Here is a 72,089-nt window from a genome sequence, read left to right on the forward strand (position 1 = left end):
CAGCAGCAACTAAGATCACAAGCCACTTACATGCTGTTGTGGAGAGAGGAACATACCCTGTCTATTGCTTGTAGTAATCTACTTGGAGTCTACACCCTAAATTGGAAAACAGAATTACTTCTAGAGCTTATTCTGAATGACAAAAGTCCCTGTATGAAAGTACTCGACACAATTCAAAGCAACATGTCCATTAGCTCTTTTTCTGAGCACACACAGATCCAGGATCAAACATTAGCACCGACACCTAAGATTGCAGCACATGCAGAAGGCAGAATTCCAAGCTGACTGCCAAGATTCCCATTCTCTAGCTATTCAACTAGAGTACTTCCATTCCCTGCCTATTCAACTAACCCAAGGTCACTGTGACCTACTGGTCTTAATTAAAGATTATCCAAATTACACCACTGTGATCAAAGTCATTTAAAAGCAACATTCCCCAGCTGGCACTTCAAGAGTATGCCAGATTCAAGCATGAGGATTCGATACTGGCTTGTAGAGAGAACAACACTATGAAGAAGGTGGTAGACAGCCTCTATAAGTTGAGTTTTACCCACAACGGACAGCCAACAATAAAACTGGTATGCCTGCCCTACATTCTGACCCAGAATGTTCAATGTTTTCTCCTAGCATCCACAAAACAGTAATAAACTAACATATAAGCTTGCAAATTTATGAAATTCCACTCTTTGACAATTTTACTTAAACTTTTAATTTGATTTTTTACATTATCAATTTCAAAGAAATAAAAACATACTTGTTTTGAATATTCTTGTGCAGATAACATCCACATTACTTGACCATAATAAGAATAAAAAAGTTAAAAATGTATAGCACAATTAAGATGTAAAAACATCCAATAATTTCAGTCAAACCCGTTTTCCCAGGCCACGTTCCTCCCCACATACATAAAAATGAATCAAATGGGTAATCATCTACTAGATAGCATTCCATTCAGAAGACAGAGACAGGAAAAGCCTGATATCTGTCAATTTCTAACAACTGAATGGCACTGCACTCCTCAAGAAGCTTCAGTCATAATCTCATTTAGTTCCTAAATGGAAACTATGGCTAAAATATGTCAGTCCTTACAGTGTGAAAAACAGCCACATGACAGTCCAGTGATACGAGTTGAGGAAGCATAGCTGAAAAAGTAGTATAAGGTTGTTCTTGTTGTTTATGTCCTGAAGGTATATTCTTCATCCACTAAGCCATGGGAATGCTCATCAAGACTGGGCCGCCCGAGGAATGTCAATGTTGCTAGAAATAGCTAGAAACCACATGATACAGAGATGTCTTTTATTAGGACTTAATGACTTTTTTTTTCTAAATGGAAAACTGAGAAGGCCTTAACATAAGAGGCTATCCTATCCTGGATGAAATTGGTCTTGGACCCTTTTGGGTATCCTTGGCAGTTTCTGCTTGTTTGTAGGTGTTGGGGCCATAGTTTGTGACAGTTTCACTTGAGGGTCTTGCTAAGGTTGGAGAAGCCAATGCCAACACAGGTCATCAGTACTTTATCCCCACCCTTGAGTTCTTCATCACAGGACTTGGTTTCAATTTTAAACATAATCTGGAAAAAGCTCTTCAAATGCCGCAAAAACTCTATCCTAAAACAAAAACAGAGAAGGAGGGCAATGAAAAAGTAATTCAGTATGTGAAAAACCTATCCTTTCCCCACTGAGAACCCAAAGCCCTTAATTTCCTAGATCCAGAAAAATAACTAAAATTAAGAACTTCTCATCAAAGCTTATTAAACAGTATCTATTTATAGCCTGTCAAAATTTAGATAACTTGTAGAGATGCACACAATATAATATAAATAAAATAATTTGTATAAGGGCTAATGTTAGTATACAAGATATGTTGTCATTTATTTCTCTATAGCTAAGACAGACATGCTATACATATATATATAAACACATATTTTATATACACACACCCATAGAGATCCATTACACATATATGGCATTAATGTATGAGTGGCTCACACAAATATGTACTCTCATGATTCAAGGAGTCACAAAGTAAATCCAAGAATTACTGCTGCTGATACCAAAATATTTAAAATCTCCATTTCTCAATTTCAGCATTCTTTCATTTGCTTAACTGTTTTTTAACTAAGTATTTCTTCTCTTGTGAAGTTTTCAATCTAGTGGGTCAGACAAGATGTTAATTTTTTAAGTACTATGGAAATGTGGGGCAGGAGAGATAGTACAGCCAGTCAGGCACTTACCTTGCTCATCACTGGCACCCCAGAGGCACTGCCCTCCCAGCCCACTGAGATTAAGTCCTAAGAAAAGTTGAGCGCAGCCCAAAAAACAAACAAAAAAGTACAATGGAGTTTGAACAAATAAGGCATATGAAGAGAAAATATGGATATAATATTAGAGTGTATATGAAAGGAAGCCGTGTTAGATAAGGTGGTCAGGGAGGAGCTCATAGTAATTACGGCAATAAGTTCCAAAGTGCTGTTTCTTGACATCATTCTTAGGACAGAATGAAGTTCATTACCCTAAAAGTACCTTGGAAACAGCAATAGGTATAAAGATTCTACTACTCTGATCTAGCAAAGTCAGCATCAGCTCAACTAGCATGACTCAGCTGGAGTGTTTATTAAACACATAAATTCCTCAAGATCTTCAACTGGTGAATGAAGGCAGAAGTGTCTATACAGAGAGTCCAGAACCTGAGGCCATGTGTAAAGCTATCCATTTCCCACTATTTCCCAGGACCTTTTTTCCAGTACACAAAAAGCAGGAATTTACTGCTATTGAGAATCTTTGTGCCAATTTGTGAAACAATAGTGTAGTTAGAGAACAGACAGCCTGCCTATCTGTGTGAAGTACTCCAGAAGACTGTTTTGTTAACTAATCAAGCTCCCTAGCCCAGCCAGATGATTCTCAACCCTAAATGCACAGAGATCTGAGAGGTATTCAAAATACTGGTGTTAGACATGCAAATGGATGGAACAGAATTCGCAATCAAGAATAAGCCCACACACTAATTAAGGTTTATAAATATCAATTTTGGAAATTTATTTTTTAAGTACCAAGATAATTCAACAGGGAAATAATATTTTCAACAAACGGTACTTTTCAATTTCACATGCCTAGATATCCACATGCCAAAAAATTAAGTTGAACTCTTTCCTGACATATACAAAATTAACTCAAATGGATCAGAGATCTACATACAAAAGTCAAAATGAAACTCACAGAAGAAAACAGAAAATAATCTTCATGATATGACAGATATAACACCAAAAGCAAAATGATTTTAAAAACCAAAAAAACAAAGGGGGGGGGACTGAGAGTGAGTACAATGCATACAGTGCTTTCCTTGCACATGGTAGATCCAGGTTCAATCCCTGAACCACATATGGTCCCCAACCCCTACCAGGAGTAATCCCTGAGCACAGGGCCAGAAGTAAGCACAGGGCCAAACACTGCTTGGTCAGCCTAAAACCCCCAAAACAAAAAAAACACAGATAAGTTGGGCTACTCCATTACAATTACTCTTTTCCTAATGACAAAAATCAATTAGAGGAAAGAATTTTTTTCTGTGTACCAAGAAAATGGAAAAAAAAAACCCAGCTTACAGGAAAATATTTGCAAACCAGACCAAACATAGGTCTGGTACCTACTATCTTATGTGTTTAAAGATCTCTTACAACTCAAATTTTAAAACCCCACTTAGGGTCTGACATAATAGCACAGTGCCTGCCTTGCAAGAGTATAGCCATGCATTCAAATCCCTGCTAAGCATGACACAGGATCCTGGCAGCTCTCCTGTCTGCCACCCCTGGCAGATTTGTCTGCCACAAATCATTTCCACTGCCCCACTGCTAGATCTATTCAAGCACCACAGGGAAAAATAAGTAAAGGGAGTGCCAAAACTGGTGAGTACTACCCTGGTGATCACATGTGTAAAAACCACAGTGACCCCTGGCAAATACCACACTCCTTGTGTGCCTCAAAAAAGAATGCAACTCAAAACAAAAGCACATGTGCTAGCTCTGTCCGCAGTGTGGCTGAGGATGCAAAAACTGTGGTTATTGTAACAACAACAAAGGGAAGAGGAGAAGGAACAAAAATAAATAACAGTGTAAAAGTAAACTTGAAAATGGAAAAAGAAAAAAATGAAAAGAGTAAGATTTAAAAGGAAAAAACTTTTAAAATAATTTCTAAGAATAAAGCTACAAAAATCAAAATATGGAAAGTATCTGAAAAAAGTCCTTCTCCAAAAGAGATATATAGAGCCAATATGCATGTGAGAAATGTTCATCATCATTAGTCACTCAGGGAAACAAAGTAAAAACCACAGAAATACCACTCCACACTCAAGACAGATAAAAGTAAAAGTATGGGTGAGAATGTGAGAAACTGGAATTCTCCTCCACTATTCATGGGAATATAAAATGGCTTGGCCACTGGGGAAAAGTCTAGCTGTTACTCAAAATATGTAACAAGGAATTACCCTCTGGCCCAGCAAGTCCATTCTCAGGTCTTCATACAAGAGATATGAAAACAGAACCACACGTAAACTTGCACATGAATGTTTGCAATAGCTTTATTTATTTGTAATAGTCAAAAGTGAAGAAAACAATCCAAATGCCCAAAAGGAACAAACAAAATATGGTATGATTTAGCATTACTCTACAATGTCATTTAGCTATTAAAAGGAAATTATTAACACATTATACGGATAAACCTGAACAATATCATACTAAGTAAAAGAAGGCAGTCACAAAGGCCTTCATAGTGCCTGAGTCTATTTATACCAAATGGTCAGACATGCAAAGCTGCTATATTAGAGGTATGAAGTAAATACTGGCTGCCTGGGGCTTGGTTGAGGAGATTGGGAGGAACAGAAAACAGCTATGAATGGGCAAAGGGTTTCTTTGCTAAGTGGTAATAATATTCAAACACAAAACTGTTATGGTTATGGTTATAAAACACTGTTAATAACTAAAAACCACTGAATTGTAGGCTTTAAATGGATGAAGTATGGTATGTGAATTATATCATAATAAAGCTGCTTAAATTTTACATATATGCACAATGGACACTCATGGATGGATACCACACCACACAAGTCAAGTTTTAGAAATAGTACTGATTCCAGCTCACATCCTCATATAATATATCCCAAACTTAATATAAAGTCAACAGTAAAGAATTTTTAACCTCTCCTGTCCTTCTGTCCTAATTAGTCTAATCAACACTGGGGAAAAGACAAAAAGGGAAAAAAAAGCCTGAAAAATTCTTTAGCCTGTCTGGCTGAAATGAAGGCAGGTCTGGGGCAAAGAGACAAAATAAGTACTGACGTAAGACGGCAGGAATTCTGGCTGGAGTAATGTCTACTCACAGAAAAACAACAACAACAACAAAAACCTACTTCTCTGCTGTCCTTTTTGTCTTTTGGTGCTATTCAGAATTCAGGAATTAGGGATAATTTTGAAAAATGCTATGAACATTCTTAGCAATTAAGGGAAGACAGTTCCTTTCCGGCTGGCTTTCCTATTTCAGTAATCCATTGAAATTCTTAGCTTTTTTATTCTGGCTCAGCCTCAAATCCTTCCTACCCTGCCCAAGAGGGTAAGAAAGCAAACACATAAAATCCACAAGTAAACAGTCCTTATCTGTGAGCAAAGCTGCCAGTCGGTAGCAATGAAGGAAAAGTCAGCCCTCTCTCCCACTCACAAGGCCCAAATGCTTCTCTTGCCCTCTCTTCCAAACACCACACTCAGCCACCCTTCTAAGACACAACCACACAGACACAGAGAGAGTCAGGCAAAAGGGACCAATGGCATGTGGAGAGCAACTCGGCAAAGTCAAGTGAGAACTCTGCAAAGTCAAACTGGTGGCTTTCAGCTCAACTGCTTTGCTTTAAGCAATTAAGCTGCAGCAACTCCTGTGAAGAACTTTTCAGGACAAAGTGATTTATTTTTAGAACAAAACCAAACTTTAAAAAAATTATCTCCGTAAAAGCCAATAGCCATCTAATAAATAACTAAGCTTCAAAGATTCTGGGACATGAGATCCTTTGTTTCATCTTGAAGGTAGTGAAGAATGCGCCCATTCTTCACGGTGATTCACTATTTAAAAAATACCAAGTTTTTTAAAAAATAATAAAAAAAAGAACATGCCCATTCTTCAAAATGCAGTTGTTCCCACCCACAGTTTGTTAAAGCTGTAGGCTCAGGTCACTCATTGGATCTCAAAGGCCTGGGTACTTGGCAGATTTTCTGAGTCAATCCTTAAATGTACCTTCTCTAACAGCAGAGGTCTCTCTGCTGAAACCTGAGGAGCGGATGGAGGCAGAGGAGCAATCAGGGGCCAGAGAGACAGTACAGTGGGTAAGGCGCTTCCCATGCATGCCAACTCAGGTTCAATCTCCGGCATCTCATATGATTTCCCAAGTCCTGCCAGGAGTGATTACTGAACAGAGAGTCAGGAGTAAGCCCTGGGCACTGTCAGTGTGTCCCAAAAGGGAAGGCACAATCATGGGTGAACTCTCTCTGGCATCCCACAGACACAGGGTCCTGCTTTCTCCATCAAGGACGCTGGGATTACTTACTTTTCAGGTCTAAAAAATTGTTCTGGAAGTCAAGGGGAAGAATCTCGGGACTAGGTGAGAATCTTAAATGTGACCCCCTGGCATGACTACGCAGCAGTCTTTAAATACATTGGTGTCAGTTTTTCTGTCCATTGAGGCTTTCCCAAAGCTCAGCTGACCTCTGCTCCAAGAACGAATACTCTTAGTTCTTGGTCAGATTTGACATGAGACCCATGTAACCCCAGCCTCACTCTGTCTTCCTTAAGGTATAACCAAGTAAAATCACTTTATCCTTAGAACAGAAGTCAGTATTTTCATCTGAAAAGTATGGCTATCATTTGCTCTCTCTTATGTTAAATATATCCTTGAGATATATACAGGTTATAAGGCTTTGCAATATTTAAAACACCTTACAAAGATCAGCTATAGGGCACTATCATTTTAGCTCAGAGAACAGTCGAGCAATGAATCCCAAACAGCAAGCAAAGCTTTGCCCCTCTGCCTCCCAGTTTCCCCAGGCATATTCTCATTGATCCTCACTTGGCCATGAGCCGCAACCCTCAGTCAGTCAGTGTTTGATAAGGGCAGAAACAGTGGCATGGTTTATTTCAGACTCCCAATGGGAGACCATCATACAAGAGAATTTGAAAGAAATTCTCTTGTATGAAAAATCTCTGAAAGAAATTTTTTAATTTCTTGAAAGAAAATTTTCTTGAAAGAAAAATCTCTGAAAAGATGTAGCTGTGACATCCTGCCCCAGAAAAGGATACCTGAAGTCCATCAGTATGGAGGAATCCCAGTTCTCATAGTAAAAATGGGTCGGGAAGCATGGGCCCTGTGCCAGATAGCCTAGAACTGAAACTCAATTGTGAGTGTGACTGAGAACACAGGACTTATTCTCTCTTGCGCCTTAAATCCCCCTCACGCCGGTAAGACGGAGAGTGTAATACTATCTGCCTGCATTATGTTTGTAGGGTTATGAAAACTAAATGAGTCTGTATTTTTAAAAGTAAAACTAAGCTTAAACACCTGGAACACTTATAAACACTTCAAGTATTTGTTAAATGCCCTACAAAATTCTTGGGAACAGTAAATAAGAAATGTGTGGTTTCTTTAGCAATATGAGAGTAGGAAGTTAATAAAAAATTTTAAAACTAAAGGATAAGAAATTATAGAGTTGAACAGTCAAATTTACAGTTGACTTCAGGCCTGGAATCACCTGAAAATAAACTTTAAGACCATCTAGTGTTCAAAAAGATCTTAACAGGAGACTGGACTTTTCAGTTCAGGACAGAATGAGGGGAGGGGATGGCCAGCATCAACTGAGTTCTGTTCTCAGTGTGTTAAGCCTCGACCCACAGAACCATTCGCCTTCTCTATCACTGAGACTAAAGCTCAGTTCAGATTCTCCATATGCTGGCATCTTACCCATTACTTCATTCTACTGAAAAAGGTATCTACTATTCCCAAGGGATTTTACACTTACATAATTTCTTTCTCAAATAACAAAGCACGACACCAGCAGCACACATTTCCTGAAGAGGAAAGCAAGGAAGAATATGGAGACCTTTATTTTCTCCCTAAGAAAATAAAGGTCTCCATAGAGACCTTTATTTTTTTTTTATTTATTTTTTAAAATTTTTTTATTGAGTCACCATGTGGAAAGTTACAAAGTTTTCAGGTTTAAGTTAGAGACCTTTATTTTTAAGGTCTATTTATTTTATTTTAAACCCTAAGAAAGGGTTTAAAAAGCAAATCATAGAAAAAAAAGAGGGAAAAAATCCATCTTAATTCTAATACTTTCTAAATAAAAATTTAAAAGCTATTTATAAAATTTAAAATGAACAAACTGACTTTCCTCCCCCTTAATCAAGAATAAACTTTTGCTCTTCTGTTTCCTAATTGGAAATTTCAGAGAACAGGTTTCTTTGACTTAAACTGCATAACAACAGGTCTCCAAAAATCTCTTGAATCCATCTAGCATAAACTATTCCCTCCATCATTCTAGCTATTGATTCTGTCCCATCTCTGGCCTTAATACATACAAATCCAAAGCTGCCCATCAGGTTCCTGAAGAATGTATAATTCTTCTCCACTCTTATCCTTTTATCATTTGAGTCAACGGAGCCTTGCACAGTGATGAAGGGCAAGAAGAGACCCGAACAGACGTGACTTTTTTGCAAATAAACTTCCCCACTATTTCTAATGCTAGTGAGAAAGAAGGGAGGCTAGTCTTGCCCACTCCTGCAAGTCCCTTTGCAAGAAGCCTGGGAGGCAATAATCCAGAGGAAGAATGTCCACAAGTTCCAACCCCAAGTCTCAAAACATGTAGTAACTTAGAAGTCTGTCCTATTCTCAGTAAAGCTCCATTTAGCCACAGACACATTGCCTCCCCAGGAGATGCAGTAATTTCAGGCTAGGTTTGCAGTAGTGACACCCCTGCAATTAATGTTTGATGAAGGAGTGTGTCAAGGAGGTAAGACCCAGAAGCCAAACTGAAAAAATATCTCTAAATATCCCCTATCCCCAAAAGAGGGGTCAAAGAAATATTAAGGTATAGATTTCAGGTTTTTAAACCAATGTGTTACCAAAGCTCATAGCACACACTGCACTTTCTGACACCATCTTGTGGTATCGATGTACTTGACCTTTGTGGAGCTGGAAAATAGCAGCCATGAAACTAAAATGCTGAAGAAAGCCACGTACATCAGCTATTTCCTCAATGAAAGAGAATCTCTGCACTTAAGAACGCTCTACTTCTAGCCCTTGCCTCCTCTCCAAATGTCTTGACCACAAAGTCTATTTTAGCAATGTGGACTCCTGAGATGAGTATGCCATTTAGGATTACTCCACTTCAGGTTTTCTGTCCTATGAAACATTTTACATTAGCTGTCAGGAGAGAAGGAGTGTCCACACCAGTTTTTTGCTTGTAGGTTTTCCCCTACTGTCAACAGAATGTTTTCTCTTCCATTTACTCGTTTAAAACAAACAAAAACAACTCCAAAACTCCTGCCACCAATTAGGATGGAAAGAAACAAGACAAAACCTCCCAAGGAAATCTTAAACACGAGGTCCCCACCCACTCCAAGTCGTGGTCCAATGGACACTGTCCCATGGCAGAGCTCCCGCCTTTCTCAATGTGATGGCACCACCATTCTTCAGTTATCACAGTACTGTACCTTTCAGATATACAGCATCGGTACCATGATAACCGAAAAAGGACAGTTCAGTCTCTTAGCTACCTGCACATCTCCCACATACAATTCCCCTATGTAACCCACCATTCCCACCACACTATGCTCTTCAAGTACAGAAACTCAGGCGCACACAATACTTCTTTCACTGAGCTCTTTATAATCCAGCTCTTCTGAGCAGTTGCTCTTTTTAATATTCCAAAATATCAATATTCTGAGGTATCAACCTCATATTTGACGAACAGCCAATGGTCTCAAACTCATCTCTTTAATTCATTTACCAGAATTGGAGCAATAGTACAGTGGGTAGGGCATTTGCCTTGCATGTAGTCAACCCAGTTTTGATCCCCAACATCACATTTGGTCCCCCAATCACCGCCAAGAGTAATTCCTGAGTACAGAGCCAGGAATAACCCCTGAGCATCACCAGATGTGGCACAAAAAACTTACTTACATATACATATATATGCATATGTAATATACATATATATGTATGTATATATATGTATATATATGTGTATATATATATATAAATAAATTTACCTACTAGTCTAGTCACACTATGAACTTGATCTTTCTCATAATCTTTCTGGTCAGTTTTCAGAACAAGATCTTGCACAAAAAAAGTAATTCTTTTCATCACAGACAGGGAAAAGTGGGATTAATGAAAACCGGGGGTGGGGGGAGAGAGGGGGGAGAGAGAGAGAGAGAGAGAGAAGGAATGAGAGAGAGAAGGAAAGAGAGAGGGAGAGAGAGAGAGAGAGAGAGAGAGAGAGAGAGAGAGAGAGTGTGTGTGTGTGTGTGGTGTGTGTGTTTGGGTTGGGGATGGTAGGGGGGGCAGCTATAATAGAACCAGGAGTTAAGCCCCCAAAAGAGAAAAAAAAACCTAAAGCACCGATCAAAAACTTTTTAAAAGGATATATATCAGAGTGCTTTAATGACATGAAATGAGAGATAGGAATTATAAAAGTAAAAAAGGAGAACATATTCCTTATTAATACCAGGCTGAGACCAAACTGTGGCTCATTTAAGGATCAGTACAAATAGAAATTTAGTGATAGGTTATGCATAGTACAACTACTTTGTCACCTGTGCAAAGGGAAGATTAACTGGACAGAAAATGAAGACTGAAGGATATAACTCACGTGTAGGGAGAGAGTGGTCCGAGCAGAACTTTGGAAACATCCTGCTGTCCAAGGGTCATGAGCAACAGAGCCAAGCTTTGATTGGTCGAGTCCACACATCCACCCTGTAAACACAACACTATGGTCACTGTACCAACCAGGAAACAATAATGCAGAAACCTCAATAAGCTCAAGTAATAACAAAATATAACATGAACTATATGCATGATAAACCATTATTAACAGTATTTACATTATAGGATCTCGTTAAAATTAATGAATAAAAATGTATAACATGGGTCATGTAAGAGTAATCCTTATCTCAAGTATTAAGCTTACAGATAATCAAACCAACAGTAATAGTTAAACTATCAAAATAACTAGCCATTCAAGTTTTCTTACATTTATCTGTGAAAAATGAAAATTTTTCCTTCATTATTTAAGCAGTTGCAGGATATATAAGCAAAAAGCCTTAAGTGGCTTCAGGAAGCATATAATTACCAGTAGTTAAGTAAATGACATACCTTTTCAATCTGACATAGAACACTACAATCTGATATGTAAGGACCTTGTCCTTTAGAGAGTATTTAAATAGTGCAAACATTCAAACACATTCAAAAGTTGTAATTTTTGTATTACCTACTCTCCTTTATCTCCTCCTGTGTTTAAAACTAATAAACTGTTATGATTAGATCCTTCACTCTCATTACTTATGCATTTTTGTCACTTTTTCTTCCAAATCAATAAGCAGAATGAAATGGTTTAAAATAAGAATTTAACTAGAGTAAATAGTAATAACCTAATCCAGACTGCTTGTTTCGCCCTGAGGCTTATAACATGTTATTTATAGATTACAAAACCCCCAGTCCAGCTGTTTCCATTGGCTACCAATGCACTTTTGTGTGATGTTACTTGTAATCTCCCACAAGCCTACTGAAAAGGAATGCAAGGGTCCCCACACTTGGGTAGAGGCCCTGCTGTCTCCACTGGACTGAGGAAATATGTGCTAGTCAACAGGGATTGTACCGACACACATCACAATCATATTCTTTCCTCACAAAAATCTAGGTGACAAACTTCCTAAATTAAGTAACAGGCAGGCTAACCTGATCATCTACTCCCAACTTTTATTTACTATACAAGCAGCGCTCAGGGAACACAATGTTCCCCATAACACTTGGCCCAGAAATGGTGTAATCTAATGGTTCAGTGCTTGGGGTCCAGCAGTAGTAGAGGCCACTCGGGCCACACCCAGTGGTGTTGGGAAACCATGCAGCTCCAGGAATTGAACTTGGGACCTGAAGGATGGCTCCAGTCTTTGGGCTATCTCCCTGGTCTCACTACCCATATCTCTGTGTGTGTGTGTGTGTGTGTGTGTGTGTGTGTGTGTGTGTCTGTTTTCTTTTTGGGCTACAAAGTGTGTGTGTGTGTGTGTGTGTGTGTGTGTGTGTGTGTGTGTGTGTGCGTGTGTCTGTTTTCTTTTTGGGCTACAAAGTGCAGAATTCAGGGCTTATTTCTTGCTCTGCGCTCAGGGGTCACTCCTAGAGGGGTTAGGTTAGGGGAACCATATGCGGTGGCAGGGATTAAACCCATGTACGCCGTGTGAAAGGCAAGCATCTTACCCCACTGTAGTATCTGTTCAGCCACCTCATTTATATATTTTTAAGAAACTTTTTGGGCTGGAAAGTTAGTACAAAATTTAAAGGATATGCTTTGCATGCTGCTGACTCCAGTTCAATCCCTGAACTACATGGTCCACAAGCATCAGGTGTGGCCCTGGAACAACCCCTCCCCCCTCAATCCCCAGCATCACTGGAATGACAAGTAATCCCTGACATTGCAGGGTCTGAGCATATACCCTCTGAAGAGCTGGTCCAGATGGCTAGGAATCATCAGGAGGGACCCCAGGCTAGGGAGACCTCCAAATTAATAAATTTAAGTTAATAATGGTGCGGGGATCAAACCCAGGGCCTTAGACATGCAAGCATGTTTGTTCTAGTACTGAGCTACAACCCCTACCCATTACCCACCATTTAAAAAAATCACTAAACATCAAACATTGGGTTAACTTAACATTCAAATCACTGAGGACAGAATTAGATTGCACAAGATTTGTGAGAAGATATTTCCACCTTCTGAGAAGATACTTCCATTTTCTATAGATTTTGTTCTACTACTATTGCTAGCTGAATGGCAAGCAGATGAGGTGGTATCGTAATGAAGGCATAATTATGAATCCTGGGTTTTTCATTTTAATTACATGAACATTAAAGGATGCCACTTAAGAAAGAAAACTTAAATAGCCCTGAAATAATTCATTCTCACTTGTTCCACCCTGTGACCAATGAGATCTTTCCAAGAATGTTGAAATGAGTCAAGGAAGTTGTTTCCCTTTATATAGATCAACACTCAATTCCCCAGGCATTACCTTTCCATAAAGATTAATAAATTATAGTAGCAAAAGAGATTGCAAAAGATAAATAAATAAAATAACTGTAGTGCCTTACTGTTTTTATTTTATAAAGCTCAGGTTTTTTTTCTGCTTTATTTATTTGTTTCGGGTATAGTACTTGGGAGATATTCCAGGCACAAGTGCTTGAAGAGACTCTCCCTGTGGTGCTCAAGGGACTACGCAGAGGTGGGGATTGAACCTGAAAATACCACATCCTCAGAACTATCTCCCAAGTGAGGTTTTCTCCTACTACCCCGTGGCTCACAGTGATGGGGTTAATTTTGCATACTGTAGCAGTGACATCAACATGCCCAACAAAGCAAAACTTCATTGAATGTTTTAGAAAAGTAACAGAGATGACTATTAACTAAGAACAAATATATTACTATTAACTAAGAACAAATACACCCATAAACAGAGATCAAAGACTGGAGAAAATAGACAATTTACAAACACTATACCATCCTATGGCAATCACAGAATACAGTTTTTGCTCATGCTCAGTTCAAGAATGTAAGGCACAGCACAAAGGAAAGAGAAAAGACCATCCCTCAGTCATGTCCTGGAGTCTGTATGTCAAGGGAAAAGTGTTGCCCTCCTGGTGCAGAATCTTGGCAAAAGGACGCATGATGGGTGGGACTGGTGTTGGAACACTGAATGCCTGAAACAACTGTATTATGAACAATTTTGTAAACCATGTGTTTACATAAAGAATTAAAAAAAACCTGCATAAATGGGGGTGAGGGACAACCCATAAGACAGGGGCCCCATGAAGGATACAAGTGTGGAAAGGGTTTACGGTCAGAAAAAGCTTGAGAAAACAGTTCTAAGGCAAATTGCTAAATCTAGCATGTTGGCATCATCTTATATCAGTTATCAAAATGAATCAATTAGCAAAATGCAAAATCTAGAATTTCAGCCTTTCTTGAAAGGTCTGAAAATGAGTCCCCATTCCTACATGGCAAAGACAAGGCAGGTTGGGAGACAGTACCTGCTTTGGTCGGACTGCTGGAACTCCTCAATGACTAGTCACCATCATTCAGCTTTGTTTTTCACCTCCCTTCTGGATGCATAACTTCCACTCTTCTCATCATTATACTTACCAGCCCTGACCAGTGGGGCTGATCTCTTCTTACAGACTAGTTTAGAGAACCATTAAACGAGTTAATGCTAAACTATTTCAAATGCTAACAAACAGGCTAAACTTAGGTAGGTTTGCACCCTTGGAAGGGAAACAGTGCTGTCAAAGCTTAAGAATGAGAATGATGGCTGCCCTCACAAAAGTTGCAGAGGCTGAAGACATACCCTGTAGATTTCTTCAAGCAGCAGTTTGGCACAGTTCCTGCCGAGGTCCTCTGGAAGCACTGCTGCCCCCTGGCCCTGGGGGTTGGAAGCCAGTTCAGCACTGAGGAAAGTGCCATTGGTGGTCTCAGCAACCAGTGACAAACCAAAACCTGGAGATCTGGGAATTCAAAAGCACAAATGCTGAGTAGGGGTAGTAGTTTGGGGTTTACACTCACCACAAAGGGAAAAAGCAGGTAATCATTTTTCTGATGGCATTCTGCCCTGTTACACCAAGTCCTCAAATAGAGTTCCTACTGTCTACATTGGAAGTATATACATAATTCAGTGAGAACACACACAGTACAGTTGAGGGAGAGGCAAGTCTCCCTTGCCAACCTCTGTCCTCACTTCACTTCCAAAGATTCTACTAGGACAAGAACATACGGGCACAACAGTAACAAGTGTCAACAGTCGCAGAGATTAGCAATACCTAGTTTTATACCAAAGTCAGTCCATAAACAGTGAAAGTAAACACCTGTCAGGGCTGAAGCAATAGTATAGCAGGTAAAGTTTGCATAAGACCAATCCAGGTTACATCCTAGGCATCTAGTATGGTCTCCAGTGAGCATCAGTAGGAGTTATCCCTAGTACAAACCAAGTAGGAAGCCCTAAGCAGCACTGGGTGTGGAAGCAAAAAATAATACTAACAAAAAAATTTAAAAACTTAATATAAGCTAAAATAAATCTCTACAAATGATCTTGACTTAACATCAGAAAACCAGAAGGCAAGCTATAAGACTACCTTCACCCATTTACTTAACTACATTTCCTAAGAACTCCAAAATCTTTCTATCTATCTAAAAATTTTGAGGTATGTGTATTTGTTATTACCATAAAACTTCATTCTTAATTGGGATTCTTCCCATTTAATATTATTTTACACACAACAAAGAATGATATACATACTGAGCTCTATATCCGTCAATTTCATTAAGCCAGGCCTATTCCAAGGTATGTGCCAAAGCAGCTGATAACAGATGACCTCACTGACAGTGTCATTAGTCAAGTTTGCAAATGACAGTCTCCAAAACTTTGCAATTGGTAAAAGATAAAAATTTATTTTTTAATTCACTTTGTTAAGAAACAAAATGAAATCACACCGAGACGTCTGGCACGGGAACCAAGTACTAAAAAGCCTCTGGGATTCTAGACTGCAGACACATACAAACTCTCAGTTCGAGATTAATAAACATACCTCACATTAACACCTGACCTCTCCAGATCAAGAAGAGTATTCACCCATGATTTTACAATTTCAAAAGAAAGAAGGAAGCTTCTGTTTGTCTTCTGTAATTTGAGGTTTGAAAACTAAACACACACTTAACATCAGTCATTAGTTTTACGTGTAATTTTTTTTAGCTTGATGACCCATGAGACTACATCATGCTCATATCTTGATCTGTGTAGGCATCTTTTTCACAAAAACAAGCACAGAACTCAACTGTGAATTAGGGACAGCTGACCCAATGGCCTTATAAGAAGCCCACAGTAGTTAGGACAGAAAGGTCTTCAGACCTGCTCTGCTTAATTTCTGACCATGTCTTAGCAGAGCTAGAAGCTGGGGAGCCGATGCTGCTTCCAATTTTCCCTTGTCCCACTGTACTGTCTTCCCAGAAAAGAACTGACATATAATTCTAAGACCTCTGACCATGAAGGGCAGAGAAAGAAATATCAGCTGCTACCATTTCTGTAGCAACTATTATGTTCTAGGCACTGCTTTAGTGGTTTAAACATAATCTTTTCACCTGCATGGTAACCTGCAGATGCAAGTCATTACCATTCCCATGATATGAATGAGGAAAAACACTGGTGAAATTTAAACAATAAATCAAAGGTTTTGATCATTGCTTTCTCAACTTCAAAAGAAATGACCATAGCACAGCGGGTAGAGCATTTGCCTTGCATGCGGCCGACCCTGGTTCAATTCCCAGCATCCCATATGGTCCCCTGAGCACTGCCAGGAGTGATTCCTGAGTGAAGAGCCAGGAGTAACCCCTAAGCATCGCCAGGTGTGACCAAAAAAGCAAAAAAAGAAAAAAATAAATAAATGACCAGTTTTGCACACAAATCCTTTCCCAATTTTAATCTCTGACACCACCTTTGCTGTTTTGAACTGAGCCAGCCTGTATTTTTCAAATCACCTTTCTATTTTCCCTTGGGCTTCCTGAAGGCCAGAAATTTCCTAACACAAGTACCACTTACTTTTTTTTGTTTAATGTTGAAATTAAAATAAATAAAACCTGATGGAAAAGCTATTTTTAAAAGGGTGAGTCTGGTACTACTTAGGGGGGAAAATGGTCCTCTAGACCATTAACAGACTATGTCAGGCAGTATTTTAATTTTTAGAAACTATAACCTGAAAACTTAATTATGATTCTATCATTCTTTTAAAATGGTGCTCTAAATCATTAACAGACAATCTCAGTCAAAATTTTTAATTTTTAGGAGATACAAGATAAAAATTTAAAGCTACAACTCCATCATTTATGCTGAAATGGCTTAGCAAAACAAAAATCAAAGAAAAGCCACAAAGAAGTACAGCAAAACCAGCAAAACAATCATTGTTAACTATATTAGGATTCACTGTACTATCAACTTTTCTGTTTTTCTTTCAATTTTTAATTTTAAAACATTTTGCATCCCTAACTTACTGGTTCCTATATATACAACCAAAGGCAAAACCCGATATTTTCATAATACAAATCTTTATTAATATTTTATTTTCCAAAGTGAGGTTTTATACAAAAGCCATAACTAAACAAAATCTATAAGAACAACTTTTGTGGGATCTCTCATTGAGAGAGAAGTCAACTGGCATCAGCTTTTTTCCTTAAGCTATTTCCCCCCCACTCCTTTAAATTGTTATTACTTAGGGGGCGAGAACTAAAAAAATGTGGGAGGTGGGGGAAGTAGGGAGGCTTGGTAAAGCCAGACAGTTTTTACTGAGACTTATTGAGAAGGGAAAGAGAGAAGTATGTGTTTGAGAAAGAACACAGGCTTCTCCAGAATGGAAATAGGCAGGAAAAGAAACAGAGGCAAGCAAGAAAGGAAGAAGACGAATGGGCTTAAAGAATAAGCCTCTTTAACTTTTCTGTGGAGCAGAAAATAGATGAAATTTAAAGTTTGAAGCACTGTTTATTTAAAACTGCTTTAATGCCCCAGGCTAATCCTCAGCTCTCAGCAGTGGTCACAGTGATCCAGTCCATGGGAGACACTCCAAAGATGCCAACTGATGACAACAGCAGTCAAAAGAAGAATCATTCCAAAATCATTCTTTTTTCCCCTCCATCAGTGTACCCATATTTCATCCCCACTCTCCAATCCCAACCCCATCCCCTGCCTGTCAACTTGACAGACACATTACAAAATTCCAATGGCTGCAGCTTAGATCTCTCTCTTGTTTTCAGTGTTGCTGAGTCTGTGCTTTGGAAATATGGCTATACAACTCACCCATACCACCAATATAACTGAAGCCCTGATGCCTGTTCATCCATTACTTCCCATTTTCTCTCCCATCCCCCCACCCTCCACCCCCATTTTTCCCTTCTCTGTAAACACTGGGGTCATTCTTTATCTGGCTACCCAATCTCAGAGCTGGCAGCTTTAACTCCAGCTAGAAGAGGAAGAAGGCAGGAGCAATTGCACAATTATTCTCTAAAAACATACTCACTTCCCAGAGTTGACTCCTTTCATGTGGTCCGTATAAATATAGATATCAGGTATAAACTTGTTGAGGATGCTTCTTGCAGACTCCACAATCCGATTTGCCATCTGAGGTGAAACTCGTACGGAGTACCTGTAGTCTAGAGTTAAGGACACATTCTGCTGGGCTCCAGAGCAGAGAAAAGTCTGTTGTAAAGCTAGGAAATACTTTGGAACTATTATAACATTCTAGGACTGCTAATTCTAACCTATTTTTCACCTGTATGTAACTACTATTAAAGTAGTGTAATTCAATTTAAACTTTTTTAAAAAATTATTAGGTCATTTTTATATTGCCGTTATAAAAGGTTTTTAAAGTTCATGTTGAAAAATTCCCAAATGCGGAGCTGGAATGTATGAAGTAAAAGCTTCCCAAATCTGCTCTACACGTTCTATCCATCATCTCTTCCCATAGAAATGGTGAAAACCAACTTTGAAACAAATGAAGTGTGGCACGAGCCTGATTTCCACTGAAGTATTCTTTAATGACCCTACTGGTATAATCTGATTCATAAGAGTCCTTCTCTTATGAATCAAAATTCAGAACAGGGACCATACAGGGAATGACTTGGGGGATGACTGTTACAGCAAAAAAAGATTAGCCAGAGCATAGTGACTGTTGATTATAAAGATCTAAATAGGCAATTACTGTCTTTTAAGCTTACAAGGCATACTTTCAATTACTTCGTTTCAAAGACCCATTTTGTGGGAGAAATGGGCCTCTCATGGGCTGCTACTAAAATTAACACTTTCAACAGGTACCCTAGAAAACAAAGTAGCTAATAGCAATGGTGAAAAGGCTGGTGATTGAGAAGGAGGAAGCTATTAACTAAAATTAAGTTTTATTACAAATATTCACTCATGAATCAAATAAAAATATAAGTATATACTGATACTTTCAGTATATAATGTATAATCAAGACCAGCCTTCCTCTACCTTTAAAACAAGCACCAAGTGGGATTTCCAGCAAGGAAAACAAGGCATATTGGACTGCCTAGCCCAGACATATGCCAACGAAAGTTTCATTTCATTTAACCTACAGAAACAAAATGCACTTGAGTCTATGCAAAGAAGTTCACCAGTGTTTAGCTAGCTCCCCTTCACAATCCATCCTGAATATTTCATGAAAAGATGAATCATTTTCATACTAGTGAGAATCTCTGAATAGCCTCAGGTCTTACCAGATTTTGCTGTCAGAACTTCCAGCCTGCTCAGTGTCTGTTCCCAATCTAGAACCATCAACCTCTCTGATCCACCCAAATTGCCCAAATTCTTCAGCCAGAACTGCAGTCCATTATTATTCCAGCCCAGAGTTTCCTCTCTCCTGAAATCCTTCAGCCAACACCTATGATCTATATCCACTTGAACTTACCAGGCATCTCCCTTCATATGCACACATTTTGCTGTTACTCTTCAACAAAGCACACTTCATAAGGAAAAGGGCTCTACTTCTGCATCCCTCAGAGCTCCCAGGTACACAATACTTTTGTACTCAAAAAATATTCAATAAATATTTAACCTGACTCAAAGGACAAACCTGAAATGAGGAAAGAGCAAAGAGGGATTTTTCAATACACACATAGAGTTCAGTTACATCATAACCTTTTCTGCCCAGAACGTACTTTTGACCACAGGAAGCTTAGACAAACAGTCCTCAGTTTCATACCCTTTGGACCTAATGAATGATCTCTTTCTGAGTTCCAAGGCTATCCTCTATCCCCTGGAAAGCACTAATACCTGTTCTAATACATAACCTCAGACCTTCCAAGGCTCACAACATTCTTTCAGGTACATTATTTTATGGTAAGCCTGGGCAAAAAGTACCAGATTCCTGGCTCCAGAGCTTCTACTGAGGGCAACTGCAACAAAACCTAAGTTTCAAAATTAAACATCCGATCCCCCAAAGACATCTTCCTCCCACAATCTGCCCAGAGATGTGGAAACCCAGCAGAACAGTGCCAACTCAGTAGAAGCTCTACTAGAATTCAGCCAGTGAAGAGAAGAAGGAAGCTTTAAAATCAGCTACACCAGAGTCACATGAAGTCAACTGACTTAAAGTATAGGTTCTACCAAGAACAAATAAGAACTCAAGAATCAAACCATCTGTGTTTAAGTCCAGGTTTCAGCAAACCACATGAGTCTGGTTTAATGTTATAGCTTTGGTCTTTACATTCTCATTGCTCAGTAAAGGATAATTTTAATACTCTCTCCAGAGTTTAAAGGGTCAAATGAAGTAATTTGGGTAAAGCTCTCAGCGATACCTGAGATGTAGTAGCAGTCCAATAAGAATCAACTGTAGCTTTTTAAAACTGGCAGTACAAGATTCACAGTTCAAAGCAGAACTTCCTATCCTTTTGGAAATCAAGAACTCTTCTTAGAATGTGCAGGAAGCTAAAGGACCCTTTCCCTTTTCTAATAAAAACAGTAAGTTTGACCCTTTATTTAAATACCACAAATTAAAGTTGTTAACAATGCAGCTGTTTTAAGTATAATGTGCCAACACCAATCCCACCCACCACCAATGTCTCCAGTTTCCCACTTTCCCCAAGCCTGTCCCTTTTTTTTAAAAAAATTTTTTAAGTTTTTTTGCTTTTTGGGTCACACCCGGAGATGCACAGGGGTTACTCCTGGCTCTGCACTCAGGAATTATCCCTGGCTGTGCTCAGGGGACCATATGGGATGCTGGGATTTGAACCTGGGTTGGCCGAGTGCAAGGCAAACGCCCTACCCACTGTGCTATCACTCCAGCCCAAGCCTGTCCCTTTAGAAGGCACAAAATAATTTACTTTATATTGCTTAAAGGTAGGGAGGTGGGGGGGGGGTCTCAGCATGGCTTTGAGACATAGGTGACGGTAGAAAGAAGTGGGTACTCTGGTTGCAGGTGCGGTGCTGAAATAAAGTATATACAAAGCCACCATTAATGGTATTATGGATCAAAATACCTCAACAAAGATTCTTAAAAGAAAAAATTCCTGTCAAGAGCAATAAATTCACAGCTAAACTTCTACTCTTCAGCCTCCCTTAGGTTTCAGACCAGGGAAAACTAAGGAATATGTGATGTGTGTGAGGGAGAGACAGAAACACCAATACTCCAAGAATTTTCCCTTATAGCCAAAGAAAGGAAACCGACTCCCATAAACCCCAGCTCTCCTTTGTCTTCTGCCTCTAGCCTAACTTAATTATAAAAAAACATCATCCATGTCCCAGCTACCAGGTCAACAGCAAACTGAAACACAGTGATCCTTTCTCTCTGGCCCAGCATCAGGCAGCTGGAAAGAGACTGACTGGCATTCAACGCCCAACTACTGGCAGAAACCCAGCCCAGCTACCTCCCAGTTCTTGATCACTTGCTGAGGAAATGGAGGCACACTGTGTGGTGGGTCAGTAAAACCACAAACACAATAGGGCAGAGCTCATTCTTCCAATGAGAACCTTCCTCTGGGGACTATGAACTCCAAGTTTAACCATCCTTGCAAGCAGAAAAACGACAAAAACCAACTAACGTTTCTCCCAAAGATTGCTCTTTTCCCCACCAGCTCCAAACCTGGCCAAGAAGAGGTATACAATTTGAACCTTATTTTTTGGATATATTAGTGAAATACACTGTTCTGCAGAACAAAAGCTAGATCATTTAATTTGCAGACAGGGAGCTGAGCACAGCCAAAAAAAATTCCTTTCATGGGCATTTAAAGAGAGGCTCTACAAGTTAGAGATATGTATCAGGAAGAATTCAGTATCCTATCCCCAGTCACAAGAAAAGGAAGGATCTTGAGACATGACCAGAGCCTATTGGCTCAGATTTCATATCAGAAGGTACAGAAGATATGAGAGAGAAGACAGGGAGGAGTAAAATTATAATACAGGTGCCCAAACCATTACAGCTCTCTCAACTCTTATAACTCCACAGGTCTTCCCATTTCACAGCAGTAGCATCAAAGCCCTATACATAGCCCCATGCACACCCAACAGAGTACAGACAAAACTCAGAATAATGGCCATGTGACACCCAGGATGCCTTCACAAGATCTTATCAAAAGTGACCATGTGCTGGAAATAACATTTCCAGACTACAGAGAAAGAATTCTGAGCAGAGCTCACAGCCATGATGCAATAAAGAAGCTAATTTCCAATTAAGGAAGGTGACATTAAGAAAGCTTAACATTAACATCAAGGAAGCTAACCTCCAAAGGAAAGACAAAAAAGAAAACAAACCAAACCAAATAAAAACAAAAATAGTTCTAAAAGTGTGTATGATTTCATACATAAGGCCATCAACCACAGCATTTTTGGCAATTGTGAAAAACGCAAAACTCAATGGCAATCAATAATAATAAGGTTTCATTTCCCTTGCTGCTTTAATAATGACCAGGAATTGCATGTACCTGGTAGCAATGCTCATACTTGGTTGTGACACTGGAGATTACTAACTGCAATGAGACTGGGTTTGTGCTTGGTTATGTGGAGTGAGAAGGGGGTTCAAAGGCATAAACTCCATCATTGGCCCATTCCTAATAGAATATACAGAAAGAGTATCAATAAGGGAAAGTATATTTGAACATTATAAACCAAATGGCTCCATACACAGAATATAGTCATGTATAGAACATTCAACCCTAAAGTAAGAAAATATATAAGTATACAGAGAATTTTCTATAGACCAACATGCTAAATCACAAACAAATCCTAACAAATTTAAGTTTAAGAAATCAACCCAAGTCTCTTTAAAAAACAAAAAAATGTTAAATACACAAAAACATGACAAACCACATGTTCATGCACAAACACTGGGTCACAGAAAACCAAAGGTGAGTTAAAAAATACCTAGAGACGAGTGAAAAGGAAAACACAATATATCAAAACATTGGGATACAGTGAAAATTAGGGGAGCGGATTATTTATAATAATATACATAGTTTTTCTACCAAAACAACAGTAATGAAAAATACTAACTTTACATCCTAAAGAACCAGAAAAAGAGGAAGGTAAATCTGAAGCAATCAAAATGTAAAAAACATGGGCAGAAATAAAGAAAATCAAAAAATAAGGATATCAGGGCCAGTCCAATAGTACAGAGGGTGTATGCTTGCCTTCATACAGCTGATGCAAGTTTGATCCTTGGCACTACATATGGTCTCCCAAGCCTGCCAGAGATAGGAGTAACCCTGAACACCACCAGATGTAGACCCCAAACAATGTACAGTTTTTTCTATCATATTATACCTCAATAAAGAATTTTCAAAAATACATTAAGTGACTATCAAAGCAGAGGCAAAGGGAGTACTAATGATATAGAACATATCATCACTGTTATTGTTTCAGCTATCCTATATCTGGTAGGAAAAATTAGTCACTATTCTTAGCTCCCCCAGGCCACTATGCATATATCTAAATCACTGTACACATTATATCAGAAATTTTTGCATATTCATTTTCTTTACAGGGTGATAAACTCTCCTGAGAAATGGATTACAGTAACATTGGTGGCCCCCAAGAGAACATAATATGCTTGGAAGTTAGTGGCTTAAGCATTTAAATTAAAAAAATTACACACACACTGGATTCCACGAGACGTCAGAAGACCGCGTGGCCGCCCACCAACTAGATGGTCAGATTTCTTTGTCAAATCCCTGAATCAACGATTTGAAGCTCTTCCTGTTCCTGGAGCAAGCAAATATCATTGGACTGCACTAGCACACGACAAGGACAAATGGAGACGTTACTGGCGACTGCTCGAGCAAATCGAAGATCAACGGGATCACAAGTGATACAAGTGATACACACACACACACACACACACACACACACACACAAGTCAGAGTGGGACACATAATAAAGCATAATATATCTCAGCCAATGACTTTTCCAAGATTTCTATCGAAAATAGAAACAACCCTAGGAAAAAGCAAAGTTATTATGAATTACTATTGCCTTACTGAGATGAGAAAAAACTAGAATTTTGAACCCAAAGCAAAGGATACGCCATTCCTCTGATACGCTTGATTTTTCCTGGATCTGTGAGCTGAATGGGCTTCAGGAATTTCCTTACAGGACATGAGAACAACACCTCACCTCCTCCTCCAGGAGGCATTCCTCGTCGCACAATCTACATACATGGGCAGAAAACAGACGTGAGGATGCAGAAAGAGTACATCATCTTGATACAGCATCTGGTAAGGATGTTGGGCCAGGGCAACTTCCTTAGCACTCAGAAAGTTCTTTTGCCTTCAATCTGTCAACCTCTCAAAGATCAATGGACCCTTAAAAAGAATGTAAATTCTTTTTTTTTTTTTAAATTTTATTTTATTCAATCACCGTGAGATATAATTACAAGCTTTCATGTTTGAGTTATAATCACACAATGATCAAACACCCATCCCTCCACCAGTGCACAGTCCCCACCACTAATATCCCTAGTAAACCACCACTTTCCTACCCTCCCCCTATCTGCATGGCAGACAATATTCCCCATATTCTCTCTCTCTACTTTGGGAAAAAAAAAAAAAGAATGTAAATTTAAGCCACTTCACCACTGGGTCTAGTTCTTTCTTAAAATGAAGGGTCTGACCTCATTCATTAGCTAAACCCAGTTCTTAACATTCAGACCCTACTCCCCTCTCCTATAATAACAAATATAATAAAGTAACAAATAACTGACCTGTTGAAGTAATGTATAAAATAAAACTGAAGTAACTTACTCTTTTTAAAAACAATGATGCTCAGCATACAGTTCTTTCAATAAGTTTGTAAGAAAGTATTTGACACAATCATAAACAACTAACAATTCATATATTCATACCTTTAGTTCAAATGATTCACCATCGATCCCAAACTGTTTCAAGAGAGGAAGGGCTGTTGCCTTTAGGACATCAACCTGTAGAATTAATTTGGGGAGAGAGAAAAGTTTAATTAAAACTTGAAGCAGACAAAAAGAAAGATCAAATGACGGAGAATGAGGTTTAGCTACCAGATAGATGACACAGTCTGGTAAAAAGAAAGGATGTGGTCTCTCAGCTTCCGCAATATAAACAGCCTAGCCTCGGAAGAGATTCCAACCAAAACAACAAAACTCACAGGCGTACTGGTGTTCAGGCTGAAAACTCTGTGGCCCCTTTAGGAAGGAGGGTGGTCAGAACGCCCACCCTGATGCCCCAGCAGCTGCACCCACAGCTACCACCCAGCATCAACACTAATCTCAAAAGAGACACCAGGCTGATGAAGTTTCCCAGGTCCCCAGCTGCTGGATCACATAACCACACACACCTGGGGATTCTCCAAAGTCTGTAATACTAACACAGCAGCAGTAGGAGCACAACAAATCAGATGGGAAAGTAGCATGGAAGCCCACATAGCTCAATAAGTGAAAATAATAACACAGAAGGCTCAACTAGCAACAAAGAGCCCAGTGAATCCTCAAATAACTTTAATAACACTGTCGTGAGATGTAACAATTTTCATGTAAAAATTTCAACATATTGTTCTTTTACTGAACAATAGTTTTGATAATTTCACTTACCATTTTGCTTAACACACAACATAAATTAATTTGTACCTCCCAAGGGGCAGGCTTGGGGGTGGGTGGGAAACTGGAGACAATGGGTAAGGAAAGGTCACACTGGTGGTGCGATTAGTGTTGGGACACTGAAAGCCCAAAACAACAGAAAGAACAATTTTGTACACTGTAGTGTTTATAAATAAAGGTGTTTTTACTTTTCTTAAAAAAAAAAAATGGAAAAAGGACATGGCTGGTTAATGGGGTATGGGTCAGGTCTATTCCTGTAAGACAATTCACTTGAATTGTCTGAATTCACCTTTCCTCATTTTTTTGGGTGGGTTTTTGGTTTATTTTGTTTTTGTTTTTAGAACACACCCCACCTTGCTCAGGGGTTACTCCTAGCTTTGCACTCAGAAATTACTTCTGGTGGTGCTCCAAGAACCATATGGGAATCCAGGATCGAAGCTGGGATCAAACCCAGATCAGTCAGGTGCAAGGCAAGCACCCTTATCACTGTACTATCTCTCTGGTCCTCCTCATTTATCACATGGAGACCAAAGCCTGCCTCATGAGTCATCATGATCATCATATTGATCATTAGAAAATGATCTGAAAACCTACTAGGCTCACGCAGGTAACAAACTGGAAACCCCAGTTCAATCTTTCTCACTGGCTTCAACAGTATGAAAGAAACTAGCTTTCTTTTATTCACATTTTACAATACAGTAGTTTAATGTTTACAGTTGTATTACTCTAAGTCAAAGTAAACCAAAGCACCAAGACACCTGCTGAGAGCCCACCACCTTGGCAGGTATCAGTTCTACAAGATGGGAGAGATGGTTCAGTGAACAGGGGACTTACCTTGCGTGACCAATCCAGATTTGATGTCTGTCATCCCATATGTTCCCCCAAGCACTATCAGGATTAATTCCTAAGTGCTGAACCAGTTGTAACCCAAATAAAACTGGGTGTGGCACAACTCTACCCCACCACCCCAATAATAATAATTATCAAGTTATAACATCTCTCTGTCCACTCTTGTCTTTCATATATGCCTACCTTCCCACTTCCATCTCCATAATATTCAAATTAGTTGACAACTCTTCAATTCAACCTACTCTCACTCTGCCTCCAGAGTTACCTTCCTAAAAACTAGACAGATTTTGGTCAAAAATATCTTTTACTTTTGCCAGATTTTTTGTGACCCCCATATTTATTTAGTTATGCAGCCCCACCTGCGGTCATAATTCAGTTTAAAAAGTAAATTTCTAGAGGGGCCGGAGAGATGATACAGTGAGTAAGGTACTTTGCCTTGTGTACAGCTGATGTAGGTTCGATCCCTGTCATTCCACATGGTACTCTGGACAATTCCAGGAGTGATTCCTGAGTGCAGAGCCAGGAAACCCCTGTACAACACCAAATATGGCACCAAATCAAAAAGAGATTAAAAACATGAAGCTAATTTCTAGAATAACTGACCCTCAGCACTTGGCTGGTTCCCTATCAGAGACCAGAGGCTTCCTTAGCTGTGGTCACAGCTCTTTATGAGACCATTCCCTAAGGGCAGTACTCACTGGATTCATCCCTCTGTACAAAGAGAAAATTCATTAACAGATGGGAAACCACATAATAAGGCTTTCTTAAACAATGAAGAAGTTACTTGAACGAGGATTGGGTATATTTACTTAATCCTGGGCTGGGCCAGTTTCTAACTGAGGTCACTTTATTCCTGTAGCTAGCCAAAGCAGATAGTCCTGCAACATACAAAAACAGATACTATGGGGTGGGGGGGACCCTGCAAAACACAAATACTACTTCTGGGTATTCAAACACACATAGAAGTTCAAAGCAGAGCCACACTGCGCTCATCACTTGAACTTTTTCCATCATTCAAGGCATCTTTCCAATCTTCAAGTGTTAAAACATTCTCTCTCATAGTTAGAAGCAAAGGATCCATTTCCTTGAATCTTGTAGATATTACAGGAAACAAAGGTACTTATTGGAGATTAGTTTAAAATTCTACTTAATTTATGCAACATTCCTTTACAGCCAAGATTTTTTTTATCTTGAATGTAGACGGGAATCTAGGGGAAAAGTTCATAGTTCATGCACCTGAATTTCCAAGAACAGAATTTATCTTTTAATGTCTACAAATTAACCAAGTTGGTATCTTGGTGAACACTAGCAGTCTCCACTTTGGGGTTCACTGGACCATCTACTGATCTCCCTGATTAGGAATATATCCTTCACATGCTGCCTCAGAAGCTGCCCCTTCACCGTTGTTGCTACAGTATTTGTAAAGACAAGCAGCACTGATCAAGACTTCACATCATGGTCCTCAGCTTTAAGATATTTCCTCTGGAAATCAAGGCATTCCAAAGTAGGGATCTTTCTAACACCAGGAGAGGTCTAAGGCAGGTCTGGCTCAGGACTTTAACCTCGCTTCATATACATAACAAAACCCAACCTACAGTAGGATTAAGATAGCTAAGGTGGCCATAGTGAAAATCCTCCCTTTATATGAAATTATGCTCCCTATAAAAATTTAGCATATTTAAAAAGAAACGCTGGTATCCATAAACCAAAGCTCAAAGCTCTTACTGCCCCATTTCCAACCTGCGAACTCATTTTAGAAGAAAAAGATCTTCAAGTTTACTGAGAAAGTCAAGATTATGCAGCAACAATGACATTTTCTATTTAAAATCTTGTCTGCTTAGTTATCACAAGACCTCAGGAAAACTCAGCTGTCAGACACATCAGCCAAAAGAGGAGTATTTCATGTCAACCATAACAAGATTGCAAACATCTGTTGTAAGGCTTCTTAGTCACAATAATGACAGTCACCATGAAGTGTTAGCAAAAAAACTGACACCAATCTTAAAACTTGTGTCCTAGTTAACGCTCTCCTTAAATGATAAACCCCTAAATCTGAAAGCAAATGGTGAAAAAATATTGAACAATAAAATTGTACTTTATAGTGCCTTATTTTTTAAAAGATGGGCTATCACAAGAGACAAAACAAAATTCACACTACAATTTAGCTCCGCTACTCACCGATGGGTCAACCTGGTCATTGGTCACTCCTCGAAGAACTATTTTTAATGGGTGCTTCATAAATGGAGCCAGGCAAAGAAGACTCTCCAGGTAATAGCCAATGCTGCGAAGGACGCAACAGTCATGTTCCACAGATCCACCATACAGGAGACCAGGTTGATAATATAATGTTGTTCCTTATACCAGAGGGAAGAAAGCCACATTCAGCAGGAAAAGACAAGAATAAATAAAAACTAAGCATCACAAACGCAGTGAGTCCCGAGGTGAAAGTCTGACAAGGACAGCCAAGAGAATTCAAAATGCCACTCCTAAGAGCCCACATGTCACTCCAAATGCTGACTCATTACTGTCAAGCCCCTATAACAATAATAGTGAGTACAATTTAATAAACAGTAATTCACTGCTTTGTGGACAGAACTAGAAGAGTGAAATCAGTCAGGAGAGACAAATACACAATGGTCTCTTTCAACTATGGACTATAAAGAAACACAGGGAAATAACAAATGACCAATAGCAACAGACCCTGAGAATTGGACTACGAAACTGTTTACTTAGGGGTGGGGTGAGGGTGGGAATGTCAGCGACCTAAGAAATTGGTGGATAGACAATGACAGTCTGATGGTAGGTATGATGTTGATATACTAGATACCTGAAATAATACTGTTAATATATGGTATTGTAAATCACAGTGCCTCAGTAAAATATTTTAAAATAATAAATAGTATTAAGCCCCTCCCTAGGCTGGAGCGATAGCACAGCAGGTAGGGCAGGCATATGCCTTGTATGTGGCTGACCCAGGTTCGAGTCCTCCGCCCCTCTTGGAGAGCCCAGCAAGATGCCGAGAGTATCCTGCCCACACGGCAGAGCATGGCACAGCAGAGCCTGGCAAGCTACCCGTGGCGTATCCGATATCCCAAAAACAGTCTCACAATGGAGATGTTACTGGTGCCTGCTTCAGCAAATCGATGAGCAACGGGATGACAGTGACAATGAAGCCCCTCCCTAAACCTTCAGAATTGTCAAATTGGTACTCTCAGACTGTGCTGATAAAAGACAAATGATGTCCGAAAATCACACCAACAACTAGCTCCTTCTAAATACTTGAAATGAAATGACTCATATACAGCTATCACCAAAAAAAAAATATCTAGAGAGGACAAATATTTTAATTTCATTAACAGTGGCTATTTTAAGAGTGAAAAATAGAAATACAAACATTATTTAATAGTTACTAACGTTATACACTTTTTCATTGATTTACATCATCCCCAAAGTTTCTCTTTAGATTACATATTGAAAGAAAAGCAAAGTAAAATATTCTAGATGATCAGTGGTATTTATAATATATAAACTATTTATAAAATATAATTATGTAATATAAAATAATATAATTTATAATATAAAATAATTTTTACTGCTCAAATCTTTTGCCCAAGTCTTCAGGTACAATTTACCAATAAAATTTAACATCAGGGAGAGGAGATATGTTGATTCATTCAAAAAGAAAGTAACTCTTGGGAGTTTCATAAATAAAATATAGAATTCCTTATATTAAAAAACAAAATCTTTACAATTGTATCAGAATCATATTCTGATCAAAGAGGGAAATTACTTTACTCCATTTACTATGGTAGTCACAAACAAATCCTTTAGGTCAAACCAAAAAATAAAAGACTTATCACTAAACTCTGCAAATCTGTCTACATTTTTACAAATTAACCAAGTGAGAATCTAACCAGAAGAACGAAAACTTCCACTTTAGGATATGGGGGAAGGGCTGGCTTGGGGGATGTCTAATTCAGGAAGAACACAGGGGTTAGGATCCATGATGACCTACATTTGATCCTTGGAACCTCATGGCCTCCCAGCACTGAAAGGTACAACTAGCACTGTTTTTGTTTTCTTCTGTTAGTTTTGGGCCATATTCAGCTGTGCTCAGGGATTACTTCTGGCTCTCCAATCAGATTCACTCATGGCAGTGCTCAGGGAACTATAAGGGGTGCAGGGGATCAAATTTGGGTTGGCCACATGCCAAACAAGTGCCCTACCCAATGTACTATGGTTCTAGAGATCTCCAAGCACCATAGGGAACAGCACTATACCCTAGGCCCTAGCACTGAACAGCCATCGGGTTGGCAATTATCACGAGGAGTAATCCCTGGGCCTCTTAAGACAGCACTGTAAGTAAGGAAAAAAATCTAACTTCTGAACCTAAACTGCAGATGAGACCAGAATAGAAAAAATGATTTGCTAATTCCCCAGTAAATACTGCTCGAAAAAAAACTTCCCCCTTAATTTCAAAGTAAACAAGCCAAGGAATACTAAGCTTACAATGGAGCCTTTGGTCTTGTGCCTGACACATGTTTTCTGAAAGATAAGACTGATAAAATTATAGATCAAGGAGTCTCAAGTGATACAAGGCCACTTAGAAGTCAAGCTTGTTTTTTTCGTAAAAGCCAACATATGGGACATCAGTTTCCTTTGGTTTAATATATGTACAAAGATGCTTAACTCAGAAAGTCAGCCTACGATGTTTGTCTCACAGTACCTTATGCATTCAGTAAGTATCCACTTAATGGCATAAATAGGTTCTTGGAAACTGTTTTGACTTCCAGTGAAATAAATAATGCCTTTCATCCAACTTTGGCTTGGATAATTTTTCTCTTATCATCATAATGAAATGAGGTTGAACAAGACAACATTATTTCAAGCCCTACTATACAAAAATTTCTAAGAGGGAAATAACAAACATAAAGCTAGAAGTAACCTAAATGTTATCAGTAGGGAGTTTTGAAATAAATTATCTTGTATCCGAACAATAGTATACTATACTAGGTCCATTGAAAACCTGAAAGAGGCATTTGTGTGGCAGCAGGGAAAGATCAGAGACATTTGTGTTACTGAAAAAGGGGAAAAAAGCAAGCTGCAGAAAAATAAGAACAGGATGCTAAGTTTGAAATACAGAAGTGTACATGTGAGCAAATGCATATAAAGGACACAGGGGGGGAAATACCAGGCTGTGACCGTGGCTACCCTAGGGAAGGGCATGGAAGAGGAAACAAGTGAAAGGACTTTCACTTTTCTACACATTCTTATCTAAACTTACTTGAAAAGACAAAATAAAATTCAGCACACACGACCACCCCAGAGTCTGCCTTAAAATTTTAATGCAACAATATAAGCAATGGACTTTACAAAGTTAACTGTAAATACTAGATATAAGAATATTTTCACTGTCAAAAAGAACAGCTAGAGAAGAGAGTTCAAGGGTTAGAACTCAAGCTTAGCAGGTACCAGGCCGAGTGGAATCCCCAGCACTACCATGTCCCAAATTTGAGCACAACTGGATGGAAATTTGGTGGCCTTGAACTATCATCCATCAGGCTGGTACTAGTGGACAGAGCACTGCCAAAGGAGGTCCCTCTCAAATATGCTTTTTAAATAAGAAAAAATGAAAAGAAGAGATGCTTGCTTGTTCATCAGAAAATTTCAGTCTTCTAACATTCTTAAATGAAACATCTACTGCTTAAATTGGCATCTTTCATGTACATCTCCATATAACTGTTACCAAAAAGGAGGGAATTCAAGAACTGTAGAAATAAGTACCAGGAGGTTGACTCCATGGCTTCGAGGCTGGCCTCACGTTCCGGGGAAAGGTCAACTCAGAGAAGCGATCACCAACTACATTGTAGTCGAAGGCCATGTGGGGGAAGGGAGTTTCGGGCTGAATGAGGGCTAGAGACTGAGCACAGCAGCCACTCAACACCTTTATTGCAAACCACAACAGCTAATTAGAGAGAGAAAACAGAAGGGAATGCCTTGCCACAGTGGCAGGGTGGGGTGGGGGGGAGATGGGATTGGGGAGGGTGGGAGGGACACTGGGTTTACGGGTGGTGGAGAATGGGCACTGGTGAAGGGATGGGTTCCCAAACTTTGTATGAGGGAAGTATAAGCACAAAAGTGTATAAATCTGTAACTGTACCCTCACGGTGATTCTCTAATTAAAAATAAATAAATAAATAAATAAATAAAACAAATTTAGAGATAGGAGGAAAGTCATAGAACTAATCTTTCAAAGAGTCATATTTTAAAGTTTCCGCTGGCCCTTTAATCAAAAAAAAAATCTCTCTCAGACATAAACAAATTTAAATGGAAACCAATAAAAACTTTCCCTTGAATTTTTTTCCTAACACTTGACCCATAAACAACACACAAAAATATTTGTAAAGAATACTTATTTTAGAACTGTTCAAATGTATTTTGTATATTAAAAGATATAAACACAATTAAAAGTAATTGCTCATAAAATGTGTGTATTAGTATATCTATAATTAACTTATAAATTTGTCAATAATTGTAAATGGGAAGTCTAAATAGAACATTTTAAAAGAAATCCATATTAATAAAATTAGGTACTTGTAATGGCATAGGAAAATTGCCACAGCGCATTGTTGTCATAAAGATATCTATGTTTAAAGTATCATACTGTAAATTGAAAGGAATTAAAAACAATTTTAGCTGAAAAAAAAAAAAAAGGAGGGAATTTTTTTCTTTCCATCTGAATACAATGTTTACACCAGGATAAGTAATGTTCAAGTTATTAAACATGTTAAACATGTTAAATGCTTTCAGTAACAGGAAAAAAGAGCTTACCTGTTTGGTTTATTTCAATTCGAGAACCATTAGTTATTTTGTCCAACAGCCTAATGAAGCTGGCCTCAAAATCTGTGGGAGAGAGAGGGGAGAAAGAAAGAAAAAAACTGACTGACTTTATGTTAGGTCACCATCTACAGAACATGTTTCATCCACCATCTGTATTGGAATAAAAGTTACTACCTATAACACGGGCTGGAGTGATAGCACAGCGGTTGAGCTTTCGCCTTTCATGCGGCCAACCTGTGTTCGATTCCTCTGCCCCTCTCGAAGAGCCCGGCAAGCTACTGAGAGTATGGAGCCCGCACAGCAGAGCCTGGCAAGCTACCCGTGTGTATTGGATATGCCAAAAACAGTAACAATAAGTCTCTCAATGAGAGATGTTACTAGTGCCCGCTCGAACAAATCGATGAGCAACGGGATGACAGTGACAGTGACAGTGACCTATAACACATCTGGGTTTTTCTCCAGACTTTGTTGAATCACTAGTTGAGGAACCTAAAGCTGCTGAAAGTACCAAACAGCATACATAAATCTGGTGGAACTGTTAGAAACAATCTGGTTTTTATATACCACCAAACAGAGCAGCACTGGTGCCAAGGGGACAGTGCGAGTGTTAAAAGCATATGCCTACCATGTGTTAGGCCCCAGGTTCAGTCTCCAGAGCAATATGGGACCCCTGAGCACAGTTGGGTATGGCCCTGGGATGGCCAAGGGTTTCACCAACAGGCCCATGCCCCTAGGCTGAGGATCCCTAAAAGCAGCTTCTGGGTCTCCCCAGCACTACTGAGGTGTCTCTATAAAACTACATTTTAAAAACAGCTGGTGCAAAATTAATTTGGGTAGCATCATCATCATCATCATCATCCCATTGATTGTCAATTTTCTCAAGCAGTCTCAGCAACATCTCCATTCGTCCTAGCCCTGAGATTTTAGAAGTCTCTCTTTACTCGTCCTTCCCAATGATGCCACATTGGAGGCTCTTTCAGGGTCAGGGGAATGAGAAGCATCATTGTTACTGGTTTTGGTATATGAATACGCCACGGGGAGCTTGCTGGGCTCTCCCATGCAGGCAGGAAACTCTCTGTAGCTTGCCAGGTTCTCCAAGAGGGAGAACTAGGCTATAAGATGTCCAAGCTTCTGGAAGTTTGGTTTTATAGTCTCTGGATTACAGTCACAGGATTATAGTCACAGGATTACACAGCGCCGGGGGCAGTTTCTAGGTGTGGTCACTACTGGAAAATGGGGGATCTGGGCAGAAGAGGCCCAGTCCTGATCCGAGCAGGCTTGGAGGTCTCAGCCCCGGGTCCCGCACACCTGGGTTCCTCTGCCGGTTCCTTTATGCGTGAGATAGGAACTCGTCAGAGTCTCTTGTCTTAGCACCTGGCTGTCTTCACCAGGGGGGTCCCACAGAGGGAATGGGTTGAGTTTCCCTCCCCACACCGAGCAGAGCCCTGGCAGCCGAAGGAATGTTAAATTTTATAGCAAAAACATGCAAATACAAAAATACTCAGGGCCACAGTGCTAGTTAAAAGGGCTGGACTGCAGCATGCTTTGCATTCAAAAGGTCAAGTTTAATCCTCAGTACCACATGGTCTGGCCAGCACCTCTGGGAACCACCCTGTCATATCATGTAGGGTGTAACCTCTAAGTACAGCCAGGTATGGCCAAAAATCAAACAAATAAAATGAAAGCACTTTCCATTTATTTAAAAACTGAAAGAAACAACAGCTGGAAAGATAGGATAGCATAAGGCACTTGCCTTACGTGTGGTGGACCTGGGTTTGACCCAGCATCACATTTGGTCCCCAATGCCAGCATTTCCAGGATTAATTCCGGAGTGCAGAGCCAGGAGCAACCAGGGTATCGTCAGATGTGTCCCCCAAAACCAACAACAATAAAAAAAACAAGGCACTCAGGTAGGTTCTCTCCACCTCACTCAGACTTTCCCCACTTTAGTTACAACTACTCCCTAGACCCCAAAAGCAATTTTTTTTTAAAAAAGGCATTTTATGCTACTTTACCTTATTTAACATCACTACCATCAAAGAGTTCATTTTATCCCACTGTGTAGACAATGTTAAGACATATTAAGTGGCGCCCTCATGGCCACCGATTATCCTTCCATTCCCAGACCCAACACCAAGATGTGAGATTCTTTTATTTCTCTCGTGGTCTCTCCCACCAATTCCACTCTTTTCCACTCTTTACCTTCAGCGTCACCTCTTTCAAACGTTGGATACTCTCCCACCCACCTTCACCCCTGCATGATATCGCTAAAGTGAGCACAGAAGTTCCCCCAAGAGGCCCCAAACCACTTTTCCAGCCCTATCTCCTCCACTCTTTAACAACTCTCATCTATTGCACAAATTCTCATGCAAAAATCATTCACACCTGTGTTCCGACCAGTAGTACACACCTGCTAGCACTTCTATCTCCCTTGCCTAAACCACGAGCTTCGCCAGACAATTTCTAGCCATCTTTGCCAGATAATAAATAGCAATGTTGTAGACCCATGGGGAACTCGACTTCTTCTTAAATACACTGTTAGGAAAACAATGTTAAAGGGAAGCCTCTAGAGCACCGTGAGTCTTCATTTCCCTTAATCTTCACTTCATGTCTAGGGACCTCAATGTTCTGGTTTCCTCTAGTTGGTGTGTATGTCAGGAACTTTGTGGACTATATCATTTTTGGCATAAAAAAATCTCAAATTCAAAACTGAAATGTAAATGTATGCTGAGAAGTTTACAAACACACTGAAAACTGTGGGAAAAAGTAACTTCTATGGCTGCCAGAGATTTAGGAGAAGGGAGGAATGAACAGGCATAGAACAGAAGATTGAACGGTGATGCAGGTACTCAGAATGATACTACAATGGTACATACACTGTATTTTTGTCCAAACCCCACCAAGAATGAGCCCTAATGTAAATGCTGGGCTCTGTGAGATCATATGGTGTGTCACCATCATTCTAAGTTAATTAATTTTAACAAATGTAATACCTATAAAAACCTGTTCTGATCTCAGAAGTACATGCCAAAAAGGGAAGAAATCAAAATTGAGCAGATGATTTAAAAACTTTAATTTTCACTTGTCTTATTTCAGAATGTCTTACAAAGTAGACTAAATTATGGGTTATCCTTTGGTGTCAGTAAGTAGTCACCATCCCATTCAACATAGAATTCTTCTCCATTTCTTCAATAACATATTAATCTAGAGTTATCTAAGCAAAAATTTAATTTTTTATTTCAATACAAAGATGTCTGAATACAGTGTAATGCAATCTTTAAGTGCATTAAAAAAAAAAAAGTGAAAAAATTCCAAGTGTTAAAATACAGAAATCCGGGGCTGGAGAGATAGCACAGTGGGTAGGGCGTTTGCCTTGCACGCGGCCGACCAGGGTTCAAATCCCAGCATCCCATATGGTCCCCTGAGCACGGCCAGGGGTAATTCCTGAGTGCAGAGCCAGGAGTAACCCCTGTGCATCGCCAGGTGTGACCCAAAAAGCAAAAAAAAAAAAAAAAAAATACAGAAATCCAAAACCGTGCGGCCGCTATTGCGGCTGCTTGACTTCATATCTCTTCATTCTCAGCAATGAAAAACCAATTATCAAATGCTTCCTTTTCAGCAGGTCCAACTTTGGGGGAAAAAACTCCAAACAATAATAGTGAGTTTTTTGTTGAAATATTGAATGTAATCAAAGTAAAGTGAAATTTATCAGTTACACAGGTGGGGTGGGAGGCTGGGGGGTGGGGGTGGGGGGAGAATACTGTGATTCTTGGTGGTGGAATATGTGCACTGGTGAAGGAATGGGTGTTCGAGCATTGTATAACTGAGACTTAAACCTGAAAGCTTTGTAACTTTCCACATGGTGATTCAATTAAAAAAAATTTTTTTTTAAATTCCAAGTGTTAGTAAATGGACTTCTTTTCAAGGTAGGAATTTAAATGAATGCAATTTTTAATGTTCATGGGTTGGAGAGACAGTACAGAAAACAGAGCACTTGTCAAGCAGGCACCCAACCTGGGTCTGATTCATGGCACCACATGCAGTCAGTCTTCTAAACACCACCAGGAGTGATCCCTGAGCCAGGTGTAAGACCTGAGTATTGGCTGGGTGCGGCTCACAAACAAACAACAGACATTTTTATGTTCAAATTCACCCAAATTCCTTTTGTAATAAAAATGTTGTAAAATATAAAAGCTGGTCATTCTTTAAAAAAGGGGGAGGGGGAAAGATGAAAGATTTTATACACGAAATGTGGGAGAAGGCAGAAAACTCAAACAGAAGAGAATGCTCTTAGAGGGTGCTGGCAGGTCTCCCCCACTCCCCATCATTTTGTATGAAGACTTAATTTCAAACAGCTTGGCGGCAAATAACAGTGCCAGGATTTGAACCCACGTCTGACTTTCCCAAAATTTCTTGTTTCTAACCATACCACAACACTAAGTGTCTTGATTCCTTTTACCGCCAGTAAAAAATTACAAAGGTGGCGCGCACGCGGGAGGGGAAGATGCAATGATGTGTCGTGTTGTTCTGTTGTCCGCGGCCACTCGGGGCAGCTCACTCTCACTGCCTCAGTACTTAGTTTACCTTAAAGCAATGTCCTTTCTGTATGAGCACAGTAAGAGCAGACGCTTTAGAAACTTTAATTTTCACTTGTCTTATTTCAGACTTAAAGTTTGGTTCTTCCTGAGGACATTCACTATATATTCCAGACTACAGTCCTTAGGCCAGGTTAGTCTTCCAAACCCCAGCAGGGGTCTAGTCTCGTCGTTACCTTTGGATCATGACAGCATTTGTTTATGACCATGCTCTCAACTTATAGTTGAGTATTATGGCGCTTTGGCCTGGCTCATTTCGATGCCAGAGTAGCTCACAGCTTGCCTTGGGTCCATTCCGTCCCTCGTCAGGACTCTGATTTTGGGGTGCTAGGAACTAAGGGCAACTGAGTGGAGAAAGCAGATGCCTGGGAGTAAGTATTATTGGAGTCAATCAGCTCCCAAGTTACAAAGCATATTATTAACTGTTGTTCTGTGTCCATACAGAAAGGACATTGCTTTAAGGTAAACTAAGTTCCCTGCAGCAAGGCTAAAAGGACAAACCCCATGTTATCCTACAACCCCCCATAATCAACTTGTTCCTCTATTTAAAAAAAAAAAAAAACAGGGCTATAGAGATAGTAAAGCTAGTAGAGTGCTGACCTTGTATGCAGCCAACCCAGGTCTGATCCCCGGAATCCCTTATGGTCTCCCAGGCACTGCCAGAGCCAGGTGCAGAGTGAGGTGTAACCCTTTAGCAATGCCAAGTGTGGCCCGTAAACCAAAATAAAATAAAGTCTATAGCTCTTACAGTGCACTGGAGCGAAAGCACAGAGGGTAGAGCATTTGCCTTGCATGTGGCCGACCTGGGTTTGATTCCCCTGTTCCTCTCGGAGAGCCCGGCAAGCTACCCATGGCATATTCGATATGCCTGGAAAGCTACCCGTGGCACATTTGATACGCCAAAAACAATAACAATAAGTCTCACATTGGAGACATTACTGGTGCCCGCTCGAGCAAATCAATGAACAATGGGATGACAGTGCTACGGTGCTATAGCTCTTACAGATTAGAAGGGAAAAAAACAATGTGACTTTTACTTTTTGATTTTCTTTTTGTGATTCACTGGGCTCTAAAGCATAATCACTGTTTAAAACATCCAGCAGAGGAACAGGACTCAGAAGACAATGGCACCTAAAAAGACTAGACACTGGTACCTGTACAGAGTGCCTTAGAAGCAGTACTTCCTGAAGCTGATACCCAAAAAAGTAGATACAAGGGCCAGGAGAATTGCCCCATCGCTGGAAGACTGTTTCATGAACAGAGGGGAGAAGGCAGTTGGAATAGAGAAGGGATCACTAAGAAAATGATGGCTGGAGGAATCAGTCAGCATGGGAGATGTGTGCTGAAAGTAGATAATGGACCAAACATGATGACCTCTCAGTGTCTGTGTTGCAAGCCATAATGCCCAAAAGTAGAGAGAGAGTATGGGCAATATTTTCTGCCATGGAAGGAGGGGGAGGGTGGGAAAAGGAGGGTATACTGGGGATATTGGTGGTGGGGAATGTGCACTGGTAGAGGGATGGGAGTTTGATCATTGTGTGATTGTAACCCAAACATGAAAGCTTATAACTATCTCACAGTGATTCAATAAAATTTAAAAAAAAAAAAAAAAAAGAAGCAGTGCTTCAAAGTGCCATGGAGCTAGTTCTGAATCCTGACAACAGTGGAGATAGAGCTCCATCACCTGGTATAAAAAAGATTTCAAGTTCATCAGATAATGGTAAGACTGAAGCCCAAACTTCATTGAGAAACAAGATATACAGGATTCCTCCCTTGCCCATCACTGCCCACACACCCTTCTGTGATTCTTCTTTAAAACTGTTCCTGGTAAGGACAAGATTTCAGGTATCTAAGAACATTAGGGATAAAGTTACATAAAAAAAAAAATCGTCATGATTTTACTGTTGTATAGAACACACTGTGACAGTGGCAGTCATGTGCCTACCCTGACCCTGACCCCTTTCTCATTACTCAAACAAGGGAAGCAAGGACAGGAATGCAATCTAGAGACTCTACCCTTCATGGGGGTCCAGAGAGCATAGCTGGCATAGGGCTTACCTTCTACACATCTCACTTGGTTCAATCCTGGACACCCCACATGGCCTCCAAGCCTACCAGAAGTGACTCTTGAGTGAAGAGTGGAGAGTAAGCCCTGTGTTGCCAGGTGTTGCCCCAACTCTTTAAAAGCAAGGAGTAAATACACTCTCAACCTCAAAAAATTAGAATACAACTCCAATATCTAGAAATACTGTCTACTATGGTTTACCTACTTGCCAGAGTACTTACCAAAGTACTCAGCAAAAACTGAGGGGTGTTTTGGTTTTTTTTTAATGATATGAAACATCCCCATGGTGCATTAAAATAAGTAAGATACAGAATATCACTTGCTAAAAGAGGAAAATGTGCAGGAAATTTGTGGGAGGAAAAGAAAAAACAGTCTTTAAACAATTTAACTAGTAATACTGGTTACATCACCAGAAATGAAGATTGGGAAAGAGACATGACTTTGTAAACTGTCTCCTTTTGAATTTCCTACTATGTATAATTTTTAAAAATGCATAAAATGTGGATAAAAATGTAAATATATCTGTAAAAATTACAAATAAGATACTAAAATACTGAGTCACTCTTAGAGGAAAAAGGAGTTATCATACCTGGAGGAGTAGGGACAGGGTTGGGACATGAGGGTTGTACCTAAAAATCATACCTGGGAGTGCTGAGGGCAGATATACAGTATCAAGGGAGGGCATGTATTCTAATACTTAAGCCAAATCCCTGATCCTATAAATCAATTTTAACAGCTGAGAGACCTGCTCTCATTCAATATTCTATGAAAGGTTTTTGTAAAATCTAATACAGCCATCTCTGGTTTAGAGGTGTGGTACAGGCATATGCATGTACATATGTGGTATATCTACAAACATAAACTGCAATAAGCACTTTAAAGTGTGCCTGGGTAAAATACAACAATCTCCACACTCTTTCTTCTAAGGAAACTTTTTTGTAGCACTTTCAGTAGTTTTTCATAACAAACAATACAAAATACATTATTTCAGTTCTGCTTTGGGACAGAGGTGGGGTTCAGGATGGAAATATCTGAAATAATGGTTGTGGAAAGCTGTAATGTTGGTGGGATTGGTGTCTGAATATTAAATGTAATCAAATATTGTGAACTACTTTATAAAAAAAATATTTTTTTTGAGGTGTGCCTGCAAAGGAGGCAGACTCAGGCGTGGGAGGGAACCTGGGAACTTGGGTGGAAGGAAGCTGACACTGGTGGTGGGATCTGCGTTGGAACACTATATGCCTGAAATTCAACTATGATTAATAATGTAAATCACAGTGCCTTAATATTTAATTAAAAAATAAATTAAAGGGGCCAGAGTGATAGTACAGTGGGTTGACCATTTGTATTGCATGCTGACTCGGCTTTAATCCCTGGCATCCCATATGGTCTCCCAAGCATCCCTAGGAGTAATTCCTGAGTGCTGAGTCAGGAGAATCCCCTGAACACTGCCATGTATGACCCAAAAAGACAAAAGATTAAAAATAAAAAAGCGGTCTTTTAAATAAATAGATAGATAAACAAACAAACAAATAAATAAATAAATAAATAACATAGGTGTCAGAGAGGTAGTACTCCAGGTAGGTCACTTGCTCTGCACATGGATGACTCAGGTTTGATCCCTGGCATCCCCTATGGTCCCCTGAGTCTGCCAGGAGTGATCTCTGAGTATAGGGCCAAGAGTAAGCCCTTCACTCTGGCAAAAGAACAATATGCTAAAATTAAGATCTTCCAATAATTATTTTATTAAAGGAATGTTCACACTATAGTAAGAAAAAAAACTTAGAAGTTACATAGTATGTTTCTTTAGAGAAGTAACTCAAAAGATAAGTCAACCACTAGTATCTTAAAATGAAAAGTCATTATTGTCCTCACTAAAACCAAACTATAAGGTAGAAACTATAGCATATGCCAAATTTTCAGAATATAATTTACAAGTCAGCCATGGGGCCAACAAGATAGTACAGCAGCCATTGCCTTGCGTGTGGCTAACTTGGGTTCAATCTCCAAATCTCCATATGGTCCCCGAAGCACAGCCAGAAATGATTCCTGACTGTAGAGCCAGGAGTAATCCCTGAGTATTGCCAGGTGTGGCCCCAAAACAAAACAAAACAAAAATATGACACTGAAGACAATAAAATTGATACCATGATACAACAATGAAAATCAGCAAATTATTGTGACTACAACAGAAATGTTTTTATTATTTTGGAAAGAGTGGTGCTAGTAACTGAACACAGTACTGAGCTACATTCTCAGATCCCAAAACAGTAATGAAGCCCACAATCACAAAACTAAGGAAGTGACACAATTAAAACTACGTATTTTTAAATACATAATTTTATGATTCCATGTACATAAATTATGGTTAATATTTTAGAAATCTATTCTGTGATATAGAAAGTCAATTTACTATTCTAGGTTCAGGAGGAGAAAACTGTGTGCCTGGAAGCAAACAGGAGAAGAATGGGTAAGATCTTAGTCACATGTCATTTCTTGTCATGGGCATGCTTCCAACTGATAAAGATTAAGCTATATATAACATACATACTTTATTGAAGTGTAACATATTTAAATTTACTTTTAGAAATAAAATTTAAATTTAAAAAATACAATTAAAAACATGGCAAAAGGAAGTCCAATCATCTCTTCATTTGACACAATGGAAATAGCATTAATACACATTCCCAGAAAAATGGCAGAAGATGTAAATATAAGAAAGTATCAATTAAGAGAAAGGTTATTTTACCAATTAAGAAAGATAGTTTTACATACTTTGATTTGATCCCACATTGCCATTAAAAAGGGACAGAAAAATCAGTCTTTCACCCAGCAATTTCACATCTAGAAATTTATCCAACAGAAACAAAAGTACATTAAGATACATGCACAAAAATTTTTAACTGTTCGATATATAAAAATACTAAGAAATATTTTGTTGGCCCATACTTTCAAATTATCATATATATAAAAATCTGTAGAAGAAACAAAATCATCAGAGGGCATTTAATTCCCTGTTTTATATTGTTTTTAACAACCTTTCGAGTTTCCTTTTTAAGTCCAAACTCATCAGTTCTAGTCCTTGCCTTTGTAAACACATTCCGAGAAAATCTCTCTCCAACATTAATTCACTAGGATACTTTTTACCTCAGAAAATTACTAGAGACAGAAAAGAATGTTATATAATAACAGGTCAGTCCACCAAAAAAGACAGAGTCTTCTTAAATGCACCAAAGAACAAAGTAACAAAATACATGAAGCTCATTTGAACAGAAAAATAAAAAGACCCAGAAAACTATAGATGGAAACTTAAATAGCCCTCTCATAATCGATTCAACAGGGTCCCGGATAACTCAGGGGCAGAGAATCTGCCTTATAGGCATCAGACCATGCCAAGCAGTGCCCCACAAACTGAAAGTGAGTCTGGTAGCACTGTCATCTGTGATTCCTGACATAACTAAGTATTCAGTCTTCAGCAATCCAACCAAATGTCCAGACATAGCAACCAAGCATGTGCAACCCTCTGCGCACTTCAACTAGACAGAAAATCAGCAATGACACAAAAACTGAACAATGCCATCAACCAAAGAGAACACAATCTCTAGGGTTTAATTTTGTTTGTCTGTTTATTTTTTGGCAACACCCAGCTATTCTCAGGCTTACTTCTTGCTCTGAGCTCAAAGATACCTCCTGGCAAGCTCTAAGGACGTGACCGTATGTAGCATCAGGAATCAAACCCAGTTTGGTCACGTGCAAGACAAGCCTCCTACCCACTGCACTATCATTATTTAGTGAACATTGCACCCAGGACAGCAGAATACAGATTCCTTTTCTAAATACCCTCCCCCCTTTCTCCTTCCCTTATTGTCACGAAGGCCATTATTGTGATGGCCAGGGTCACACACAAGCCTGGCTATTGGACTCACACAAAATGTGTGTGAAAATCAGCTACAGAGCTCACCAAAGGGCACACATCAAGTTGCAGTACTCACATATTCAGTTTCAGTGCCACTACAGTTTGACTGTTAGTTCCAGAGCTTGCACGCGTGCTCTCTGGGGTTTACACTTAGTTGAGGCACACAACTTATAGTTTTGGTGTTTACTGGGAGGTTGCTACAGGGCTCACATATGTGCTTGTCACAGGTTGAAATTTCTGGCTCTTGCATCCACACATCTTTTTAGACTATTTGCTAGTCTAAAAATTGCACCCCTTTTTGAGGTGCTCAAACACCACTCCTGGCTGTGGTACACTGAGACAGATTTTGCAGCATCAGAGATCACAGACAGCAGCGCTGCCAGACTCATTGTACATGGGACGCCTGGGATTTGAACTCAAATCATACACTGGTAATACCAATGTGCTAAAAATCCATGCTATTCCTCTGGGTACAGTTACACATTCTTCCCCATGGAATATATACCAAGCAAAAAACCTTGGCCTTAAAAAAAAATCCCTTCACAAATTTAAAAGTGAAATAATATATAGTATGCTTTCCATCCAGTAATGGAATCAAACTGAAACCAGTTATAGAAGGATAATAAGGAAAAATACACTTTGAATTTAAACAATACATTATAAATAACCCAAGGATCAAAAATTCTCAAAGAAAAAAACATGAATAAATTGAGTGAAAATTAAAATATATGAAAACCTGTGAAATACAATTAAAGCACGATTAAGAGGGATGTTTGTACTAAGTACATACACTATGAAAAATAAAACACCTTGCAACGAAGCCCTATTTTAGTAATTTAGAGGAGAAAGGCTGGGGAGATAGCCCACAAGGCTGGAATATATGTTTTGGATACAGTGATCCCAGGTTCAATCCCCAGCACATGATTCACCAGCACCATAGGGTATGGTCAAAATAACTGCAGCACTGTCATCCCGTTCTTCATCAATTTGCTCAAGCGGGCACCAATAACATCCCCATTGTGAGACTTGTTGTTACTGTTTTTGGCATATTGAATATGCCACAGGTAGCTTGCCAGGCTCTGCCATGCGGGCAAGATACTCTCGGCAGCTTGCTGGGCTCTCCAAAAGGGATGGAGGAATCGAACCCGGGTCGGCCATATGCAAGGCAAACGCCCTACCCGCTGTGCAGTCAAAATAACAATACTAATAATTAAAGTTTAGAATGAAAGAACAAACTAAATCCAAAGCCACTGAAATAAGCAATAAAAATGAGGGCAAAAAAAATTAAATCAAAAATTGGAGAAAAGATAATAAAGAGGAGTGGTCTAGTTCTTTAAGAAAACTAAGACTGTTCTCCCCACCCCCCAAAAAAAAGAGAGCAATGAGAGAAAGGGTGGGGGAGAAAATGAAGAAGGGGAGAGAACACAAACACAAATAAGTATCAGAAATGAAACAGGATTATCACTACAGATCCTGAAGACATAAAGGGGATAGTAAGGGAATATCAACAATTTTACACACATAAATTTATCAGTTTAGATGTGTCACTTTCTGAAAATAAATTTAAAACATACATACACAAGCTATCATAACTCGCCACTTGAAATAGATCACTAGAAATGCCCTATTCAGAAAATGTATAATTTCAAATATACATTTTTAAATCCAAAAAATAAACCTCCAGGCCCAGATGGTTTCACTGGAGAACTCCAAATACTTAGAAAACTATAAACAGAAACAATTCTACACAACCTCCTCTAGAAAACAGATTAGGAAACAGTATCTGGTGTCAAAGAGAATTTCTCCTTAATTTTAAACAATACATATTTATACACAACCAAATTTATTTATTCCCAAGACAAAGCATAATCAGTTGCCAAATGTTTCACCTTTCAAAGGACTGTGCTCTCTGGACTGTGCTCTCTCAATAAACTTTAAAGGATTCTTCAGATTGAAACTGAAACTTCTTAGTAAATCCGTTTATAGACCCTTATCTACTTAAGTCATGCCAGCACTCCAGTACAACCAAGTAACACCTCTATCCAGGGCAACATTCAGGCTTCATCAGATGACTTATTCAGAAACTTAGAAAACAGTAGTCTCACATTCTAGTAAGCCATTGATCTTGCCCCAAGTCCATTATTTCTGTGTTCTCACTTTAAATAATTATCATTCTCATTGTCTTCTTTCCATTCCAATTTCACTCTACCCAGAAACTGCTAATCAGTCACACCAATGAATATAATTCTCAGAAAAAACAGAATTTTAAGATGCAAAAAGGAACACCAAAAAACAACATTCAGTTAAAATAAAAACAGATTCTTTGAAAAATATAAACACGATCATACACCACGACCAAGTGGGATTCATCCCGGGGATGCAAGGATGGTTTAACATTGGGAAATCAATCAACATAATCCATCATATCAACAAAAGAAAAGATAAGAACCATATGATCATATCAATAGATGCAGAGAAAGCATTTGAAAAGATCCAGCACCTGTTTATGATGAAAACTCTCACCAAAATGGGTATAAAAGGGACTTTCCTCAATATAGTTAAAGCAATCTACCACAAGCCTAAGGCAAGCATCATCCTCAATGGGGAAAAACTAAGAGCCTTCCCTCTGAGATCAGGTACGAGACAAGGATGCCCACTCTCTCCACTCCTGTTCAATATACTACTGGAAGTACTTGTACTTGCAATAGCGGTTAGGCAAGAAAAAGGTATTAAGAGCATTCAGGTAGGAAAGGAAGAAATCAAACTCTCACTATTTGCAGACGATATGATACTATACTTAGAGAACTCTAAAACCTCTACCAAGAAAGTCTTAGAAACAATAGACTTGTATAGTAAAGTTGCAGGCTATAAAATCAACACCCAAAAGTCCATGGCTTTCCTATACGCAAATAATGAGAGAAGAAAGCGACACGATAAAAGCAATCCCGATCACAATTGCGCCTCAAACAATCAAATACCTCAGAATCAACTTAACTAAGGAGGTAAAAGACTTGTATAATGAAAACTACAAAACGCTACTTCAGGAAGTAAAAGAGGACACAAGGAAATGGATAGAAATCCCTTGCTCATGGATTGGAAGAATTAATATTATCAAAATGGCAATACTCCCCAAAGCATTGTACAAATTCAATGTGATCCCTATAAAGATACCCTTGACATTCTTCAAAGAAATGAAGCAAGCACTCCTGAAATTCATATGAAACAATAAGCCCCCACAAATAGCTAAATCAATTCTTGGGAAAAAGAAAATGGGAGGAATCAACCTCCCCAACTTCAAACTCTACTACAAAGCGGTAGTAATTAAAACAGCATGGTACTGGAACAAAGGCAGAGCTGCAGACCAATGGAAAAGGATTGAATATTCTGACACATCACTCCAAATATATGATCATCTAATCTTTGATAAGGGAGCAAGAAATGTGAAGTGGAGCAAGGAAAACATGTTTAACAAATTGTGCTGGCAAACCTGGACAGCTATATGCAAAAAAATGGGCTCAGATCTCCACCTCTCACCATGTACAAAAGTCAGATCTAAATGGATTAAAGACCTCAACATCAGACCAGAATCCCTAAGGTACAATGAAGACAAGGTCGGCAAAACCCTCACGACATTGTAGCCAACGGTATCTTCAAAGCTGACATGCCACTGGCCAAGCAAGTGAAAACAGAGATAAATAAATGGGACTACCTTAAACTAAGAAGCTGCTGCACCTCAAAAGATACAGTGACCAAAGTACAAAGACGGCCTACAGAATGGGAAAGGATATTTACCCAATACCCATCCGATAAGGGGTTGATATCAAGGATATACAAGGCACTGGTTGAACTCCACAAGAAGAAAACTGCCGACCTGATCAAAAAATGGGGTGATGAAATGAACAGAAACTTCCCCAAAGAAGAAATCCGAATGGCTGAGAAGCACATGAAAAAATGGTCAACATCACTAATCATTAGGGAGATGCAGATCAAAGCAACGAGATACCATCTCATACCATAGAGACTGGCCCACATCCAAAAAAACAAAAGCAACCGGTGTTGGAGCGGATGTGGGGAGAAAGGGACTCTTCTTCACTGCTGGTGGGAATGCCGACTTGTTCAACCCTTTTGGAAAATGCTATGGACAATTCTCAAAAAATTAGAAATTGAGCTCCCATTTGACCCAGCAATACCACTGCTGGGAATATATCCCAGAGAAGCAAAAAGGTATAGTAGAAATGACATTTGCATTTCTATGTTCATTGCAGCACTGTTTACAATAGCCACAATCTGGAAAAAAATGGAGTGCGCAAAAACAGATGACTGGTTAAAGAAACTTCGGTACATCTACACAATGGAATACTATGCAGCTGTTAGAAAGCATGAAGTTATGAAATTTGCATATAAGTGGATCAACATGGAAAGTATCATGTTGAGTGAAATGAGTCAGAAAGGAAGAGGCAGACATAGAAAGATTGCACTCACATGTGGAATATAATGTAGCAGAGAGGTACGAGCTAGCAATGATGCAACTTCTGGAAGAAATTTCTCTGGACTCAGTTACTAAAATACTAAAATACAGAAATCCAAAACCTTGTGGCCGCTATTGTAGTCACATTACCTCATATCTCTTCATTCTCAGCAATGAAAAACAAATTATCAAATGCTTCCTTTCCACAGGTCTGACTTGGGGGGGGAACTCAAAACAATAATAGTGAGGTTTTTTTTTGAAATATTGAATGTAATGAAAGTAAAGAGAAAGTAAAGTGAAATTTATCAGCTACACAGGTGGGGTGGGGGGTGGGGAGGGAGTTTTACTGTGGTTCTTGATGGTGGAATATGTGCACTGGTGAAGGGATGAGTATTTGAGCATCGTGTAACTGAGATTTAAGCCTGAAAGCTTTGTAACTTTCCACATGGTGATTCAATATATATATATATATATATATATATATATATATATATATATATATATAAAAACACGATCAATGAACCATTTGTAAGACTTACAAAGACAGAACCCTAATAAATCCATCAGAAATGAAAGAAGGGATATCACAACAGACACCACAGAAATAAAAAAGCCAATCAGAGATTACTTTGAGAGTTTTTATGCCACAAAATGAGAGAATCTAGAAGAAATGGATTAATTCCTGGATTCCTATAACCTCTGAAGGCTGAGCCAAGTTGATATAGAATACCGGAACAGACCTACTATCACTATAGAGGAAACTGAAATGATAATCAAAAGTCTTCACAAGATCAAAAACCCAAGCCCAGATGGATTTACTAGTGATTCTTTAATGTCTTTAAGTAGGACCTACTACCAATCCTTTTCAGGTTCTTCCAGAAAATTGAAGAAACAGAAACACTCCCAGTTTCTATGATGCAAACATCAGCCTGATATCGAAAGCAGAAGAGACAGCACCAACAAACAGAATTACAGGCCAATATCCTTGATGACTACAGATGCAAAGACCCTCAATAAAATACTAATAAATAATATCCAACAACTCATTAAAAAGATCATTCACCAGGACCAAATATGATTCACGCCAGGGACTCAAGGATGGTTTAACATATGCAAGTCTAATAACTCAATACACCATAACATTTAAAAGAAAAAGTAAAAATCATATGACCATTATCAACAGATTCATAGAAAGCACTGAAAAAATCCAGCACACATTCATAATAAAAACTCTCAACAAAATAGAATTTGAGGGAACTTTCCTCAATATAGTCAAAGTCATCTAACAGAGCCCACTGTAAGCATTATTCTCAATGGGGAAAACTGAAAAAATTTCCCCCTAAGATCAGGCACAAGACAAGGCTGTCCACCCTCACCATTCCTATTCAATACAGTACTGGAAATACCTGCCATAGTGGTTAGGCAAGAAAAAGATATCAAGGGCATCCAGATAGGAAAAGAAGAAGTAAAGTTTTCCACTGTTTGCAGGTGACATGAAACTACACTTACAAATACAGTTCCTATATTTTAAAAGACTCCACAAAAGAGCTCTTAGAAACAATAGATTTGTATAGTAAAGTGACAGGTTATAAAATCAATATGCAAAGGTCCATGACTTTCCTATACACAAATGAAAGACATTAAAGGGAAAAAATGCAAAAAACCTAGCCCCAGTCACAATCATGCCTCAAAAAATCAAGTAACTCAGAACTAGATTTACTAAAGAGGTGAAGGACCTATACTAAAAAAATACCTAAAAAGCACTACTTCAAGAAAGAAGAGAAAATGGAGACACGTCCTTAGATCATGGATTGAGAGGATTAACATCACCAAAATGGCAATACTTCCCAAAGCATTATCAGATTCAATGCAGTCCCTATAAGGATACCTATGACATTTTTAAAAGAAATAGATCAAACACTACTGAAATTCATATGGAACAATAATGCACTCCCCCCTACCACCCCCCCCCACACACACACCAAATCCTGGATTCCTAGAACAATCCTTGGGAAAGAGATGATGAGAGGCATTACCTTCCCCTACTTCAATGCAGTAGTAATTAAAACAGCATGGTACTAGACTAAAGACAGACCTTCAGATCTCAGACACTCAAATCTTTGATAAAGAAGCAAGAAATAGAAAGTGGAACAAGGAACGCCTCTTCAACAAGTGCTGTTGGGAAAAGTGAGCAGCTACATGTAAAAAAATGAACTCAGATGTCTTTCTAACACCATTCACATAAGTCAGATAAAAATGAATTAAAGACCTCAATATCAGACTTGAATCCATGAGGTCACTGTCACTGTCATCCTGTTGCTCATCGATTTGTTCGGGCGGGCACCAGTAATGTCTCTCATTGAGAAGACTTATTGTTACTGTTTTTGGCATATCCAACACACCACAGGTAGCTTGCCAGGCTCTGCTGTGCGGGCGCGATACTCTTGGTAGCTTGCGGGGCTCTCTGAGAGGGGCGGAGGAATCGAACACGGGTCGGCCGTGTGAAAGGCGAACGCCCTACTGCTGTGCTATTGCTCCAGCCCCATGAGGTACATAGAGGAAATTATAGCAAGACATTGAAGCTAAAGGCATCTTCAAAGATGAAACATCAGTGACCAAGCAAGTGGAAACAAAGATAAACATCACTGTATTACTGTATCACTGTCCTCCCATTTACTCAAGCGGGCGCCAGTAACATCTCTATTGGTCCCAGCCCTGAGATTTTAGCAGCCTCTCCTTACTCATCTTTCCCAATGCCTGGACGCTCTTTCAGGATCAGGGGAATGAGACCTGGTATTATTACTGTTTTTGGCATACTGAATACGCCATGGAGAGCTTGCCAAGCTCTGCCATGTGGGCGGGATACTCTCGGTAGCTTGCCAAGCTTTCCGAGAATATATATGTGTGTATGTATATATACATATATACATATATATATATAAATATTTCCCTCTATGAGTTTATGGAAAATGGGTAAGGAGAGTCTTATGAGTGTCGGTCCAGGAATATGTTCACTCATGCATGAGGCTCAGCCAGAGCATGTGGAAAGCAGCCAGAAGCACGGCAGTGGTTGGTTAGTAGAGGTTGGCTGCCAGGGCTGGCGGGAAGGGCTCTCACCTAACCTCCTCTGGGGAGCCCCGAGTGGAAACAGCCTCTGGCCTGGAGTCCGGTGGCATGGTTATGGGAGCCTCAATTTATGCTCCCTTCCAGAGAAGCAGCTGTGAGTTCTGGAGGGTGATCAATGAGGACATTTCTGGCGCTAGTAGAAGGTGGCTTATGGGTGTGACCCCTGGGTGGCCAGAGTCTGAGGGAAGCAGACAGAGGATCTCTGCTCCCGGGTCCCATTGAGTCCAGAGTCCAAGATCACAAAGTTCCACATTACCTGGGACTACATTAATCCAAGGAAGCTCCTGAACCTCAAAAGAAATGGTTACAAAGACACAGAAACAGCCCATGGAATGGGAAAAATCATTTACCCAATACCCATCAGGTAAGGGGCTAATATTTAAGGTATATAAGGCACTAGTAGAACTTTACAAGAAAAAAAGTAGCACATCCAACCCCATCAAAAAAAAATGAGAAGAAATAAACAGAAACTTTCTCAAAGAAGAAATACAAATAACCAAAAAGTAAATGAAAAAAAGTTATACATCACTAAACATCAGGGAGATGCAAATCAAAACAACAATGAGATATCATCTCATGGTACAGACTAGCACACATCAAAAAGAACAAGACCAACCTGTGCTGGCCCAAATGCAGGGAAAAAGGGATTCATTTTTTTTTTTTGGTTGGAATGCCGACTGGTCCAGCCTTTATGGAAAATAATATAGGCATCCCTCAAATGTTAGAAATTGAGCTTCCACACAACCCAGCAATACTACTTCTGGAAATATAGAGGTCTAAAAACACAATACAGAAAAGCCATCTGCACTCCTATGTTCATTACAGCACTATTCACAATTGCCAGAATCTGGAAACAACCCAAGTGCCCAAGAACAGATGAATGAATAAAGAAACCATGGTACATCTTCATGATGGAACACTATGCAGCTGCCAGGAAAAATGAAGTCATGAAATTTGCTTACACATGGATCGACACAGAGAGTATCGTGCTGAGTGAAATGAGTCAGAAGAAGAGGGACAGATATAGAGTGATTGCACTCATTTGTGGGATATTTAAAAAAAACAACAGTATGAAAGCAATACCTAAGGATAGTAGAAATAAAGGCCAGAAAGGCAGTCCATGGTTGGAAGCCTGCCTGCCACATGTTATGAGGGAGTGCAGTTAGGATAGAGAAGGAACCATTATGACATGATAATTGAAAATTATCACTCTGGACAAGAACTGAGTGCTGAAAGAACATAAAGTGATACACATAACCTTTCAGTAGCAGTACTGCAAGCCACAGTGCCTAAAAGGAAGAGTAAGAAGAAAAATGAAAAGTGTCTATCATAGAGGCAGGCTGGCGAGGGGAGGAAAACTGGGGACATTGATGGGAGGAAACTTATACTAGAAAGAATGGATGTTGGATCAGTGTATGACTAAATCCAATCATGAACAATTTTGTAACTGTGTACCTTGAGATGATTTAATAAAAAAATAAATTAAAAAAATTAAAAATAAAAACATGAACAGCAGACTTTCTAGGCTAGAGCTGGCCACAATCCTTTTCAGCTGTCAGTCAGTGACAATTTCAACAGCTATGTCTTGGTTTTCTCACATTTTTAAAAAAGGGGGAAAAAACCCAACAACTTCCTTCTCACTGATAGAGTTCTGAGACAACATAAATGTTCATATTCCTCAAAATGTGGAATGTCTGATTAACAAACACTATTTCTGAACCATCTTTCTTTGGAGGCTAAAATTCTTTATTACTTACAATCTCTCTTACTGAATCTCTCTCTATTTTTTTTTAATTTTTATTAAATCACCATGTGGAAAGTTACAAAGTTCTCAGGTATATATGTCAGTTATACAATATTCAAACACCCATCCCTTCACCAGTGCCCATATTCCACCACCAGAAACCCCAGTATACCCCCCCGCCCCCACCCCCTACCCCCTACTGTATAACTAATGAATTTCACTTCATTTTTTCTTTACCTTGATTACATTCCATAATTCAACACAAAACTCACTATAGTTGTTGGAGTTTCCACCCAAGAGACACAGACCTACTACATTTGATAATTAGTTTTTCATTGCTGGAAATGAAGAGATATGTAGCCCCACTGCTACAAGTACGTAACTCAATCTCTCTCTTTTTTTTTTCCTTTTTCCTTTTCCCTTTTTTTTTTTTCTTCTTCCCCCTCATCCCCCTTCCTGCGCCTCACAGTATGGTGTACGCCACGCCGCGTCGGCCAGCGTGGGGCTTTTGCTTAGTTCACAGTCCAGAGGTGGCTGCTACATTAAAAACCTTCAATATTTCAACAAAAACTTACTGTTATTATTTGGAGTTTTCCCCCCCAAGTCAGATCTGTTCAAATGGAACCGTTTCACATTGCTGACAATTATAAATGTTAAGTCACGTGGACGCGGCAGCGTCCGTGCAGTTTTGTATTTCTGTATAAAGTCCAGGGAAAATTCTGCCAGAAATTACATAGCCCAGCTCACAGTCCCAGTGCATTGCTGTAAGAAGTCTCTGAATTCAAAGTCTTTAGGCGCAGAGTGTCCAATTCGCGCTCAGCAGCTCCGGATTTATCTGGGCCGAGGGCGTGCCGGTTACGCCCCCTTCCCATGAGTTCCTGGGAGCCCCAAAAGTAAAAACCGAATACCTGTGGGTTTGGAGTCACAGAAGATGGTGCCTGCCACATGGGTGCCGCCAGCCCGCCGCTTTCCGTGCAGGAAGACAGGGTGGGGAGGAAAAAAAATCCACCCCCGGCAGCACAGAGTTATAGCCCAGTTCGGTGTCCCAGTGCATCGCTATCGGATGCTGTGCTGGATGCCCGAATGTGTTACATCTCTGGGATCAAAGTCTTTAGGCGCAGAAGGTCCGATTCGCGCTCAGCGGCTCCGGATTTATCTGGGCCGAGGGTGTGCCGGTTACGCCCCCTTCCCATGAGTTCCTGGGAATCTCTCTCTATTTTTCATTTAAAAGATTAAGACTGGAGTGATAGACAGTACAGCAGGTAGACCTTGCACAAACCTGACCCAGGTTAGAACCCCAGCATCCTATATGGTCCCCTGAGCACTGTCAAGAGTAATTCCTGAGTGCAGAGCCAGGAGTAAGCCCAGAGCATCACTGGGTGTTACTGGGGGCGAGGGGGGGAACACCTAAAAATGAAATAACTTAATTTTTTGAAATAAAAGATTAACTGATTTTCCTGAAGGCACAGTTTGACCTACAATCTCATCCTATTCTGAACCCTGATATTATTTTCTTGATACCACCTTACGTTATTCCCAATCATTAGATATGGAGAAAAAGAAAAGATGTAATTATTAAGTCGAACAGGCCAGATTTTCAACAGCATAATTACTGACATTTTAAACAAAACCATTCGTATTGGGACCTTCCCAGTGACAGCAGAACGCTTAGCAGCACCTCTGGTCTTAGCCTTGAGATGCCAAGAGTAGCATCCCAGTTTTGACACCAAAAATATCCCCAAATACTGCCCAAAGTTTCTAGAAGAGCAAAACTGTCCCTGATAAAGAACCACTATGCTATACATAAAACACTCAAGTATTTAAAAATCATTACCTACAAGGAAAACTAAACTGGAAAGAATATAATGAAGGTATAAATCTCTAAATATTCTTAAAATTTCCACATAACATTTTGAATGTCAGGGAACAGAATAACTGTATCTTGTAAGTAGAAGTTACATAATATAATCAGCTAACATTTGCATATATGCCATGCCCTGCTTAGGCTCATACAGTGCTCCAACACCCATCCCTCCAGGAGTGTACATTTCTCAGCACCAGTGTCCTCAGGTTTCCTCCCATCGGCCCCACCCCCCACCCTGCCTCTAAGGCAGGCGATTTTTCCTTCCCTCTTTCCTTCCCTCCCTCCCTCCCCCTCCCACCTCCCCCTTTTGGGCATTATGGTTTGTAATACTGATACTGAAAGTTTAAGAGATGCAATTCTTATATTTAAGCAGATAGCAGTATTGATTATTTTCAGTTTTTCCAACTTTCAAGATCTGAATCAGAAAAAAATCAGAAATGGGGCTGGAGAGATAGTACAGAAGGTAGAGCGCTTGCCCTGCATCCAGACTAAACCTAGGTTTGAATCCCAGCACCCCATATGCCTCTGCGCACCTCCTAGGAGTGATTCCCGGGCGTAGTACCACTGAGTGTGGTGTCAATTCCCTTCCCTCCAAAAAAAAAGAAGACTCAAAAATGAATAGATATCTATAGAAAATGCATCTATCTGGGTGTTCCAACCCCAAGGACCCATTCTATTATGACATATCACATCTCTGGCAGGACACATCACTTATATAACTACGTATATCTATATATGTGTACCTATAAATTTGTGTATTATAGTGATCTCAGTTATACATAGTTTTACATAACTGTTATAATCACTTATACATGACTGAGATTATGTATAGTTATCACGTATAGCAAGAAATCAAGCAAACATCTACCAAGTTTCTGATACCCTGAAGTCGGCGCAAAGAAACCTAAATCAAGGACCTCTTTTCTGTCACACACACACATACACACATAAATATGAACACACATGTGGTTAAACAAATAATGCTCTATATAGTGGTTCCTAAGGAATACCCAGTATGTCTGCCAACAAATACTACTAGTTGGAAGCATCAGAATCTGGCATCCTTTAGAAAAGTGTCATGTAGTTAAAAGAGAAAAAAAGTTCTTGTATGTATGAAGAGAGGTCACAAAAAGTGGAGCAGGGATGAGAGGAAAAACCTTTTGAAATACTTAATATTAGTTGAAGCCACCCTTGAAGTGACAAACTGTGGAGTTTTTTTATATGCAATATTAATTTTTAAAAATTTCACCTCTTCTGGGATAGAGAAGGGATCACTAAGTCAATGATGGTTGGAGGAATCACTCGGGATGGCAGATGTGTGCTGAAAAGGACCAAACATGTTGGCCTCTCATTATCTGTATTGCAAACCATAATGCCCATAAGTAGAGAGAGTAAAAGGGAAACTGCCATAAAGGTAGGGTGTATGTGGGAGGGTGGGGGAGATACTGGGGACATTGGTGGTGGAAAACGTACACTGGTGGAAGGATGCATATTTGATCCTTGTACAACGGAAACTCAAACATGAAAGCTTTGTAAGTGTTGCTTACAGTGATCTATTAAAAAAAATGTTGATCAATCATAAGAATAAAAAGATGCTGAATGCAAAAAAAAAAAAAAAATCCACGTCTTAGGTCTGAAAAAGCACAGCAGGTAATAAGGCACTTGTCATGCACACTGCCCAATGAGTCATCCCTGGCATTTCCAAGGCAACTGGGCCCAAGACTGGGAAAAATGTATCTCAAAGCTCCTTCTGCACATCAATCAAAGTTGAAACTAACAACACAGTAAATCTTCAAAATTCTTTAATCCACACCCAAAAGAAAGGTGTGAAGGCAGCCAAGGGATCATGGCAACAGGGTCAGTGATTAGAGCACAGGCTAGAGAGCCCTCAAGTTTTTGAGCAGCTGAGTGAGCAGCTGAGGACAGAAACCATGTTCCACCACTGTCACCAGGTTCCTTTCCACGATATACAAGATCTTCCGGTTCTTTCCTTTCTAATCTTCCATTTCTATCAATGACAAGGCATTTTCCTTTTAGATGCAATCGATCACCATTCAAGAGGCAGGCACTGAACTGTCCAAAACACACACACACCACCACCACCACCACCACATTCTGATATGCAAAGGTCTGAAACACATCAACACGACCCAAAAAACCCTGAACCAGCCACAAACCCCCTTCGCCTCCAGCGCGCTGACAGGTTTTTCCTTTTTTCCTTTCACTGAATCTCCCAATTCGGGAGCACTGGACAAGACGGCTTAGAGACGCGTATGCCTTACTCCAGGAGACCCGCGGAAGCAGGGCCGGCGAAGCAGAGCCAGCGAAGCCCAGGCGGGTTTAAATGGGGCCTATGTTTAATCTTCCTCCAGAGCTTCAAAATTCTTTAACCCGTATCCCCAAAGAAAAGGTTTGAGAGGAGCCAAGAAATCATGGCGACAGGGACAGACAGTGCCCAAGTGGACAGCAGCTTCTGAGATTTGTTTTGGGACAGGGCTCGGAAGCCACTAATGGTACTTTGCAAATCTCGTCCATTTTTCCATCCGCCCATTCACATCTCGGTCCCATAAACCTTTTGGTTTTTTGGTTTTGTTTGGTGTTTTCTTTTTTTTTTTCCTCCCTTGAGCGGCGAGAAAAAGATGAGACCGAAGGTAGGCGAGGCGACGAGGCGTGAGATTTTTTTACCACACGTAATGCTGAAAAACGTGGAGCTGTTTACTAAGCGGCGCCGGGGAGCCACCGAGCGCGCCCCGAGCCGCCCGGCCCCGCCTCCTCCACAGCCTCGGGCGCGTTCGGACGCAGGGGCGACCCGTTACCCGCGCGCACGGGACCCGGAGGCTCGCGGCGCCGCGGCCCCGGAAGTGTCAGCCCCGTCACCCCTCGGCCCCGCGCCCACCCAGCGCGCTGCCCACCCACGGTTACCTCGGAGGCCCGGGTTGTCGTCTCTGGCCCGAATCTTTCGGATTTTGACTGGACGCCCACTCAGGGTGGACAGGACCAGACGCTGGCGCAAGAAGTTGCAGCCCGTGTAGCTGAGGGAGTGCGCCTGGGTCGCCATGTGCGCGCCCTCAGCAAAAGATCGGCGGGGGGGGGGGGGGGCGGGGGGCGGGGGACCCGAGGGCAGCAACTTGGGGCGCGCGCGGGAGTCACGACCCCAGAGCGCTGGCGACAGTGGCTGGAGCTACGCGGGTTCCCTCTGGCAGCCGCACAGCCCAGCGGCCCCGGGCGCGTCCACGTGGTTTGGAACAGGAAGACAGCGAGACGAGACACCGGGTCAGAGGGGAGTGGGGCGGGGCCCGTGACCTCCTCCCCGCCTCCAGCCCCAAGTGGGGGCGGTCACCACGCCGGGCCTCGCCGTCATTGGCGTGCGTAAGATCAGGAAGATGCCCGCGCAGCCCTGCCATTGGCCTGTGCCCAAACTGGGCGGAGCCCAAGTAGTTCTGCCATTTGTCCTCCGTGGAGTTGGGTGGTGCCTCAGCCCCGGCAACAGCGCACAGTGGGAGGGAAGTTGTGGAGCGGCGGCTAGGGAACCCCAGAGCGGGAATTCGCCAGTCGCGTCTGTCTCCACGGTGTCTCTCGACTTGGAGGCAGTGGAGAGCTGGGACTGGCGACCTGCTACAGGCCGGATACTTAGTCTGGCTGCTTAGGGTAAGCCCCGCGATGTCTATGGGATCTTCTCCTCCTCAAAAGGAGAAAAGAGGGTTGGCATTCATCACCCAGTTGAAGGCCACTCGCTGAGCATGTCAGGGCTGCTGTCCCGGTGCCATTCCCACGTTACACTTGAAGAAAAACTTGAGAAACATTGCAAAGCTGGGAGTTTCCTCCCAGTATTACCGAGACCTGAATGTGTCAGTCAGTCAATCAGGATACCAAACTGTTTATTACCGGACATCAAGCTTTGCCCCTTTCAGGTCTTTTCATTCACCACCTTTCCTTCCAAATCAGATCCTCCCATCATCCCTTCCATCAAAATGGTCAATTGTAATAGCTCCACACAGCTTTTGTCTCTTCCTCCTCGCTTCTTCTAATTCACGCACCAAAGTCTTCTCAAAGACTGGGTTATCTAATCAAAAATCTTCAAGAATGTACAGGTAGCTTTCAGAAGGCTACAAACATAGGAGGGACCCCTCCGTCAGAGTATTTGTAACTGGGCCTCTTCTCTCTCTAGGGAAAAACAAAAACAAAAATAGACTCGCCCAAGACTTTCCTGGAGATGCTGCCCATTACATTCCATTGGACCAAAGTAGAAATTTAAATAACTTTTTTGTGCTGATAGGGACCCCAGGCCACTGACTAAACAGCACTGGCCCTTGGACACTGCAACAGTGCCCTTTTTGATCTGGATCCGTCTTCTGCGTTACCATAGGAAATAAAATACACCCCTGATGACATTTTGCTGCGTTTTTCTATACATGTAAAATATATTCATTGGCTGTTCCTCACTTGCACATATTTACCATTCTTCATGAATATATCCGAATTTCCTGAAAGACTGCTAGAGTATGTATTAGCTGTATCTCACTGTAACTCTGATGGGCATAAAACCAGACCCTCTATTCCCACCTTTTGAAATTGTTCTCCAGTCCATGCTTACATTCTTCCGAAAGTAAGTTGTTTTCCTTGCAAATATAAGACCCGTCTTCTATGCAGTTGTTTCTGTGCTTTTTTGAGGACAGCAAATCATAGTAATAGAATTTGTAGCCATTCTTGGATGTGTCACCAAAACATGTGCTCCAACATACCAGGAGGAAAGGTTAGGAGGTGAAAAATGTGAGCAATGTGTAAGATTTATGAAGGTAGTTAGCCTTATTTGTATAACAGTTGGTTATAAGCAGTCAGTGTCAGGGGCAGAATAGGGTGATAAAGTAATATGAAAATAACGTAGGTATCTATAACTTAACAAAGAAAGTATGGTAAGGGGAGGGTAAACAAAAAAAGATCACTCAAAAGTGGTCCCCAATCCCTGCCCTGTGTATTTAGCTTCCCAACAACATTTTACCTATTTATTTCCTACTACTAACATAAGAACTAGATTGAACAATTAGGTTTAATTTAAAAGTTCCTATAGAAACCAAGCTAGTGTAGAAAATAAAAGATAACTTTAAAATTATGAATTTGAACCAAGGAAAAATTGAAATGATAGTTCAATAACAAAGTAAGGTAAGAACTTAGGAAATATTAGGAGAGCTGGATAACAGAAGAAAGCACCTGCTGGAAGCCATCAGAATTGTGTTAAAAAGAAGCAAAGAAACTTTGGCCAAGTTCTAGGAAAAAGTAAACACAGACCCAAGATTGACATTTGGCTCAGTTTTTCTTTTTGTGTCATTTACTAATTCCAGATCCACAGTTCAGGAACTAAGAAGCCAGAGTTGAAGAGACTGAGCCAAGCAAAAAGAAATAGTCTAACAAGCTAAGTGTAAGATAATACTTTCCAGGGCTAGAGGAGTAGTTAAGTTTAAAGTCCAGCTAATAAAAGGGTACTTGGGAATAGGGTAAATCCAACCTTTCAAATGATAGTGTCAAAGAGAAAAACCCTAAGAGAAAGGACCAGCCACATAGACCAGCCATCACAAAGACTAGAGACCAGCTTTCAAAGGAGCTTTTACTGAGAATGAGCTATAATCATAAGTCCCTAAAATAACTGCAAAAGTAATCTCAACAGAAAGATAGCATTCCGAGTGTAAATAGATAGCTATAGTTTTCTAAAATAGTTTATGTCCAGTATTCAATTAAACATGGTCTTAGAGCTAGTTGCAAGGAAGCCCAGGTTTGACCCCTGGCACCACATGATCTGCGATCTTAGCACCACAATGGGTGATCCCTGAACACAGAGCCAGGAGAAGTACCTAAACCAGTTGTGACACCCTCCCCAACCCTGCACACATCATCCCATCCCTGAACTTCACTATCAAAAACAAAAAAAAAAAAAAAAAAAACTTTGACTGGAAATGTGGCTCATTTCAGTAGTAGAATAGAGTACAAAAGGCTCTTAATTTTTTGATCAAGACCAAAACAGAAAAAAGAGGTTGAAACTTTTACTTTATCATTAAACTGGAAGAAGGAAAAACCTTAAAAAATAAATAAATAAAAATCAGGCTAGGGATGTGACCCAGTGGTGGAGAGCCCAAATGCATGGTAAGCACCTTATCTCCTGCACTATTTCTTTGGCCACATGGTAGTTTTACAATGCTATGGAGTTGGTGAATGAGAATTTTGCTATGCAGAATAATTAAGATGAACCTATAATGAAGCTGGGATTCATCAGTCACTTGGTCCTCTGTAGGATAACATTGGGTTTGTCCTTTCAGCCTTGACACAGGGAACTTAATTTACCTTAAAGCAATGTCCTTTCTGTATGGGAGCTTATGTTTGAGAGCACTGAACGCAAGCGGAGTGCACGAGAGTAGGGCGTTTGCCTTGCACGAGGCCGACCGGGTTCAAATCCCAGCATCCCATATGGTCCCCTGAGCACCACCAGGGGTGATTCCTGAGTGCATGAGCCAGGAGTGACCCCTGTGCATTGCTAGGTATGACCCAAAATGCAAAAAAAAAAACCAACTGTATGCCATTATGTAAGAGAGATGTGATCAATGATAAAAGGGGTGACTGATGCTAACATATTTAGGCAGAGTGCACAAATATTGCTAGTTCTTATATAAGCACATAGTTGTCTAGCTTAAGAACATAACAGAATGTTGTATTTGTGAAGCTTTGAAATTTTTGCACAAGGGAAGTTTTCTGATTTTTTCCCATCTAGATCTGTTGTATACCACGTTTACACTGGCTACTCTTTTATCTCCATTTGATGTAATTATTTTTGTTTCTTTTCGCTTTTTGTTTCTTGCAATGGAATCAAATCCCTGAAAACACCACTGAAGCCAATATTATGGAGTGTTTTGACTATATTTTCTTTGATCTATTTTTTGTTTTGGTTTTTTGAAGTAAAATAGTCTTTTGAGTAAGGATACTAATTATAAGGAGAGAGGCAGGGGAGATAGTTCAAAAGACTAGAGCACATACTTTGCATTCAGGAGGTCTAGACTTGATCCCTTCCACTGCATGGTCCCTCAAGTATCTCCAGGAATGACCCTGGAGCGCCTAACTGAGTGGAAGCTCTCCACACCTCTGGTTAGGATTCAAAAAACAAAGAACCACAACAAAAAAAAGGAGAATGTGTAGTATGAGAGAGAGTGGGTGGGGGGAGGGGAAGAAAAGGAAAAGAAAAAGTAAAGAATGAAAATGAAAAAGTAGGGTAGGATCTCCTGATCCCTGGTCAAACTGTCTTCATTTTGGCACCTCAGTGGGAGGCAGGTTGAGTTTCCCTCCCCGCCCCCAAGCAGAACCCCAATAGCCGAATACCTCCAGAACCCAGCCGCAGTCATGCTCAAGGCCACTGTCCACAAGCTCAGATGAGCCTCACCTATGAGGGAACCAACAGAGGAACCCGGGTATGCGGGACCTATGGCTGAGATCTCCAAGCCTGCTCAGATTGGGCCTCCTCCACCCAGCTCCCCAGTTTTTCAGTAGCTTGTCAGTCACACTCAGAAACTGCCCCTGGCGCCTTGTTATCTCATCAATGGCCAAGATCCAGAGACTATAAAATAAAGCTCCTGGAAGAAAGCGATGCAGTATTTCCTAGAGTGCACAGCCGCATTCACGGCCATGCAACCTCATACTTTAGTCCACGGATGTATCTAAAGTAGCACACATTTGTTTGGTTTTAACATATTTGCTTGTATTCTCTTATATATGGGCTTAGATGGGCTGGAATGATAGCACAGCAGGTAGGGCATTTACGTTGCATGCAGCCCACCTGTGTTTGATTCCTCCGCCTCTCTCAGAGAGCCCAGCAAGCTACAGAGAGTATCCCACCCGCACAGCGGAGCCTGGCAAGCTCCCCGTGTCACATTCGTTATGCCAAAAACAGTAACAACATGTCTCACAATGGAGACATTACTGGTGCCCGGTCAAGCAAATCGATGAGCAACAGGATGACAGTGACAATGACAGTGACAGGCTTAGATGGCTCCAGAATGAAATATAACAAGATTCACACTTCCCTCTTATTGTGGTGGGAGGATGCTCTATGATAGGGTGGGTGTTTGAATATTTTCTGTAATTAACTATTGTGAACTACTTTATGAAAATAAAATGTATATAAATCATAAAAAAGAAAAAGTAAATGATATTCATGTACTAAAGGATATAGGCAATTGCATGGCGGAGAGCTGTAAAGGAAAGGATAAATTACTCACATAAGCTGGGATGTGGGGGACTCCACAGTGGAGTGTAACATGATCTCTTATGAATTTGGGTCTGCCGTCAAAATCTATAATTCATTTTCATTTATGTTTGGTTCATGGTGTAAGATAGCTTTGTTTCATGTAACTGACAACTTATCTCAAATTCATTTACTGAAGAGCTTTTCTTTCTCCATTTTGCATTCTTGGCTCCTTTGTCATAAATTGACTGTTCATGTAGGGGAGCTCTGAGCTCTCAATTTTGTTCCATTGATCTTTGTCTTTGCTTTTATTTCATCACTGTGCTATTGTTGTACCCACGTTTTCAAATCACGGCGTGAACGACACAGTCAGAGAGACAATAATGCAAGTACAAAGGAGTTTTATTCTAGTTAACTGGTGTCAACTATCTCACCCACAAAGTGGTCTCTTGATAGCGACCCCAACCTCCAAGTGCAAGCAATTTATATAGGTTCCAAGGTTGAGCAAGCACAATGATAGCAGTGATCAAACAACGGTCGTCAGCTATTAGTCAACATTTGATAACAGTTAGCCAGTTTGTGGTTGTTCCAAAACATGGACGTAGTGACCCCTCATTACCAGTCAGATGTTCTAGCAGTTCCTTACCAGAAATTACAAGTTCAGTTTCTGGGAAACAGAAACTTAGGCCTAGTCAAAACTTAATGTTAGCTGTGGCCTGCCATGGCTGCAGTCTGGCTCTAGGTCTGGCTTTCGGGTACCTAATACTATGGGCCAGAAAACTATTTCAGAGGGTTAAGTACATGCATGTGGAAAGGTCCACATTCGATCTACAGAACTCCCATGGTTTCTGCTAGGAGTGATCCTCGAGCAGATCTGGGAATAACCTGAGCACCAAGTGTAAGCCCACCCCCCCCAAAAAAAATACCATACCCCAATACCATACTGTTTGATTACTATAGACTTAAAGCATTATTTAAAGTTGGCCCATGTTCTATCCAGCCTGCTTGGGTTCAACCCTGGGAACAATGCCTTCCATATTCTTTTCCCTCAAGATTGCTGTGACTATTTTTAGCGGGTATTGTACCTTCGTGTAAACGTTAGTAGTATTTGTTCTATACTCTTAAAGTATGTCAGTCACACTGTTGCACTGTCAGCCTGTTGTTCATCAATTTGCTCGAGCAGGCACCAGTAATGTCTCCATTGTGAGACTTGTTGGCATATCGAATACGCCATGAATAGATTGCCAGTCTCTGCAATTTGGGCAGATACTCTTGGTAGCTTGCCAGGCTCTCCGAGAGGGACAGAGGAATCAAACCCAGGTTGGCTGCATGCAAGGCAAACGCCCTACCCACGGTGCTATCGGTCCAGTCCAGTATGTCAGTAGTATTTTAATAGGGATTACACTGAATCTGAGTAATGCTATGAGTAGGACGGTCATTTTTGGTTTGTGTTGTTGATTTATTATGATGCTAATTTTAATGATGTTCTTTTTTTTTAAGTTTGTGAAAGACATCAGGCTGGTTGTGCTCAGGGATCATTTTTGGCAGAGCTCAGGGCACCATATGGGATGCCAGGGATCTAACCTGGTGGGCATGTGCAAGGCAGCAACCTACCCACTGTATTAACAGACCAGCCCCTGCTTGTCACTTGTCACTTGTCATCCTGTTGATGTTCAATTTGCTTGAGCGGGTGCCAATAACGTCTCCATTTGTCCCTGTTGCGTGCTAGTGTAGCCCAATGATACCTGCTCGCTCCAGGAACACGAAGAGCCTCAAACCATTCATTCAGGGTTTTGACAAAGAAGTCCGACCATCTCATTGGTGGGCGGCCATGCGGTCTTTTGACGTCCCTTGGAATCCAGTCGGTAACAGCTTTAGTCTAGCGATCATCTCTGAATCTCATTACATGTCCAGCCCATCTGATTTTTGCATCCCTGAGTCTTGACCATCGACAGAGGTTCCTTCTCTCACTTGAGTGAGATGTGATACTCCTAGCATAGCTCTTTTGATTCCTCTTTGGGATACCCGAATAGCATTCTCATCCTGTTTGCGTAGGGCCCAGGTTTCTGAGGCGTATGTTAGTGCAGGAAGAACGATGGAATCGAAAAGATGTTACTGGAGTCGGAGGTTCTTTGTCCTCTTAACCATTTCTTCGATGCTCTTGAAGGCGTTCCACACTGCTCTCTTCCTCTTGCAAGTTCTGGCGCCAAGTCATTCCTCATGTTGAGTTCTCGACCCAGGTACACATAGCTGCTGCATTTGGAGATGTTTGTTCCATTGAGAGCAAATGGAGTGTCAGGGACTAGTTTGTTTTTCATGAGCATCGTCTTGTTGAGGTTTAGCTGCAGTCCGACCTTTCCACACTTGCAGTCGAAGTCGGCCAGCATTTGTGCTGCTTGACTAATATTTGGCGTTATGAGAATGATGTCATCAGTGAAGCGGAGGTGGTGTAGTTGCCGGACATCTATCTTCACTCCTATTCCTTCCCATTCCAGTCATCACATGACGTTCTTGAGGGTGGCACTGAAGAGTTTCAGTGAAATGGTATCACCCTGTCGAACCCCTCTCTTTATGTCAATGATCACTTCCTTGTAGAATGGTGAGATCCTGGTGGTGAATCTGTAATACAGCTCACGGAGGATCTTGATGTACTGAGTTTGAATGCCCTGTTTGGCTAGGGCCTTGATGATCACTACAATCTCAACAGAATCAAAGGCCTTCTTTAAGTTGATGAACGTTAGACAGAGTGGCATCTTGAGCTCTCATGAAACTTCAATGAGTTTGGTCACTGTGTGGATATGGTCGATCATGCTGAATCCTTTTCAGAACCCGGCTTGCTCACATGGTTGTCCTTCATCTAGTGTTCTGCCTATTCTATTCAGGATGACACGAGATGAACAAGTTGTAGACAACGAACAGCAGGCAGATTGGGCGAGAGTTGCCAATGTCATGGATAGTTGCCAATGTCATGCACTTCTTGTACAACAAAACGGTCCTGATGGTTTTCCACTGGGACAGAACCTTGCATTCAGACAGGTAGTGTGTGAAGAGCCGAGCTAGTGTATTGATGGATGAGTACTGGCGGCAGATTCTTCAGGTGTTTGGGTCTGACCTTGTCCGGACCGGGTGCTGTATGCGTCTTTACCAACAAAATGGCGTGTCTGATTTTGGAAGGGAGAACGTTGGGAATGACATATCCATCCTGCGGAATTTGGTATGTGGGCAGGTGGACATGGCTGTCAAAGAGATCCGAGTAGAAGTCATGAATAATTCTCTCCATTGTCTTTCTGAAAGATGTGATAGATCCATCAGGACGTTGGGGGGCAGTCATCTTGATCTTGTAGTTGGTGAAGGACAGGTAAGCATTGCGAATACTTTTACCGGCTTCTGCCGCATCGGCCAACACTGCTGCTCTTCTCTCTTTGAGGTCTTCCTTTATCGCTTCTCTGCATAGCTTTTCGCAAAGCTGTGCAGCTCCTGCTAATTCTTCTAATTCATGAACATGAAATACATTTTGATTTCCTTATGCCTCCATTTCTTCTAAGAGTGATTTGCAGTTTTTGATATATGAGCCACCCTCTTTGTTAATACCTAGATATTTTATTCTTTTTTTTTTTTGCTTTTTGGGTCACACCCGGAAGTGCTCAGGGGACCATATGGGATGCTGGGATTTGAACCTGGGTTGGCTGCGTGCAAGGCACATGCCCTACCCGCTGTGCTATTCCTCCAGCCCTTAGATATTTGATTCTTAATGTAATTATGAATAGAATTTAATTTTTTCTTAATTATATATAAAATAAAACAGATTTGTGTATGTTTATTTTATAGCCTGCCACTTTACTGTGTTGGTTTATTGTTTCTAAATGTTTGGGGTTTTTTTGGCAGGTTTTTTCAGGTTTATATATTATTATGTCATCTATACAGAGTAACAGTTAAATTTCTTTTCCAATGTTGCCATTTGTATCTTCTTTTTATTGCCTAATTGCTGTCACTAGGACTTCAGTATTATATTGAGTAATTGTGACAACTGCGGACAAGATTGGGGCGAGAGAGATAGTACAGCAGGTAGGGTGCTTGCCTTGTACACAGCCAACCCAGATTTGATCCATGTAATGTTCCCCTGAGCACCACCAGCACTGTCCTAAGTGTAGGATTATACTTCTGAGTATAGCCAGATGTGACCCCAAAACAAACAGGAAAAAAAACAAACAGCAACAACAAAAACAGAGGACAGTCTTGTCTTTTGCCTCTTAGAGAAAAGGCTTTGCCTTACATTGTTGAGTATTAGACTAGTAGTAACTTTTAAAAAATAAAACTTTATTGAATCACTGTGAATACTAAGCTACAAAGTTCTTTATGATTGTTTCAGGCTTACAATGTTCAAACACCAATCCCTTCACCAGTGTCCACTTTCCTCCACCAATATCTGCAGTTTCCCTCCCGCCCCACTGCCTGCCTTTACAACAGCACTTTTTTATTTTTCTTTTTCCTTCCCTTCCCCTCCCCATATTAAGGCACCATGGTTTATAATACTGTTACTTATTGGGTATCACGAATATCACTTTACCTCCTTTCAACGTCCCTTTCTTGTCTAGAGTGACCACTTCCCTCTTTCATTGTCTTAATGAGCCCTTTCCTGACCTATTCCCCCTCTTAAAAAACCCCACCCCCACCCCCAGTGGTAAGCTTCCTACTAAGAACCAGTTCTCCTGCTCATTTTTATTGCCTTTGAGCATTAGTTTTCCCTCTACTACATCTCTTTATATCCCTCCTATGAGTGCGATCAATCATTCTGTACCTGTCCCTCCTTGACTCATTTCACTCAGCATGATACTCTTCAGATCCATCCATGTGTCAGCAAACTGCATGGCTTCATCTTTTTTATGCCAATTAGTATACATTGTGGATATGTGCTATAGCTTCTTTATCCAGTCATCTGTTTGAGGGCACTTGGGTTGTTTCCAGATTTTGGCTATTGTAAATAATGCTGCAATGAACATAGTCATGCAGATGTCTTCTGCATTGTACTTTTCAGCCCTAGGGGTATAGTCCCAGGAGTGGAATTGCTGGGTTATATGGAAACTCAATTCTTAGTTTTTTGAGGTATGTCCATATTGTCCTCAAGAAAGTCTGGACCAGTTGTATATTCCCATGAGTGGAATTGCTGGGTTATGTGGAAGCTCAATTCTTAGTTTTTTGAGGAATATCCATATTGTCTTCCAGAAAGTCTGAACCAGTTGATATTCCCACCAGAAGTAAATTAGAGTAACATTTTCTTCTGCATCCATGCCAAAACTGGTGGTGGTTGTTCTTTTTCTTTCTCCCTGGTTTTTGGGCCATACCTGGCCATCCTCAGAGCTTACTTCTGGCTCTGCACTCCAGAATCACTCCTGGCTGGGTTCGGGTGTCAATATGTGGTTCTGGGGATAAAACCTGGGTGCAAGACAAGTGCCTTCCCACTATACTATCACTCTGGTTCATGTATCTTTTTTGGGGGGAAGGGTTACACACCCAACATGGCTCAAGACTTACTCCTGGCTTTGCTTATGTATCACTCCTATTGGGGATAAGGGGACCATATGTGATGCCTGAGATGAAATCTGGGTCAGCTGTATGCAGGCAAGTGTCACTCCTGAGTACTATCCATCTGGCTTGTATTTTTTTTGATGTATTCCAGTCTCTCTGGTATAATGTGATATCTCATTGTTGATTTGATTTACATCTCCCTGATGATTAGTGATATAGACCATTTTTTCCATATGCCTTTTTGCCATTTGTATTTCTTCTTTGAAGAAGTTTCTGTGTGGCTGATGATTTTCATTTTACTTTTTACTTTGATTACATTCAATATTTCAACAGAAAACTCACTATTATTATTATTTGGAATTTTCCCCCAACAATCAGACCTGCCGAAAAGGCATCATTTGATAATTTGCTTTCCATTGCTGAGAATAAAGAACATATGAGGTCATGTGGGTTTTGGATTTCTGGTATTTTAGTAACTAAGTCCAGAGAAATTTCTGCTGGAAGTCTCATCACTGCAAACTTGTACCTCTGTTTAGTCGGCCTTATTAGATGGCAGTTGCCACACCACCGGGGAAAGGCAAGGCCAAAAGAGAAAAACCTTTCCCCTCCCGGGGTGGCATGGGGCTGCGGTTTAGTTCACAGTCTAGAGGCATTTCTGCAAGAAGCCGCTGGGTGCCAAAAGTAGTTAGTTGGCCTCTAGGATCATGGGAGTTCAGGAACGGAGGAGCCATTTGTGAAAGGCCGCTCGGGGTTACGTTTGGGCGGAGAGCAGCGCCACTAACGCCCCCTCTTCTTACCATTTTTGATAGGGTTTGATGTCTTATTCTTGTAAAGTTCTATCAGTGTTTTGTACCTTTGGTATTGTGTAAAACACAAAAATAAAAAGAAAGGGCGCGCAGGCGGCGAGGCAGGCGAAGGAAGGAAGAAGGCAAAACTGGTTGCTCGATCGGTTTATTTCATGTCTATCTCCATTCTCCTCTGATTCTCCTCCTGCTTCTTTCTCCCCCATCCTACTTCATTCTCTCTCTCTCTGCCTCTCTCCCGGCTCTCGGTCTCTCTCTCGATCTGTGGATCTGGGCCCCGTGGATCTGGCCCCCGTGGATCTGGCTCCCATGGATCTGGCCCCGGTGGATCTGGCGCCGTGGATCTGGCCCCTAACCCACTCTTCCAGCCTAGTTAAATCTCCACCGCATGAGGGGGTTGGGGCGTACACATAGGTGTGGTCAGCAATAGGGTTAAGGTTCTTTTCCCTCAGGGGATGCTTCTCCTAGGACTTAATTCTCTTTCAGCAGGAGGATCCACCCAAGGGCAGAGTCCCATGAATGTGTTTCTCTTCTCCTCAGCCAGCAAACATATAAGAATTCATAATATTAATTATTTTGTATGGACACAATAAGAGATGCATTAAAGCTTATAGAATTGCTCTCCTGGGGCCATCTCAATCTCAGACTACAGTGCTCAGGCCAGATCAGTCTTTCCTATCCCTGGCAGGGTCCCAGTCTCATAATTACTATTGGATCATGACAGCATTTGTCTATGATCAAGCTCTTTACTTATAGTTAAGAATTAGGCACTTTGGCCAGGCCCATCTCGATGCCAGGGTAGCACATAACTCACCGCTTGCCCTGGATCCTTCCTGTCCCACGTCGGGGACCCTACTTTGGGGTGCTAGGAACTGAGGGCAACTGAGGCTTAAGTGGAGAAAGCAGATGCCCAGGAGGGAATATCGAGGCCAATTAAGTCTTAAGTTATAAAAACATAATATTGTCTTCTTGTGTCTATACAAAAAGAACATAGCTTTAAAGTAAATTATTCAAAAGGCATAAAGAGGAGAGAAAGGCAATGTTATAATATTCAGTGTCCTAGAAAGTTCTGACCTTACCAATTAACAGAGTTTGATTAAGGGAAGAGCAGATAAACTGATAGAAATGGTTACAGATAAACAAAGGAATGGGAGTGACTCGGGAGCACTTTGATGGGTGTGACTGATAAACCTAAGCTCCTAGTGGCAAGGGGGAAAGGACAAACCAATGATATCCAATAGGTATTAACCCTTTACTTGATAAGTGGTGTCAAATAATTTCTCCTACTCTATGGCCTCTCTTTGTATTCTTGTCACCATTCCCTTTGAGGTGCAGAAGCTTCTTAATGTAGTCCCTTTTGCTTATCTTTGCTTGCACTTGCTTGGTCAGTGGCATGACCAAGCAAGTGGAAGCAAAGATAAACAAAAGGAAATCACATTAATTAAACTATCTTTGCATCCCTGAAATAAAGCCCACATAGTCATTTTGTACTTTTGGGGGGTCGAGCTCCCAAGACTGCTCAGCAGTCTGATAGATACTCAACCAATCAGGCTGGATTGGTCAATGTGTATACCCAGTAATCACACCCATCAGTGCTGTGAGTCTGTAAAGCTATACCCATGATGCTTGGGGAATCACATGGTGTAGGAGTTTGAACTCTGGTTCTTGTGCATGCCCTGATCTCTGAGCTACCTCTCAAGGCCCATGGTTTACTCTTTGTTGTTGTTTCTGTTTAGCATCACACCAAGCAGTATTCAGGGACTGCTTCCAGCTCTGTGCTGAGGTAGTAATCCTGTTGTTTCTCTGGGAACCCTCCTTTGCATGCAGAGACTGCACTCAACTCATTGAGCTATTTATCCACTCCCCCATGAAGTACTTTCAATATGTTCTTGGTTTTGGTTCACAAAGATTTTGTTGAGGACTTTTTCATCAATGTCCATCAGGGACACAAGTCTGTAATTTTCTCTCTTTTGTGTGTGTGTGTGTGTGTGTGTGTGTGTGTGTGTGTGTGTGTGTGTGTGTGTGTGAAAGAGGCAGTGTAGGGAGCCATTTTACCTTACTGATCTTATCCTGTCACTATTTGTTTAATCACTAGCTAACCCCATGCCACACCTAGCAAAGGTTGCCACTCCTAATCTTACTGATCTTATCCTATCAGCATTTGTTTATTACTAGCTA

General features: G+C 40.5%; 1 protein-coding gene across 3 annotated transcripts; it reads right to left on the bottom strand.

The window, feature by feature from the left end:
• Nucleotides 1-685: 685 nt before the first annotated feature.
• On the bottom strand, nt 686-58,637 carry RCL1 (RNA terminal phosphate cyclase like 1). 3 transcript variants are annotated; one of them, XM_004600137.2, is made up of 9 exons: nt 58,284-58,637; nt 33,575-33,646; nt 28,922-29,097; nt 25,172-25,246; nt 24,354-24,478; nt 18,343-18,468; nt 14,634-14,790; nt 10,898-11,001; nt 686-1,607 (listed from the first exon to the last, which is right to left on the bottom strand). In XM_004600137.2, exons 1-9 carry the CDS (start codon nt 58,417-58,419, stop codon nt 1,457-1,459), a joined length of 1,122 nt encoding a protein of 373 aa, XP_004600194.1. In that variant the 5' UTR covers nt 58,420-58,637; the 3' UTR covers nt 686-1,456. The 3 variants fall into 3 exon arrangements, with proteins under 3 accessions (XP_004600194.1, XP_054994330.1, XP_054994318.1); XM_055138355.1 differs by lacking the exons at nt 24,354-24,478; nt 25,172-25,246; nt 28,922-29,097; nt 33,575-33,646; nt 58,284-58,637 and adding an exon at nt 19,748-19,862 and having other exon boundaries at nt 18,343-18,475; XM_055138343.1 differs by lacking the exons at nt 24,354-24,478; nt 25,172-25,246; nt 28,922-29,097; nt 33,575-33,646; nt 58,284-58,637 and adding an exon at nt 19,748-19,769 and having other exon boundaries at nt 18,343-18,502.
• Between the last annotated feature and the right edge of the window lie 13,452 nt (nt 58,638-72,089).

Source organism: Sorex araneus, chromosome 1 (genome assembly GCF_027595985.1).
Source record: "Sorex araneus isolate mSorAra2 chromosome 1, mSorAra2.pri, whole genome shotgun sequence".
In the NCBI taxonomy this organism is placed as follows: Eukaryota; Metazoa; Chordata; class Mammalia; order Eulipotyphla; family Soricidae; genus Sorex; species Sorex araneus.

What these genes read in the sequence shown, in the direction of transcription:
- RCL1 (XM_004600137.2), bottom strand. Translation starts at nt 58,419, where the DNA reads ATGGCGACCCAGGCGCACTCCCTCAGCTACACGGGCTGCAACTTCTTG. An exon ending in CGACAACCCGGGCCTCCGAG is followed by an intron (nt 33,647 to 58,283) that starts GTAACCGTGGGT and finishes TCTCTCCCACAG; the next exon opens with ATTTTGAGGCCAGCTTCATT. An exon ending in AAAGGAGTCAACTCTGGGAA is followed by an intron (nt 14,791 to 18,342) that starts GTGAGTATGTTT and finishes TTGAATTCCCAG; the next exon opens with ATCTCCAGGTTTTGGTTTGT.